We start from the raw sequence: 71,623 nt of genomic DNA, 5'->3' as shown, positions 1-71,623 counted from the left end.
CCCCGGGCCCCCACTCCCGCGGCGCGGCTCGGGTCCCCCCAGCCCGTCCCCCCCACTCCCGCGGCGCGGCTCGGGTCCCCCCGTCCCCCCGCGGCGCGGCGCGGCTCAGGTCCCTCCGTCCCCCCGTGGTGCGGCTCGGGTCCCCCCGTCCCGTCCCCCCCACTCCCACGGCGCGGCTCGGGTCCCCCCGGCCCGTCCCCCGGCCCCCACTCCCACGGCGCGGCTCGGGTCCCCCCGTCCCGTCCCCCCCCACTCCCGCGGCGCGGCTCGGGTCCCCCCGTCCACCCGCGGCGCGGCTCGGGTCCCCCCGTTCCTCCCACTCCCGTGGCGCGGCTCGGGTCCCCCCGTCCCATCCCCCCCCCGCGGCGCGGCGCGGCTCGGGTCCCCCCATCCCATCCCCCCCCCCCGCGGCGCAGCGCGGCTCGGGTCTCCCCGGCCCGTCCCCCCCCCGCGGCGCGGCTTGGGTCGGGTCCCCCCGTCCCCATCCCCCCCCCCGCGGCGCGGCGCGGCTCGGGTCCCCCCGTCCCCGTCCCCCCCCACGTGGCACGGCGCGGCTCGGGTCCCCCCATCCCATCCCCCCCCCGCGGCGCGGCGCGGCTCGGGTCCCCCCGTCCCGTCCCCCCCCCCCCCCGCGGCGCGGCTCGGGTCCTGGGGGCGGGGCTTGCTGCAAGCCCCGCCCCCAGGAATCAGGCCCCGCTCTTGCTAAAGCCGGCCCTGACTAAGAGTCTACATTAGTGAGCAAAACAAGATATCAGAATGACCTATGTATAAACAAAATGCAGCTGTTGCTCATTATTGTCTGTAACAAAAGGCATAAATGCTTGCTGTAATTGTTTACCTGTTGAGAGACCTGTTCAGCTCTCTCCCTCTATGCAATTGATAGAGAGAAAATAAAAGTATCTGACTTGCTGTACCCAAACAAAAAGTGAGAACTCTGTTATTCTGACAATGGACTTAACCTCCATGCATTTATCCAGTTCTCTTTTAAAACCTGTTATAGTCCTAGCCTTTACAACCTCCTCAGGCAAGGAGTTCCACAGGTTTGACTGTGCGCTGTGTGAAGAAGAACTTCCTTTTATTTGTTTTAAACCTGCTGCCCATTAATTTCATTTGGTGGCCCCTAGTTCTTATATTATGGGAACAAGTAAATAACTTTTCCTTATTCACTTTCTCCACATCACTCATGATTTTATATACCTCTATCATATCCCCCCTTAGTCTCCTTTTTTCCAAGCTGAAAAGTCCTAGCCTCTTTAATCTCTCCTCATATGGGACCCGTTCCAAACCCCTCATCATTTTAGTTGCCCTTCCCGCGAGAATTGATTTGTCTTCGTGTCTGAAGGGCGAAGTGGGCTAGACTGGCGCCCGGGGCGGGCAGAGAGCGGGGGACACAAGAACAGGCTGTTACTTGTATTATTTATCTAGCACCACAACGCCACCTCGTGGCAAAGTTTCTGACACCTTTGTCAATAGAGCGAGCGAGTATTTTTCTGATGTAAGCGGTGGGACGCTCTGGTAAAGACTCTCTCTGTCTATGTATCCAGGGCTGGGCAGGTGAAGATTCCCCAGCTATTCAGTACCAGTTTTCCTATAGAATGTGAATTTCCCCACACCGGGATCGTGGCGGAGTTTGTGTGTGTATTGGTTTAGTTCTAGTGACATTGAGCTGTCTGGTTGCACTTTCCTTCAAGAACGGGTCTGGGAGCAGCTTTCACCGGAGTTGTTCATCCGCGGGTAGATGTGTTCTGGGCTTTCCTGGTTTTACCTAAAACAGATGCTTTTCACTTAGGCCGGTGATGCATGACCTTCTTCATTCCCCAGATGGTAAAACTGCGAATTAGGGCAGAGATGTAAAAAAACAGAGCGCTAAAGTGTGTGTGAGGGAGAGAGAGATTTCTGTTAAAGATCTGCAGACTCCCCGCGCCCCGCAGTCGACTCCAATGCCCTCACAGCCCCTGCCCGGTTTTTGCTCAGCGACCCTGCTGCTCTGTGTCACTGTGTCTCTCACGGCGCAGTAATAGGTCCCCGAGTCGCTCACTTCGCTGAACGGTTTCCACAGGTGGAAGGATGTTGGGTTTTTTCCGGATTTTGCATCGAACCCTTTTCTGATCCCTTCATCCGAATCCTCCCTTCCCACATCCCTCAGGAAGAGCCTGGGGGGCTGGTTGGGGAACTGCACGTACCAGAAGGGATAAGGAAACCCAGAAATCTGATATGTACAGTTCAGACGCACAGGTTCCCCTTGGGAGATGATAACGCTGTCGTCAGTTTGGGTCACCGAGTCTGCTCCATAGATGCTCTCTGTGGGGGGAACAGAGCAGAGTAGAACAGACACACTCAGATAGGACAGAACCGAAGCTGAGACACTCAGAAATAACACGCAGGGTAACAGATACAAACAAGGCAGCAAAAACGCTAGAAAGACTATAAACATAATAGATACAATCAGATATAAGCACTTCCTGATCTTCGGCATTTAAAATAAATTATGAAGACACAATACAGACATGGTTCGATAGAATGTATCAAATTTGAGAACACTGAATGCTACTCACTTAGAATAGCTGTGACTACAACAGCGGAGAGCCAAGTGGGAGCCATCCTTGGGTTCATGATTCTTTGACTAAACAAAACGAATTTACTAATCCCGAAAGAATTTATTTGTCTTCTTGGCTAGTAGCTCCAGCTTAAGGAAGGCAAGAATTCTGTCCTATAAAAGGTGCCTTTAAAATGAATGTTGTATCTCTGAGCAGGAGCTGTCAGAATAGCATGAAGCCAACTTCGCACGAGTGATTCTCTCTGCTCTGTAAATCCTCATCACTGGTACTGTCAGAAAGAGGAGAATCGAAAAGGCAAAGGGGGCTAGACTGGCCTCAGGGACGGCCAGGGAGCATGGGAAAGAAGAACGGGCTGTTACTTGTATTATTTATCTTCTAGGAACACACCGCCCCCAAGCGGCAAAATGTGATCACAGTGGGAAATCGCTTAAACAGTTTTTCTTACACCTTTGCCAATAGAGACAGTATTTTTCTGATGCAAGAGATGGGATGTTCCGGAAAAGACTCACTGTTTATCAATGTATCCTGGGCAAGTGAAGATTCTTCAACTGCTCAGTACCAGTTTTCCTATAGAATATGAGCTTCTACACCATGATCATGGCAGAGTTCGTGTCTTTTTATTTCTTTAGTTTTAGTGATATTGAACTGTCTGGTCACACTTTCCTTCGAGAACAGGTCTGGGGGCAGCTTTCACCAGAGTTGCTCACGAGAGGGGGGATGTGTCCTGGTCTTTCCTGATTTTACCTTATTTAGTGATTCGTGAAATTCAGCATCATTTCTCAGATGGCAAAACTCCGGATTAGGGCAAAGAAGGAAAACGGAGAGAGCTAAACTGTGTGTGTGAGAGAGATTTTAGTTCCAAATTCATTGTTTGCAGACTCCCCCCTTTCGGCTCCTGAGTCACCTCCACACCCAGGTGCCCGCCTCTGCCTCCCCGCAGCTCCGCACATCCCCTCCCTGCGCGGTTTTTGCTCAGCTCCCGTGTTGGTCCGTGTCACTGTGTCTCTCGCGGCGCAGTAATAGGTCGCGGAGTCGCTCAGTTCACTGGCCGGTTTCCACAGGTGGAAGGATTTGTGCTGTTTACCGTGGGTGGCATCGAACCCTTTTCTGATCCCTTCATCCGAGGCCTCCCGTCCCAGGTCCCTCAGGAAGAGCCTGGGGGGCTGGCTGGGGAACTGCACGTACCAGAAGGGATAAGCAGGGACAGAAAATTGGTAGGTACAATTCAGACGCACCGGGTCCCCTTGGGAGATGATAACGCTGCCTTCAGTTTGGGTCACTGAGTCTGCTCCATAGCTGCCTTCTGTGGGGGGAACGGAGCAGAACAGACACACTCAGATAGAACAGAACCGGAGCTGAGACACTCCCAGACAGCGGTGCTGGAACAATTTTTATAGTGGGGGTGCTGAAGGCGGAAGCCATGTATTTGGGTTGTTAGGAGAACTTCCAGCCGCGGGATGCGGCAGCACCCCTAATTCCAGCACGTGTGCTCCCAGATAACATGCATGTAACCGAGAGAAACAGCGCAACATGACATGATCGATGTCGAAATAGAACTGTAGCAGATTCCCTTAGTTATACTAGAAACGTAAGGAATGCGCAGAGAGACCATATAAACGTAATAGATACACTAGGAACGTAATTTAATTCGGATACAATGGAAACAGAATATTGGCACTCAGAGACAATACAAGCTAGATACATTTAGACATAATATAAACAAGTTCGTGACCTTAGGCATTGAAACAACCTCAATGGGGAAGACAGGATAAATATACGGTTTCATAAAATGTGAGGAAGCTGAGAACTAGAATCTTACTCACTTAGAACAGACACGATTATCACAGCTGAGAGCCAAGGCAGAGTCATGTCCGGACTTAAGGATTCTTCGAGGAAACAGAGCTAGTTCCTAAACCAATAAGAATTTGTATATTCCTGTCTTGTTGCTTCAGTTCAGAGAAGGCGAGAATGTTGTACCCAAGAAGGTGCCTTTAGAAATGTACCCGGTACCTCTGTTCTGGAGCTGTGATTAAGCTAAATAACATTGATCTAACGTCACCTTCTGTGCTCTGTAAATGCTGCGGGATGGCGCTGTCACGAGATGGGAGCGGTTGAGGGGCAGAGTTTGGGGGAGGGGGAGAGGGTTGTTTGCTGGTAGGAGAATACTCCGGGCAAGAACAGAGCCGAATCATCTCATTGGTGTGTTTTTCTAGATCAGCTCTGCCCCCGCGTGGCAAAAGGCCTAAACTAGTGGTTTCAGAGTAACAGCCGTGTTAGTCTGTATCCGCAAAAAGAAGAACAGGAGTACTTGTGGCACCTTAGAGACTAACAAATTTATTAGAGCATAAGCTTTCATGGACTACAGCCCACTTCTATGCATCCGAAGAAGTGGGCTGTAGTCCACGAAAGCTTATGCTCTAATAAATTTGTTAGTCTCTAAGGTGCCACAAGTACTCCTGTTCTTCTTTAAACTAGTGGGAGACAAGGGGTGAGGTAAAACCCCTTGTGTACGTGCACCGACACAAGAAATGATACAAAGTTTGTTTGTTTTTTTCTCTTACTTAATTGGCCTCTCAGAGTTGGTAAGACAACTCCCACCTGTTCATGCTCTCTGTATGTGTGTATATATATCTCCTCAATATTTATTCCACTCTACATGCATCCGAAGAAGTGGGCTGTAGTCCAGGAAAGCTTATGCTCTAATAAATTTGTTAGTCTCTAAGGTGCCACAAGTACTCCTGTTCTTTTTGCGACTTCTGTTGGTGAGAGAGAGACAAGCTTACGAGACACACTATCTCCCATAGAAGTTGGGCCAGTACAAGCTATTACCTCATCCACCTCGTGTCTCTGATCTCCGGGGACTGACAGGGCTACAGCTACTCTGCATAAATTAGTGGGGGAAATATTTTAGCAGAATTGGATTTCCTGATAGTTTGCAGTCGGAATGTACAGGAAAAAAATAATGGCTATACCTGGTGCAGGGCAATGCCTGGTGTAACAAAGCCCTTGTCTGTCTATGATGTATCTGTGCAGGGTGTAACCTCACGCACCTTGTCTCTGTGTGTATGTGTGTGTCCTTTTCACTGCAGCACCACCCCCCTCAGATACTTACCTGCTTTTTCTACATAGTATAATTTTCCTGCCAGAACACGGGCGTACCCGACTTTTATCAGAGGAAATGGGAGTTTTGCGCTTTGGATTGTTTCATACTTTGCAGTGAAATTTGTTTAATCCAGTTCCCCATAATTGCACAGTTGGAAAAATCCTGGATTCGAGCAAACCAGTCGAACCAACCGTGGGTCGCAGCAGAGACCCCAGTAGATCCTGTAACCCATTTAGCCCCCGAGTAGTTACAGACACACATACCCCACAACCCCTGTGCGGTTTTTGCGCAGCTCCCCTGCCGGTCTGTGTCACTGTCGCTCACGGCGCAGTAATAGGTCGCGGAGTCGCTCAGTTCGCTGGATGCCTTCCCCAAGTGGAAGAATGCTGGTTTTCTCTCGGCTTTAGCGTTGAATCCTCTCCTGACCCCCTCGTCCGAGTCCTCCCTTCCCACGTCCTTCAGGAAGAGCTGCAGGGGCTGGTTGGGGTCCTGCACGTGCCAGGAGGGGGAAGGGTACCCAGAAAACTCATAGGTGCAGTTCAGAAGCACAGGGTCCCCTCGGAGACTAAAACGATCCCTTCCGTTTGGTTCACCGAGTCTCCCTCGATCCGTTCTGTGGGGATAACAAAGCAGAACAGATCCACTCAGAGGTAATACAATCCCAGCACATGGCCTCTCATATAACACACACATAATACAATCATATTATAATAACATATTAAACTCAGAGCAGATCCAGGCAGATATAACATGCCCATAACCGATACCCATATATGAGTTCATATACCATAAACTCTCAGAAAGCAACAGAGGGTCCTGTGGCACCTTTGAGACTAACAGAAGTATTGGGAGCATAAGCTTTCCTGGGTAAGAACCTCACTTCTTCAGATGCAAGTAATGGAAATCCTTATGCTCCCAATACTTCTGTTAGTCTTAAAGGTGCCACAGGACCCTCTGTTGCTTTATACAGATTCAGACTAACACGGCTACCCCTCTGATACATAAACGCTCAATTCATTCGCTCATGTACAATATGCACGCAAGAGACACTCCTATAAAATAGTCAGAGAGTCCTACATTATAGGACTAGAAGCAATCGCTGTGATCACCTGGCCTGAACTTCTCCGTAGCACAAGCCAGAGGGTTTCCCCACATTAATTCCTGTTAAAGCCTGGGCAGATCTTTTAGAAAAACATCCCATCTTGATTTTCAAATGGTCAGTGATGGAGAATCCACCAGGACCCTGGGTGAATTGCTTCAATAATCCTGCCTGTTTAAAAAAATGCACTTTATTTCTAGCTTCAAATCCCAGCCATTGGCTCATGTTCATACCTTTTGTCTGCTAGCGTTAATAGGTCCCCCCTCCCCCCACACACACATATTGTATTGAACAGACTGATCAAGTCTCCCCTTAACTTTCTCTTTGTTAAGCTTAAACAGTTCGATACTCCGGAGTCTGTCCCCATGAGGCAAGTTTCCCAATATACTCATCCTCTAGACACACACTGATGTAATCAACACACCAAGATCACAGGAATGGAAACAAATTCAGCTACTAAAAAAATGCCAGTGCGACCAGCTGGAAGAATAAATTTGTAGGAAGCTGAGAGACATTTGGATTTTACTTACTGAGAACAAACACCATTAGAACAGCCAAAACCCAAGACAAATGCTTTGTAGGGGATCCAATGGGTCTGGTGAAGAAGGAGTGTGAGGTTCTGTCATGAATATAGGGGGAAGAGAAGCAACCTCTATGTATGCAGTAGCATAAAATCCCTCTTTGGCAGTTGTACCGGATTACTTTATCTGTAAAGGGTTAAACAGTTCAAATAATCTCGTTGGCATCTGACCAGAAGGACCAATGAGGAAAGAAGATACTTTCAGATCTCTGGGGAAGGATTTTCTTTGATTGGTTGGTTGTTGGGTTTTTTGTTGTTGTTGTTGTTGTTTTTGTTTGTTTTTTACTTTTATTTTTTTGTTTTGTTTTGTTCTGTGTGTTGTTCCCTCTCCAGATGGAGGGAGAAGCCAAGCAAGTACAACATCTCCTGAAAATATACCTGAAATAATCCATCTAAAACCACAGAAACAGTGAGTAGGGCAAGGAAATGTGTTAGCTCTCTTGTTTTGGCTTGTGAATTTCCCTGTGCTACAGAGGTAGTTTCATTCCTTTTTTTGTAACTGTGAAGCTCAGCCCAGGGAGGAATCCTCTGTGTTTAAAATCTTTTTATTACCCTGTAAAGTTACCTTCCATCCTGATTTTGCAGGTGTGATTCTTTTACTTTTTTCTTTATAAATAAAGTTCTTCTTTTAAGAACCTGATTGATTTCAGTGTCCTCGAGATAAAGGGTCTGGTCTGTGCTCACATTGCTAAGGCAACTGGTTGGTATTTTATTCTCAAGCCTCCCCAGAAAAGGGGGTGAAGGGGCTTGGGGGGTATTTTGAGGGATAGGGATTCTGGCAGCAATATCAGTCTAAGGAATTAGTGCCTTAGAGAAGTTTTAATCTATGCTGGTAGAATTTAAACTTCGGGTCTTTCATGTGGGTCGCCACATCTGTACCCCAGAGTTCAGAATGGGGGGGCACCCTGACAGGTCCTAACACCTAAAAGGATTAATTTCTTAATTAATGAATATCTAGCAGCCCCAGACAAGAGAGGGGAAGAATTTTGCCCTTCCCCCCACATGGTTTGCCTTAGGGTATGTCTACTCTACAAAATTAGGTCAAATTTATAGAAGCCGGCTTTATAGAACTCGGTTGTATACAGCTGATTGTGTGTGTCCCCACATAAAATGCTCTAAGTGCATTAAGTCGGTGGACCGCGTCCACAGTACCGAGGTTAGTGTCGACTTCCGGAGCATTGCACTGTGGGTAGCTATCCCACAGTTCCCGCAGTCTCCTCCGCCCATTGGAATTCTGGGTTGAGATCCCAATGCCTGAATGATGCAAAACAGTGTCGCGGGGGGTTCTGGGTACATGTCATCAGGCCCCTCCCCCTCCATCAGAGCAACAGCAGACAATCGATTCAGGCCTTTTTACCTGGGTTATCTTTGCAGACAACATACCACGGCAAGCATGGAGCCCGCTCAGCTCAGCTCACCGTCACCATATGTCATCTGAGTGCTGGCAGACATGGTACTGCATTGCTACACAGCAGCAGCCCCTTGCCTTTTGGCAGTAGATGGTGTATTACGAGTGGTATCCATCATCATCATATTCCAGTTCGATCAGAGGCACCTGGGCAGACATGCTTTGTCTCCTGGAGACTCAATCCTGCCAGCAGTCCTATTGAACTGTCTTGATGATGATGGCTATCAGTCGTAGTACAATATTTTCTGCCAAGCACCCAGAAGATGCTGAGGGCTATCAGTCATGCTGCACCGTCGGCTGCCAGCTTAAGATGTAAAAAATAGATGGACCAGATTTGTTCTATATTCATTTGCTTCCCCCTCCCTCCGTGAAATCAACGGCCTGCTAAACCCAGGGTTTTGAGTTCAGTCTTTGTGGGGGGCCATTCTGTGTGACAGTTGTTTGTGTTTCTCCCTGATGCACAGCCAGCTTTCTTGATTTTATTTCCCTGTACCTGTACGCCATGTCGTCACTCGCCCCTCCCTCCTCCATCAGATACTAGTTTCGCGCCTTTTTTCAGACCAGACGCCATAGCACTGGGATCATGGAGATCACCGCGGCAATTATGAGCACTATGAACACCACGCGCATTGTCCTGGAGTATACGCAGAGCCAGGACATGCCAAAGCAAAACCAGGACCAGCTGATGAGGCGATTGCAGCGCGGCGACGAGAGTGATGAGGAAATTGACATGGACACAGCCCTCACACAAGGTACGGGCCCCAGCAATGTGCAAATCATGGTGTTATTGGGGCAGGTTCATGCCGTGGAACGCCGATTCTGGGCACGGGAAACAAGCACAGACTGGTGGGACCGCATCGTATTGCAGGTGTGGGACGATTCCCATACACGTTAACAGACTTTTCCAGTAGCTGTACTGGCCGCGATTGCAAGGGCAAATTAATCATTAATCATTAAAAACACTTGCTTATAAACCATGTGTAATATTTACAAAGGTACACTCATCAGAGGTCCCTTGTGTGCCCTCAGGATCTGGGAGCACTCCTTGGGTGAGTTCGGGGGTTACTGGTTCCAGGTCCAGGGTGATAAACATATCCTGGCTGTTGGGGAAACCAGTCTCTCTGCTTCCTTGCTGTGAGCTATCTTCATTGTCTTCATCCTCATCTTCCTCGTACCCCGAACCCGCTTCCCTGTTGCGTGATTCTCCATTGATGGAGTCAAAGCACACAGTTGGGATAGTGGTGGCTGCACCCCCTAGCATCGCATGCAGCTCCGCGTAGAAGCGGCATGTTTGCGGCTCTGCCCCGGACCTTCCGTTTGCCTCTCTGGCTTTGTGGTAGGCTTGCCGTAGCTCCTTAATTTTCACGTGGCACTGCTGTGCGTCCCTGTTATGGCCTCTGTCCTTCATTGCCTTGGAGACCTTTTCTAATATTTTGCCATTTCTTTTACTGCTACGGAGTTCAGCTAGCACTGATTCATCTCCCCATATGGCGAGCAGATCCCGTACCTCCCGTTCGGTCCATGCTGGAGCTCTTTTGCGATCCTGGGACTCCATCACGGTTACCTGTGCTGATGAGCTCTGCGTGGTCACCTGTGCTCTCCACGCTGGGCAAACAGGAAATGAAATTCAAACATTCGCGGGGCTTTTCCTGTCTATCTGGTCAGTGCATCTGAGTTGAGAGTGCTGTCCAGAGCGGTCACAATGAAGCACTGTGGGATAGCTCCCGGAGGCCAATAACGTCGAATTCCGTCCACACTACCCCAATTCTGACCCGCTAAGGCTGATTTTAGCGCTTATCTTCTCATCGGAGGTGGAGTAAAGAAACCGGTTTAAAGGGCCCTTTAAGTCGAAAAAAAGGACTTTGTCGTGTGAACGTGTCCAGGCTTAATTCGATTTAACGCTGCTAAATTCGACCTAAACGCGTAGTGTAGACCAGGCCTTAGAAAGCTGAACAGTCGAAGCTAGAACTGATAGCCTGCCTGGGCCATGGCTCTCCCTGCTCTGCACCTGGAAATGGGCGTGATAGAGAGAGGGGGATGTGGGCCTGGGGGCAGGGAGGCAGGACCATAGGCGCTGACTCCGTGGGTGCTCCAGGGCTGGAGCACACATGGGGAAAAATTGGTGGGTGCTCTGCACCCACTGTAGAACTGATGAATGAAATTGTTTTTAATTGTAGTAGGTATAATGTGTGTGTATTGGGATTAAGATATTAGTTATTGGTCATAAATCAAATTGTTATCATAATAAATGTGGCATCTTTGTCTTGACCCCTAAAACGATCCTGTATAAGTTTGTGGGACAACATTTTGGTAGAGAATGCGAAAGGGGGAGCAAGCATAGAATCCACAGTTATTATAAAACTGGTGTGCACGCCGCCAGCTTTAGCAAGCCTGGCACTATAGGAAAAAGAGCGTAAACTTTCAGTTAATTAACCAAACTCTGAAGGATATAGGAGTTTAGGTTTAAATTGTGTTCTAGAGGTACATACACCCTCAGCCGTAGCAAGACTGAGCTAAAGAGGAGAACTTAGTGTTTCTCACTCTGATCCGGGGAAGGATTTGTATAATTGGTGTATGACCCCTCGGTGGTAGCAGACTGAGTAATACAGAAGGAGGCTTAGCGTCTCTCCCTCTGGCCCAGAGTGGGTTAAAAATATGAGATACAAATCTTGTTCTGTTAAACCAAACTCTGAAGGATATAGGAGTTTGGGCAGTGTAGTGTGGTTTATGTTTGTTTGTTTTGTTTGGGGTTTTTTTGGTAAGTAATATTGTGGTAATTTCATAATTTTGAAGAAAATGTTTAAGGAATCGGACCAGGAAGGGTGGGGGCTAATTGGAAAGTCCACCCTCCTTGCTAAATTGGTAGTGGAACAAGGCTTGTGCCCATGGAAAGGAACTGTTTATTTGAAAAAGCAGGATCGGGCCCAGGCAAGCAACAGATAAAGAAACTTGAAAACAGGTTGGGTACAGAAAGTTAAAACAGCACTCTCAAATCTTACAGCAGCAGTAACATCAGGAGAAGAAACATTTAAGAACCCAGAAGGGGGCAGACCTTTGGGACCCCTCTGGAGATTGGGAAGGGGGATATTTGGGATATTTGGGTAAATTCCTCCTCCCAGGGCCAAAATGCCATTGAAACAGTTAACAACAGTGCCTGCTTCTGCCTCAGATCTCCAGGCCATGGCAAAATGGCTGGAGATTTTAAAACAAAAAAACATGCACATGTTCTGGGGAAAATGCACATCCTCTCCACAATTCAATTTCCACAGCACTAGCCACATCAATTTTTACACAAGGTGTAACTATTTCTTTTTTGAACACCGGGTAAAGGCCATTTACTTAACAGATAATCCAAAGGGCTATCCTTAGAGAGTTTTACCAGAGACCCACCCATCTGCCTGCTGACACTCTAACAGAGAATTACACAGAGAACAGAGGGAATTATGGCCTAATAGGATCTTATTACAGTAATTTCTACTGATAAATTTTTTTTCTAGATAAAGTGTTAACGCCCTTTTACTGAAAGAAAGGGAGGATTTACACTCACAAGAAATGCACCACTTAATTAGCATTTGTACAGCCCCAAGTACCAAACACACTGTGGCAGAGACTAAGCAGGTTCTGCCATGGTGGGAGCACTGTGCTAATTTGTTTCCAAGCTTCTATCTTTCAGACTCTGAACCAGAACATCAGGAGAGATGGTACCAGCTGAAGAGTTATAAAATACCATGGTTATAGTGTCATGACAAAGTCTGTGTTCAGTGTTCTGTGTTGCATGTTCTGTGTCTGTCTCTAGTGGTGTCCTGTGCTAGCATTGGGTCCAGAAAAAGAGGGGATACTACACTAGACAGGGCAAATGTCTTTTCCTCTCTCTACTTCTCCCATGTCCATCCAATTTATCAATCACCACTTGTGTCCAAAACACTTTGGTCCCCAGTGCATCAGGTTGATTTTTTGTTAGGTTCTCTAATAGTCATTTTGTTGTTAATTTTTGTTATTAATACATTTGTATTGTTAGTTACATTTGCTTGTATTGTTAATTCCACACTTTCCTCTATGCACTCTGGTTCTACTCCCCAAGCCCTAAAGGGTAGTTCTTGGGCCCCCATAACCCGTAAAACCTTGGCCCATAATTGTAGGGCCCCAATTTCAGGTCCCCAGAAACCTCTTGAGAACAACTGTTAAAAATAGGAAATTCTGCAACATTTTAACAACTAAATGTTAGTTTAAGTCCAAATCAGCTTAACCTTGCATGACAACTGTGGTACTCCTACAAAATCTTATTTGTTGTGTGTGCTTAAGAAGGTCCTGACCTCAGTGACTTTTATTGTTTGATGGCTATTGCAGCATCAAACTTGGGCCTCATCGTGTTTGTCAATGTACCCAATTATTGTAATGGTAATGGTTTTATTGTATTCCCAATTATTATAATTATAATTGTTTGGTTTGTTTGCAACAAATCACCTGTGCCCTACAATAACAACAACTGCTATAATAATCATAAATAAAGGGGCAAAGTGTTGTAGAAGCAGCCCACCTGGTCAGCAGTTCTAAATATAATTTTTCATCCCATCATTGTCCTATTAGTAATCCTAACTGTTATGTTGGTTCTGCCTTAAAACAATTACATAAAGTGTGACCCATTCAATACCCCTGGATTGAAGGGTCAAAAGGGGGACAATGTAGAACTGATGAATGAAATTGTTTTTAATTGTTCACATTATTAATGTAACTTCATAAGTAAAGTTTTATAAATAAAACAATATTCATTCAGAAAACCGGTTACCCCAATAACTGGCTAATTAACAGTTAAGATGCTTGTTAAAAGCCATAGCTGTTCAGTCAGCTGCCTTTGTAAATTTCGCTATCAATCCAATTCCTGCTTAAATCACTAAGGCTTGCACGGTTTCAGTATTGTAACTTCTGTTCACCATTTATTACACTTGCCTACAGTGTAACTTCTGTTCACTGTTTGCCATATTGTAATTCAAACCCCATTTTAAAAAGCTTACTCCATTTTGTAAGGGCTTGCTGCAACCTTCATTTTTGCAAACCCTGCTGTAATCTTATTAGTTTAGTTTAGATGTGTGAATGAGGTATGTATGGATGATGGAATCAACCTCCAGCCCCAGCCTGTCCTGATTAAACAGAGTTCAAACACCAACGGCTGAAGATGCAGACAAGAGCCCTAACAAAGTAAAAAGAATCCACCCTAAAAAGAAAAGGTACAATAGAAGGAAGATCAAAGCCAGGTCCCAGGCTGAAAGTCATGTCTGCAATTGACAGGTGATCAATCACCAAACCCAGAGGCAGCGTGACACAGCAAGACCTATAGACTCTGAATTCAAACTAAAGCCTACAAAAAGGATGGGTGAGATGGAAAACTTTGGAGGAGGGTAACATTCTGCTGCCAACATGGAAGGGCATCAGTGCGCCCAACAGAGACCCAGCTCGTCCTTGTGCCCGGCTTTCCTGGCCAGTTACCGCCACAAGCTACGAACCCAAGCTGCAAACTCAAGCCACAGACTCAAGCAGGACTAGTAACTATGCAGCAGCTGCAGAACATCTGATGGGTGTGTATGTGTGTGTGTGTGTGTTTTATAGGTATTAGGTATAATGTGTGTGTATTAGGATTAAGATATTAGTTATTGGTCATAAATCAAATTGTTATAATAATAAATGTGGCATCTTTGTCTTGACCCCTAAAACGATCCTGTATAAGTTTGTGGGACAACACCACCGGCAGCCAAGCTCCCCTCCCCGTCCCCCGCGTCCCACCTCACCTCACCTCAACCTCCTCCCCTGAGCGCGCCTGTCCCCGCTTCTCCTCCCAGCACTTGCCGATGCAAAACAGCTGTTTTGGGACATAACAAGCTCCAGGAGAGAAGGGGGAGGAGCGGGAATGTGGTGCACTCAGGGGAGAAAGCAGAGAAGAGGCAGGGCTGGGACGGGAATTTGGGGAAGGGGTCCAATAGGGGCAGCAGGGCCGGCTCCAGGCACCAGCTGAGCAAGCTGGTGCTTGGGGCGACAGATTGTTGGAGGCGGCATCTGCCCAATCTTAGGGAGGCACGGCCACTTTTTTTTTTTTTTTTTTTTTGCTTGGGGCGGCCAAAAAGCCAGAGCCGGCCCTGAGGGGCATGGAGGGGATGGAGTTGGGGTGTGGACTTTGGGGAAGGGGTTGGAATGGGGATGGGGCGGGGGTGGGAGAGGGCAATGCCCCAGAGGGAATGAACAGAGAGGTTATCATCAAGTGATCCATGCCCTGTCACCCAATCCCAGCTTCCAGCAGACAGAGGCTAGGGACATCATTCCTGCCCATCCTGGCTAATAACCATTGATGGACCTATCCTCCATGAAACTATCTACCTCCCTTTTGAACCCCGTCATAGTATTGGCCTTCACAACACCCTCTGGCAAGGAGTTCCAGAGGTTGACAGTGTGTTGCGTGAAAAAATACTTTCTTGTGTTTGTTTTAAACCTGCTACCGATTAATTTCATTTGGTGGCCCCTTGTTCTTGATTTATGAGAAGGAGTAAATAACACTTCCTTATTTACTTTTGCTATACCACTCATTATTTTATAGACCTCTATCATATCCCCCCTTAGTTGCCTCTTTTCCAAGCTGAAAAGTCCCAGTCTTATTGATCTCGCTTCATATGGAAGCTATTCTATACTCCTAATCATTTTTGTTGCCCTTTTCTGAACCTTTCCCAATTCCAATATATCTTTTCTGAGATGGAGCGACCACATCTGCATGCAGTATTAAAGATGTAGGTGTACCGTGGATTTATATGGAGGCAATATGATATTTTCTGTCTTATCTATCCCTTTCTTGACTATTCCCAACATTCTGTTCACTATTTTGACTGACGCTACACATTGAGCGGATGATTTCAGAGAACTATCCACAATGATTCCACAATCTCTTTCTTGAGTGTAACAGCTAAATTAGATCCCCTCCTTGACGGTAAATATTGGCTGATAATAGGGCTCTCAAGAGATTAAAAAAATTAATCAAGATTAATCGTGTGATAAATTGTGTTTTTAAACAATAGTAGGCAGCCATGTATTTAAATATTTTGCATGTTTTCTACATTTTAAAATATATTGTTTTCAATTACAAACAGAATACGTGTACAGTGCTCACTTTATATTTTTATTACAAATATTTGCACTAAAAAAACAAAAGTATGAGGTGTATTGACAAATACATAATTTTTACAGTGCAAATATTTGTAATAGAAATAATATAAAGTGAATATTGTACACTTTGCATTGTGTTGTAATTAAAATTAATATATTTGAAAATGTAGAAAAACATTCAAAAATGTTTAATAAATTTCAATTGATATTCCATTGTTTAACAGTGTGATTAAAACTGTGAGTAATTGCAATTTTAAAATGCAATTATTTTTTTTTTAGTTAATCATTAGAGTTAACTGCAATTAATTGACAGGCCTGCATATATATTATACCCCTTCCGCCACCCTGTGTCTGTCTTACCTGTTTAGACCAGCGGCTCTCAAACTTTTGTATTGATGACCCTCTTTCACACAGCAAGCATCTGAGTGCAACACCCCCTTATAAATTAAAAACACATTTTTATATTTATCACTATGATAAATGGTGGAGGCCAAGTGGGGATTTGGGGGTGCAGGCTGACAGCTTATGACCCCCAAATAATAATCTTACGACCTCCTGAGGGGTCAGACCCCCCCAGTAGGAGAACCCCTGATTTAGGCACTATTGCTCTACGGTTTCCTTGTATGTCTCCACCTGTTGCTTCTTGCCTTGCGCTTGGGTTTTTGTTGTTGTTGTTGTTCTGTCTTTGTACAGCGCCTAGCACAAGGGGATTCTAGTCAATAACTGGGGTCTGCTGGGTGCTAGCATAGCACAAATAAATAATAATTATTAATATCTAGTTAGCAACCTGTGTGCGGTTTGGTTTGGGGAGGAGTTACTAATTTTCATTTCCTAGGCAGATTACGCAGCTCCCTTCATTCGTTCCTGGTTTCCTGAGCTGATGGTGAATTTTGTTCTATGACTGGCCCATTGCATCCTGCAATCCTAAAATCCTGGGCGGGAGCAGAAAGAGACGATGCAGACTGGAGGACTGACTAGAGAGGGGGAGGAGGGCTTGTGTGCTGCTGGTTTGTGTGAGAAACAGACATTTCTGTTCCAGGTCCAGTGCTTGCAGAATTCCTCCCCTTCCACCCGAGTCATTCCCAGAAACCAGCGATTCCTGCCACAGCTCCTGGGAGGATTTTGCTGAGCTCCCCTGCTGCTCTGTGGTCTCTCGCGGCGCAGTAATAGGTCGCGGAGTCGCTCAGTTCGCTGGCCAGTTTCCACAGGTGGAAGGATTTGTCCTTTTTCTCGTAGGTGGCATCAAACCCTTTTCTGGTCCCTTCATCCGAGGCCTCCCATCCCACGTCCCTCAGGAAGAGCCTGGGGGGCTGGCTGGGGAACTGCACGTACCAGAAGAGAGAGGGAGAAGCAGCCTCATAGGTGCAGTTAACAAGCACAGATTCTCCTTGGGAGATCAGAACGCTGCCTTTCGTTTGGGTGACTAGTTCTCCATTGCTCTGTCCTGCGCAGGGAAAATAGCGTATTGTGTGCACTCAAATATAATAGCAACAAAATAGATACACAGACAAAATAAAAACATAATAATATAAACACTCAGAATAGAGGGTCCTGTGGCACCTTTAAGACTAACAGAAGTATTGGGAGCATAAGCTTTCGTGCGTAAGAACCGCACTTCTTCAGATGCAAGTAATGGAAATCTCCAGAGGCAAGTATAAATCAGTATGGAGATAACGAGGTTAGTTCAATCAGGGAGGGTGAGGTGCTCTGCTAGCAGTTGAGGTGTGAACACCAAGGGAGGAGAAACTGCTTCTGTAGTTGGATAGCCATTCACAGTTTTTGTTTAATCCTGATCTGATGGTGTCAAATTTGCAAATGAACTGGAGCTCAGCAGTTTCTCTTTGGAGTCTGGTCCTGAAGTTTTTTTGCTGTAAGATGGCTACCTCTACATCTGCTATTGTGTGGCCAGGGAGGTTGAAGTGTTCTCCTACAGGTTTTTGTATATTGCCATTCTTGATATCTGACGTGTGTCCATTTATCCTCTTGCGTAGTGACTGTCCAGTTTGACCAATGTACATAGCAGAGGGGCATTGCTGGCACATGATGGCATATATAACATTGGCGGACATGCAGGTGAATGAGCCGGTGATGTTGTAGCTGATCTGGTTAGGTCCTGTGATGGTGTTGCTGGTGTAGATATGTGGGCAGAGTTGGCATTGAGGTTTGTTGCATGGGTTGGTTCCTGAGTTAGAGTTGTTATGGTGCGGTGTGTGGTTGCTGGTGAGAATATGCTTAAGGTTGGCGGGTTGTCTGTGGACGAGGACTGGCCTGCCTCCCAAGGTCTGTGTAAGTGAGGGATCATTGTCCAGGATGGGTTGTAGATCACTGATGATGTGTTGGAGAGGTTTAAGCTGAGGACTGTAGGTGATGGCCAGTGGAGTTCTGTTGGTTTCTTTTTTGGGCCTGTCTTGGTAGCTAACAGACTAACATGGCTACCCCTCTGATACTTGACTCAGAATAGAGGCACAGTATATACAGAGAGACATAATATCAACTCGAGACACAAGTAAATGTACACATAACAGACACATATATAATGGAAACATGATAAATATAGAGAGATAAAATAGTTACATTGAGATAGAATAGAAACATAACAGAAATAATAACATTATGAATACATTCAGATATAATAGAAAGACAATAGATACAGATGTAATATAAACATATTAGATACATTCAGATATAATAGTAACACGTATATAAAGTAAGGTAACATAATTAGTACATAGAAACATATTAGATACAGGGAGACACAATAAATGCATAATACATGCACTCCAATAAAATAAATATAATTGATGGAGAGAGACATGATACAAACATACTTTACATACATTCAGATATAATAGAAATTGAATAGGTTAGAGAAGACATAGGAATATACCATTTAAAATCCGTTCAAATAGAAATACAGTAGATACAGACATAATGTATACATAATAGATGCACTCAGATATAATGGAAATACAATACATGCATAATACAGACATACTATATAAGCACAGATATAATGTATTATATTTCCATGTATAATACAGACATATAAGCACAGATATAATAAGCACCCACAAGTTTTTAGGCACTGTCAATGTCAAATTATGCGGACAGGCTTAGCAGCTGGAAGAATACAATGGGAACAGGCTGAGGGATGGAATCTCACTCACTTAGGACAGACAGGATCAGCACAGCTGTGACCCAAAATAAAGGCATCCTTGGGTCTTCCCAGAATATGGGCCCGAGAGAGGGTGTCACCAACAGCAACAACTAGTTACTCTTTGATCGTAGTTCTGCAGAGAAGAGAAGAGAAGAAGAAGAACTTTGCCTCTCAGACGGTGCTTTAGAAGACCCTATTGTGTCTCTTTGGTGCAGCGCCTCTCCTCCTGCACAGGAGTGAATGTCGCTACTCTCTAAAGTGCCTCAGAAACGGCAGCCAGAGATGGAAGCTGTTTGAAAGGCTACGGGGGCAGGGGCCGGACTGTGGTAGGAGAGAAGGGAACTCACCGGCCAGAAAAATACCCTGTTGTTTGTTTTAATGTCCGAGGCAACATCTCATCAGTGATTTGAACTCCACTGCCCTGCAGCCAACCCGCTCCTCCCCCTTGCAAGCCCCAGGAATTTAAAATCCCATTTCCTGCTTGCTGGCTCAGCATGAAGAGATGACCTGGCGTCTTCCCAGGTGAGCATGGCTGGCTATTGCACCACACACGTTCCCGCTTGGACCACCGCGGAGCTGTTGGATCTCATCCGTATATGAAGGAGTCTGTTCAGTCACAGATGTGAGTGACACGTAGGAATCGGAGCACATATGGGCAGATTTCTTGAGGCTTGTGTGAAAAGGGCTGTGATCAGACACACAGCAGTGCAGAGTGAAGATAAAGGAGCTGAGGCAGGTGTATCATAAGGTGAGGGAGGCAAACCATCACTCTGATGGGGCACCTGAGAGCTGCCTCTTCTATAAGGAGCTGAATGCTATCCTCGGTGATGACCCCACCTCCATCGCTGATAGCCCCACGGAGACAACAGAAAGTGGGGGTAACCCGGAGGCTGAAATTCTGGATGAATAAGTGGAGGTAGAAGAGGATGTGGAGCTCTGAGCGGGTCACCCGGTGCATTCTCCTTCCTGTCATGCCCCCGGGAGCCCAGCTCCTGACAGGCAGATTGAGCCGTCTTGGAGCCTCAGAAGAAGGTTGCAGAGAATAGCGGAGGAAACAGAGAGGGGTTTACGCGGGTTTTGGCCTCACTTGTCACTCACAGCTCGAGTTCCAGCGGTAGCATCATTGCACGTTGTTCAGTGCTCACCACTCCGCACAGTCACTCTCTCTTTGGCTTGTAGCTGCGGGAAAAGGGTGGAGCCTCTCTCTTGCCGATTCCCACAGGGGTCAGACAGAGAGAAAAGGGGCTGGGACGCAGCTAGTCCATGGTGAGGACGGGACCAATCCCGAGCTCGGGGATTGTGCTGCCTTTTGTTTTCAGTGAGTAAGATTTTGGTTCTTTCAATCTCTCCATTTCTCTGCCTGGCTCCATCTACCCCAATACACACAGGACTTTCCATCTCCTCTATTTCTCCATCCATCCATCCTTTTTAATAAAGTGTTCCATCACCGTGGTATCTTAGCTGCTAAATGGTTTGGTCAAACAATGTAAAATTTCCTTGTTTTTAACATAAATTAATACTAACCCCACCCCCACATCACATTCAGAGTTTGGCAGCTCCTTAAATATTGAGAAAGTGGGATTCTCTGGCAACATTATAGGACACCCCCCCCCCCTTCAAAATAGAACACGAAATTGCTTTGAAGGTCAAACTGGGAAAATAAATACAATCTGCCCATGATGTCTGCAGGCACTTTCATGTTTTCTTGATGAGGAGGGTCAATAGATAGATAGATAGACAGATAGATAGATTAGATAGATAGATTAGATAGATGACGGAGTGTATGGGGAAGGACAGAGAGACAGACAAATACTTTAAAGCACCATCCTCAATCACCTGTAAATGGCTCTGTTTACTTGCAAACCTTCCGGGGTACATGTGGGCCAGCCCTGGAAGAATGGAGGCTGGGGTCTCACAGTACATGTGACCATGTCACATAATACTGGAATCCATCTTAAATTTTGGTACTTTTCCATTTAGAAGGAGGGGTGGGGACCCAGGAGACAAAGGATCCCTGCCTTGTTCCAAAGCTATAAAAGTGGATGGAGCAGAACATGAGGGGTGCCAGTCGTGAGAAAACCCCTGCTTTTCACCTAAAATGCCTGCTGGAACTAACAAAGACTGTACCAGGGGAAAGAATTGGGCCCAGACTAGGAAGGAGTCTAGTCTGTGAAAGAAGCTTATTGAAACATCTCTGAGGGTGAGATTTTACCTGTAAACAGTTTCTTAATGTATTAGGCTTAGACTTTCATGGTTTTGCTTTATTTTGCTTGGTAACTTACTTTGTTCTGTCTATTATTACTTGAAATCACTTAAATCCTACTTTTTATACTTAATAAAATCACTTTTGTTTAATAATTAACCCAGAGTAAGTGATTAATACCTGGGGGAGCAAACAGCTGTGCATATCTCTCTATCAGTGTTACAGAGGGAGGACAATTAATGAGTTTACCCTGTATATGCTTTACACAGAGTAAAACGGATTTATTTGAGGTTTCAAACCCATTGGGAGCTGGGTGTCTGGGTGCTGAAGATAGGTGACCTGCTGAGCAGTTTTTGGCTACAGTCTGCAGCTTTGGGGGGTGTGGACCAGACCTGGGTCTGGGTTGCAGCAGGCTAGCGTGTCTGGATCAACAAGGCAGGGTTCTGGAGTCCCAAGCTGGCAGGGAAAACGGGCTCAGAGGTAAATTCAGCACATCAGGTGACAGTCCCAAGGTCATCTCTGTGACTGAACCCATGATTACTTCATCCACCTTGTCCACCTAATAACCTCCAACCAACACGACTGCAACGCTGTATGTATCTATCTGTCTATATCAAAATACTTCCCTTGCAGCTGTAATGGGAAGGGTTTGTTTATTTATTTGCATTGTTTTACCTTTTACTGTGCTTCATAAATCTCTCTGAAGGGGATATTCTTAGACTTTTTCCAAAGGATCTGATCTAACCAGTCGCTTAATTAAATAGGTGCACAGAGACCTTGGTACATTTTTTTTAATCTCTTGTCTTCCCTCACCACCCTTCTCCTCCCTCCCCCACATGGAACGACACCCAACATTCCTCTCCCCTCCCCTTCCCCCATGTACACACATAGCCCAGAAAAATGCGATATTTATTGTAGGGGGGCCACCCCTGGCTGTCACACTGTGTCACTCAGAGCTCCAGCCGCACCCTGCACTGGGCCAGGGTGCTGGATTTTCTGTCTCCAGACACATGCAAACTTGTTCTGGCTTGGAGCTAATATTGATTCCTGGGTATCCAGATGCTATATATTGAGGCCCTCCATTCAGGAACTGCCAGCATCAAAATATCTATTCATTGGTCTTGACTGAGGTGTGAGAGGAAGGGGGGTTCAATTCGGTTCCCTCCAAACCTTCTGCGTAGCCCGGCTGCTGGATGTCGGCTCGGCCCGGGGCCACTAGGAGAGGAAACCAGAAACAGAATTAATTTACAGGTTTCAGAGTAGCAGCCGTGTTAGTCTGTATCCGCAAAAAGAAGAACAGGAATACTTGTGGCACCTTAGAGACTAACAAATTTATTAGAGCATAAGCTTTCGTGGACTACAGCCCACTTCTTCGGATGCATCCGAAGAAGTGGGCTATAGTCCATGAAAGCTTATGCTCTAATAAATTTGTTAGTCTCTAAGGTGCCACAGGTACTCCTGTTCTTCTTTTTGAGAATTAATTTACTGGGCATGAAACTTATTGGGGACTCTGTGGGTTCATTCCCTGTGGCCAAAGCACCTCTGTTCTTCTTCTTGTGGCTGTTATGGGGTTTACAAGAGCTAGGGAGAGAGGATGACAGAACACAGAGGCGAAGGGTGGATGGTTAGGTCAGACTGAGTCAGAGAAAGTCGGGGTGTGTGTTGGGGCAGATGGAGGTAGACAGAAAAAGAGACACTAAGAGAGAGAGGTGGCGCAACGGGAATCTCACTCACTCAAAACAAGAAGCAACACAATCCCTGAGCCCGGGGGTGATTCCCATCCTCATAGGGGAAGATGAAGATGATGATGATTAGCGACCACTCCTTACCAAGTATGATCATCTCCCATGGGAATTATGGGTCCTCAGGTGGCTAATAAGGCCAGTCCTTGAACCACAAGTTCGTTATTTTCCAAAAAACCCTGGAAGATGCCTGTGCGGGACTTCTTTTAACGTGGGGAGACTGGTGCACAACAGTGTACAGCGGAATAGCTGCGGTCCGGCCGCTTTTCTCGCGGTCTGACCCCTGTGGGAACCCTTCTCCCGCAGCTACAAGCCCAAACCTGCAGTGATGCTACTGCTGGAACTGGAGCTGTGAGCGACACCTGCGTTAACCGCATAAAGCTCCCTCAGTCTCTCCGCTATTCTCTGCAGACTGCAACTGCCCTGCCTCTGAGGCTCCAAGACGGCTCGCGGCGTTGTCGGGGGCGCGCTCCGGGGGTGACAGCAGAACTGGATTGAATGAAAAGCCAAGAGGTGAAATAGACCCTTGCGGGCGGCAGGTTTATAGGGAGCATTTTTGCTTGTACCGCAGCGCCCTCTGGCGGGACAATCCGCGAACTGTAGTGAGATGCCGCTCAGAAATCTTGTTACAGCGACTTTCCCAGGTGAGGTGCTCCCTGAGAAATTCCCTCAGCAATTGGAAAAAGCGGATGGTACCAGGCTGTTTAGTGAAATTTTATTAATTTAGACTCCATATGTGCTTACTTCCTGTCTGGGGAAAATTCGTTTGCAGAATAATATTTGCTAAACTTCCCAGTCATTTTTTTCTAGTAATATTTGTGTCCATTTCACAAATGCAATTCGAGGATGGTCTTGTGTTATCTCTCTCCAGCATCTCTCTCTCTCTCGCTCTCTCTCTTCATCATCTCTCTGTCTCTGCCTCTCATCTCTCCCTCTCCTTCTCTCCTTATCTAATCTTTCCAGACAAGGTGGGTGAGGTAATATATTCTATTGGACCAACGCCTGTAGCTGTTTTTCTTACCAAAATAAGTTGGTCCAATAAAATATATTCTCTCTCCCACCTCGTCTGTCTAATATTCCTGCCTCCAACCGGGCTACAACAGCGCCGACTCTATCCATTCATCTCTCTATCAAAATAGCCTCCTTGCAGATGTAATGGGAAAGGTTTGTTACTTTTCATTTACTGTGCTTCATAGTTCTCCCTGAAGCAGATTTTCTTAGAACGTTTCCAAAGGATCAAATCTCATTTGTCTCCTAAGTAAATAGTTAGGCGCACCAAGACCTTGAAAAATTTGGCCCCAAATGTTTTATTCATCTCTTTTATCTCCCCTAATCGCCCCTCTGCCCTCCCCCTCATGGAAACACACTCCACATTCACCCCTCCCACCGCCTACGCACACACAGGCCGCAGTGAGATACTTATTGTACGGGACCAGCCCCTGGCGGTCCCACTGTGTCGCTCAGAGCACAATAATACACCGCTGCGTCCGCCAGCCGCACCCTGCGCAGGGCCAGGGCGCTGGACTTTCTGTCTCCAGAAACATGCAAAGCTCCCTCGGGGTCGGTGCTATGAGTAGTTTCCCGGAATCCAGAAACTATATATTGGGGTCCTTGGTTCGGGAACTGCCGGTACCAAACTACATTCTCATTCGTCTTGATTGAGGGGTGAGAGCAGGTGAGGTTCAGCTCGGCTCCCTCCAAACCGTCTGCGGAGCCCGGCTGCTGGATCTTGGCTCTGCCCGGGGCCACTAGGAGAAAAAAACAGAAACAGAATTAATTTAGCTGGCCTGAAACGTCCTCGGGGCTCTGTGGGTTCATTCCCTGTCACCAGCGCCCACCCTATTCTTGTGGCTGTCACGGGTGTTTTGAAGAGCTAGGGAGAGAGGATGACGGAGCACAGAGGCGAAGGGTGGATAGTTAGGTCAGATTGAGAGAGAGAAAGTCGGGGTGTGTGTTGGGGCAGATGGAGCTAGAAAGAGAGAGAGGTGGGGAAACAGGAACCTCACTCACTCAGAAGAAAAATCAGCACAACCCCCGAGCCCGGGATCGTTCCCATCTTCACAGCAGAATAGCAGCGTCTCTCAATCCCTTTTCTGTCTGTCTGACCGCCGTGGGAATCAGCCAGAGGGGGGCTCCGCCTTTCCCCGCAGCTACAAGCCAGAGAGAGACTTATCGTGCGGAGTGGCGAGCAGTGAATAACCTGCAGTGATGCTACTGCCGGAACTCGAGCTGTGAGTGACCCCTGGGGTGAACAGCAGAAACCTCCCTCTGCGTCTCTCTCCTCTGCATCTGCCCTTCACCCGGTGCTCCAAGACGGGCCGCGGTGTCTGTCGGGGGCGCGCTCAGGCGGCGGCAGGAGAACTGGATTGAATGAAAAGTCACGCGATGAAATAGACCTTTAAAGGGACCATTTTACTTCAACTGCAGCGCCCTCTGGCGACCACATGGGCGCACTGCCGCAAGATACAGAGACAAAAGTATTTGTACTGTCACTTTCTCAAGAGAGTTAAAGGCGGGCGTCACCAGGCGGTGAAGAGAAATCTTGTTAATTTAGATTCAATGGGGGGAAATTCCGTTTTGCAGAATCTGATCTGTTACACTTAAATTGCGAGTCATTTTTTTCCAACAATATCTGTGGTCACTTCACAAATACAATTAGAGGCTGGTGATATAAGGTTTATCTGTCGTGCGTCTGTCTGTCTATGGACCCCTCATCACACGAACATCGAAATCATAGAATCATAGAATCATAGATTATAGGACTGGAAGGGACCTCGAGAGGTCATCGAGTCCAGTCCCCTGCCCGCATGGCAGGACCAAATACTGTCTAGACCATCCCTGATAGACATTTATCTAACCTACTGGGAATATTGTAGTTACTTTCCTGGTTTCACCTTTAAATCTGCTTCATCTTTTTTTCTGAATCTGGTTGCCTTATAATACAGCCAAAGAGTCCAACTTTCTCACCTTGAAGGAACAGCCAATCCCTGTATGGTGTGATGAGGAAGGAGAGATCAGTAGTACCTTATTTTTAAAAACTAGGCTATTTTAAATGATTTACCTACAGGATTTAGCGGCTAATATTCCACTGACATTATAAAAATGATAGATAGATAGATAGATAGATAGATAGATAGATAGATAGATAGATAGATAGATAGATAGATAGATAGATGGCAATGTGTGGGGAACGATGGATAGGTATGTATGGGGATGGATGGATGGATGGATGGATGGATGGATGGATAGATAACGAGGTAGAATAAACCAATGGAGGTTCCAGGTGAGAGGGAAGCTCACAGCGTGACACAAAACACATTGACCTCAACATGAGTCCATCCTTTGACTTAAGGTGTCTCGGGCTCAGGCCCTAAATTCAGATTTTCCAAGGAACCTGGGGGAGTTTGGTGCCCAAATGCCACTGAACTGGCTTCAATATCTCTCTAGACTTTTTTAGAACCCACTCCGCTCAAATGTTCTCTTCCTCCTTTCTGGCTTCTTAGTTCGCCCTTCCCCTCTCTCTTCCAGTGCCCTCTTGTCTTCTGCCCCACGGACACACACTAGCAGCCAGCACCACAGAGTAGGGCCTTGTCTACATTTGCAAGTTGGAACTCATTAAATCAGTCTCGGGTGCTATAACTCCTGAAGTGTCCACACTGGCAAGGCACTTAGAGTGGCCTGATTCCTGGAGCACTCCTGGTAATCCACCTCCATGAGAGGCATAGAGCTTGCTGCACCCAGGCCAAAGTGCCACAGTGCCACAGTGCCAGTGTGGATGCCCTGGTCTGTTAATGTGCTCTGATCGGCCTCCGTGATATGTCCCACAATGCCTGTTCTAGCCACTCTGGTCATCACTTTGAACTCTACTGCCCTGCCCTCAGGTGACCAATCATCAGACACGCCCTTTAAATTCTCTGGGAATTTTCAAAGTCCCCTTCCTGTTTGCTCAGCCAGGTGTGGCGTGCTCTCAGAACATCTTTCCAGGTGACCATGCCTCCACGAGCCAGGCGATCCCCAGTATGGAGCAATGCCAAGGTGCTGGACCTCATCAGTGCTTGGGGAGAGGAGGCTGTCCAGTCCCAGCTGTGCTCCAGCCAGGGCCAGCTCCAGGCACCAGCTTAACAAGCAGGTACTTGGGGCAGCCAAGGGAAAGGGGCGGCATGTGCGGCAATTTGGGGGCGGCAGATCCCTCACTCCATCTAGGAGCGAAGGACCTGCCGCTGCCAATCGTGGATTTTTTTTTTTTTTTTTTTGCTTGGGGAGGCAGAAATGCTGGAGCCGGCCCTGGCTCCAGCTGTAGGAATTATGATGCCTATGGACAGATATCAGGGGACATGACCGAAAGGAGCCATGACCGAGACTCAGTGCAGTGCAGGGCAAAAGCGAAGGAGCTGCGGAACCTACCACAAGGCACGGGAGACAAACTTCCATTCCAGTGCTGCCCCCATGCCCCGATTCTACAAAGATCTGGATGCGATACTTTGGGGTGACCCCACCTCCATTGCGAAGACCACCATGGGCACTTCAGAGGCTGTGCCATCCCAGAGTGCACCGAGCCAGGAGGAGGAAAGTGGGAGCCAGGGTAGTGAGGAGGAGGGAGGCCCAGAGCCAGAGGACGACTCACCATCCCTAGATGCATGCAGCCAGGAGCTGTTTTCAAGCCCGAAGGAAGATAACCAGTCACAGCAGATGGAGCTTGGGGAAGAGCAAACAGCAGAGGAGGCGCCCAGTAAGCAGTTTGGATTTTGAGAAGGGAGTAGTTGGGTTGTTGGGGCGAGGAGGATTGCAGAAAGAAGGCTTGGCTGTATGCATGCCCTGATGCCAAATGGGGCGCTGATGTGCTCTCCCACATCACAGTAATCAGCCTCAGTGATCTCATTGAAGGTCTCATGCAGAAGCTGGACAATCTCCTTACGCAGGTTCCTTGGCAGAGCTACTGTTCTCCTTGTCCCAGTCAGGCTAACATGTCCGTGCCACTGTGCCGTGAGGGGCGGGGGGACCATTGCTGCACCCAGGCAAGTGGCATATGGGCCAGGGTAGAAGCCACATTGTAGTTAAAGACCCTCTCTTGCTTCTCAGATCACCCTCAGCAGCGAGATATCTTCCAGGACAAACTCAGCCTGTGGAAAATGTGGGGAGAGTGCTCAGTATAGGGGCCCCCTGCAGCTCTTGACTCTCCCCAAGGCACAGAACCCCAGGGGACAGTACAGCCATGAAACAATCAGTCCCCCTGGACACTGTGGTTACTCACCATTTCGGGGCTCTTGTGGGTTATGTGCACTCACCTTGGGACAGGCAATTTGTGCTATTGTGGGAACTTTGCTTGTCTTTAAGATCGACCGAATCATTGCTCTGTCTAATGTTAACAATTCTGCCTCTGTTAAATGTTGCATTTTGGCTTTACAGACGCAACCTTGAGATCCCATTCGTTGTTGTTCTCAACGGCCGAACGGCTGTGCAGACTCAGGAAGCGTCTGCGAAGAAGCAAGAAGTACCTTCTGCATGAAGTTATGCAGCAGTCCCTTGCTGAAAATCAAAAAGTGTGGGAGTGGTGGGAGAGTGAAAGGAGGGTCTGCAAGGAGAAGGTGGATCGCTGGAAAGAAACTGCAGAGAAGCTCCTAAGCATTACGGAGCGCCAAGTGGACTCGATGCAGGTGCTTGTAACACTGCATATGGAGCAGATCCACACCCACCCCCCCATGCAGCTCTCGTCCCAAAACTCTTTCGCTTGCACCCCTATGTCACCACGAACACAGTTTGACCAACATCCTGTTTCTTGTCACCACCGGCTGCCTCCAACACCTGAATCTTCACCATCCAGCCCTGCAAACTCCAACCATTACCCACTGCACTCAACCCCCATCCCTGTGCAGTTTAGACCTGATGAAGTGCAGCACCTGTTGACCAGTGCTACAAATGGAAAGGCTGCATAAGACACCTGGACATATGCCAATCTGTAATGGTTCCGGGCCCCCACCCAGGGGCGGCTCCAGGCACCAGCGCTCCAAGCGCGTGCCTGTGGTGGCAAGCCGTGGGGGGCGTCCTGCCGGTCCCTGTGAGGGCAGCTGTCAGGCAGCCTTTAGCGGCATGCCTGAGGGAGGTCCGCTGGTCCCGTGGATTCGTCATCAATTCAGCGGCAGGTATGCTGAAGCCACGGGACCAGCGGACCTCCCACAGGCATGCCGCCGAATCCACGGGACCGGGAACCTCCCTTAGGCATGCTGACAAATCTAGAGCTGTCCCTGCCCCCACCACAACCTTCCTCCACGCTTCCCCCACACTGTGGAGATGTGTGATCCCATTTGTGTCTCTGCAACTTGTCTTCTGTACATTTTAAGAAATGAATTTTGGTTTTGGTTTGAAAGCATTCTGTATTGCATTAATGAAAAGCAAGAATAGCCCAGGAAAGCGACAGTTACTGCAAGTCAGTGCATCATACGAGGCAATCACGCATTGGGACATGACCCCTTCTGCCTTCCTACAAAGTCTTAGCTGCAAAAGAGAACGAGGTGCCTTGTGGGATAGCTGCCCAGAATGCACTGCTCCGAATAGCACCACAAGTGCCCCAAGTGTGAACACACTATTGCACAGGCAGCTGTCAGTGTGAACACACAACAGCGGTTTTCCTTCTGCGGTGTCTCAGGGGCGCTGTAACTGCTGGCGCTGTAGCTTTGCCAGTGTAGACGTGCTCTCAGTCTACATTTGCAGATGTAAATCACCAGGAGTAAAAGTGCACCTCAGAGAGCACTGCAGGGAAAGCGCTGCTGTGTGTTCACACTGTCAGCTGACGGCCCAACGGTGTGGCCACACTTGCAGCGGCATTGGGAGCGGTGCACTCTGGGCACCTATCCCACAGAGCATCTCTTCCTCTTCTGCTGCTGAGGCTTGTGGGAAGCGGGCGGGGGGTGCGGGGCATCCTGGGTCCTGTCCCAATGCCCCGTCATGCATCACTTCGCATCCCAGCAGCCCCTGTGCTTCCGTCCATGTTTAGCGTCATCCTTCATAGTTTTTTGTACTGCACGCTCTGTCTTCCCTTTCGGTCTGCGGGAATGGATCCTGAACTGATGAGGAATGTGCTGATGGGTCTCGCCAGCACATCACAAATGGCAGTCGAGTTACTTCTTAAACTGCAAAGTGAGGATAAGGAGTCTAGTATCAGGGGGTAGCCGTGTTAGTCTGTGGCCTGGTCTACACTACGACTTTAATTCGGATTTATCAGCTTTAATTCGAATTAACCCTGTAACCGTCCACACAACGACGCTATTTAATTCGATGTAAAGGGCCCTTTAAATCGATTTCTGTACTCCACCCCAATGAGCGGAGTAGTGCCAAAATTGATTTTAGCAATTCGAATTAGGGTTAGTGTGGCCGCAATTCGATGGTATTGGCCTCCGGGAGCTATCCCACAGTGCATCATTGTGACCACTCTGGACAGCAATCTGAACTCGGATGCACTGGCCAGATAGACAGGAAAAGCCCCGCGAACATTTGAACTTCATTTCCTGTTTGCCCAGCGTGGAGAGCACAGGTGACCACAGATACCTCATCAGCACAGGTAACCATGCAGGCTGATAATCGAAAAAGAGCACCAGCATGGACCATGAGGGAGGTACTGGATCTGATCGCTGTATGGGGAGAGGATTCAGTGCTTGCAGAACTTCGTTCTAAAAGACGAAATGCAAAAACTTTTGAAAAAATCTCCAAGGGCATGATGGAGAGAGGCCACAATAGGGACTCTGAGCAGTGCCGCGTGAAAGTCAAGGAGCTCAGACAAGCCTATCAGAAAACAAAGGAGGCAAACGGTCGCTCCGGGTCAGAGCCGCGGACATGCCGCTACTACGCCGAGCTGCATGCAATTCTAGGGGGGGCTGCCACCACTACCCCACCTTTGTTCGTGGATTCTGGGTCGGGGATAGTCTCGACGCCTGAGGATTCTGCCGATGGGGTAGAGGAGGAGGAGGAGGAGGATGAGCTTGCAGAGAGCACACAGCACTCCCTTCTCCCCAACAGCCAGGATCTTTTTATCACCCCGACTGAAGTACCCTCCCAAGCCTCCCAAGCCTCCCAAGCCAGTACCCAAGACTCTGACCCCATGGAAGGCACCTCAGGTGAGTTTACCTTTTAAAATATAAAACTTGTTTTAAAAGCAAACGGTTTTTAATGATTACTTTGCCTGACTTTGCATTCGCGGTCAGTTCAGCTACTGGAAAAGTCTGTAGCTACTGGAAAAGTCTGTTAACGTGTCTGGGGATGGAGCGGAAATCCTCCAGGGACATCTCAATGAAGCTCTCCTGGAGGTACTCCGAAAGCCTTGCCAGAAGGTTTCTGGGCAGTGCATCTTTATTCCCTCCTCCATGGTAGGACACTTGACCACGCCATGCTTGCAGCAAGTAATCTGGTATCATTGCCTGACAAAGCCTGGCAGCGTATGGTCCCGGTGTTTGCTGGCATTCAAGCAACATCCGTTCTTTATCTTGTTGTGTAATCCTCAGGAGAGTGATATCACTCCTGGTAACCTGGTTGAAATACGGGAACTTAATTAAGGGGACAGAGGTGGCCGTTCCTACTGGGCTGTTTGCCTGTGGCGGAAAATAAATCCTTCCCTGCAGTTAGCGAAGCGCAGATGGGAAATTGGCCCTGAGTTTTTCGCGTTTGGCTAGCAGGGATCTTCCCTGTTACCAGCCACACGGTGGGGGGAGGGTACCGTGATCATCCCAGAGAATTCATGGCGAGGGGGGGGGCGGCGGCGGGGGGGGTAGTTTGGTGCCTGCAGGGATCTTCCCTGTTACCAGCCACGTGGTGGGGGGAGGGTACCGTGATCATCCCAGAGAATTCATGGCGAGGGGGGGGGGGCGGCGGCGGGGGGGTGGTAGTTTGGTGCCTGCAGGGATCTTCCCTGATACCAGCCACGCGGTGGGGGGAGGGTACCGTGATCATCCCAGAGAATTCATGGCGAGGGGGGGGGGCGGCAGCGGGGGGGTGGTAGTTTGGTGCCTGCAGGGATCTTCCCTGATACCAGCCACGCGGTGGGGGGGGAGGGGTACAGCGATCATCCCAGAGAATTCATGGCGAGAGGGGGGGGGGTTAGTTTGTTTTCTGGTGCTGCTGAATGTTAACAGAAAAACCGCAGCACTCTACTTGCCTGAAGGGGCCCAGACAAGCCCCACCACACTGCCCCTCCCCCCCCCCCAACTGGCTGAGATTGGCCAGGCTTCTGCAGCACTCTACAAGCTATGCTTGGTATGTGGGAAAGGACGGCGCAGAACCTTACCATGGCCGCATGCAAGCCGAATTCTGTTGCCCAGACCTGTGATCTCTAGCAGCAAAGCCACAGGCACTCAGCATTAAGAGGCAAAATGCGACCTTGCACAGAAATCACATGTGCTATGTAATGTGAACAGTGTTGGTCACCGTGAAAGAGTATAAGCATTGTTCTGCAAAATGTAGCTTTTAAAACAATTCTCTCTTTTTTCCCCTCCCTACAGCAGCTGCAAATTCCTCAAGCCTCCCTCCTCCATCCCGAAGGTTATCACAGATAAGGCGTCGTAAGAAGAAGACGCGAGACGAGATGTTTTCTGAAATTATGCAATCCAGCAGGAGTGACAGAGCTCATCTGAATGAGTGGAAGGAAACAGTTTCAAAGTATAGGAAAGAAGTCAGTGAACGTGAGGACAGGAGGGACCAACGTGAGGAGAGGAGGGACCAACGTGAGGAGAGGAGAGACGATCGAGATGAGAGATGGCGGCAGGAAGACCAGAGGATGAAGGATGCAATGCTGGGGCTGCTCCGGCGTCTGGTGGAGGTTCAGGAATGGCTGCTGGAAAACAGACTGCCGCTTCAGCCCCTGTTCCACCCTCCCCCCTCCCCATGTTCCGTATCCTCCTCACCCAGACGTGTAAGAACGCGGGGGGGGAGGCTCCGTACACCTTCCCATTCCACCCCAGTAGACAGCCCAAGCAAAAGGCTGTCATTTTTTTAACCTTTTCTTTGTGGCTTTTTCCTTCCCAGCAATCCTCCTCCCAAATACCACCCGGGTTCCCTCCCTCTTTTTCTAATCTATTAATAAAGAATAAATGATTTTTAAATGATAGTGACTTTATTTGGTTTGAAAGAAAGCTGGGGGAAGGGGCAGGGTGGGTTCCTTACAGAAAATCAGTCAGTAAAGGGGGAGGGTTTTCATGAAGGAGAAACAAACAGATATTTCACACAGTAGCCTGGCCAGCCATGAAACTGGTTTTCAAAGCTTCTCTGATGCACAGCGCTTCATGGTGTGATCTTCTAATCGCCCTGGTGTCTGGCTGCGTGTAATCAGCAGCCAGGCGATTTGCCTCAGCCTCCCACCCCGCCATAAAGGTCTCCCCCTTACTTTCACAGAGATTGTGGAGCACACAGCAAGCAGAAATAACAATGGGGAGATTTCTTTGGCTGAGGTCAGAGCGAGTCAATAATGAATGCCAGCGACCTTTTAAACGGCCAAATGCACATTCTACCACCATTCTGCACTTGCTTAGCCTGTAGTTAAACAGCTCCTGACTCCTGTCCAGGCTGCCTGTGTATGGCTTCATAAGCCATGGCATTAAGGGGTAGGCTGGGTCCCCAAGAATAACTATGGGCATTTCAACATCCCCAACGGTTATTTTCTGGTCCGGAAAGTAAGTCCCTTGCTGCAGCCCTTTAAACAGAGTAGTGTTCCTGAAGACGCGAGCGTCATGAACCCTTCCCGCCCAGCCCGCGTTGATGTTGGTGAAACATCCCTTGTGATCCACAAGTGCTTGCAGCACCATTGAAAAGTACCCCTTGCGGTTTATGTACTCGGTGGCTTGGTGCTCTGGTGCCAAGATAGGGATATGGGTTCCGTCTATCGCCCCACCACAGTTAGGGAATCCCATTGCAGCAAAACCATCCACTATAGCCTGCACATTTCCCAGAGTCACTAACTTTCGTAGCAGCACCTGAGTGATTGCTTTGGCTACTTGCATCACAGCAGCCCCCACAGTAGATTTGCCCACTCCAAATTGATTCCCGACTGACCGGTAGCTGTCTGGCGTTGCAAGCTTCCACAGGGCTATCGCCACGCGCTTCTCAACTGTGAGGGCTGCTCTCATCTTGGTATTCTGGCGTTTCAGGGCAGGGGACAGCAAGTCACAAAGTTCCATGAAAGTGCCCTTACGCATGCGAAAGTTCCGCAGCCACTGGGAATCGTCCCAGACCTGCAACACTATGCGGTCCCACCAGTCTGTGCTTGTTTCCCTTGCCCAGAATCGGCGTTCCATGGATAGAATCTGCCCCATTAACAACATGATCTCCAAAGCACCGGGGCCTGTGGTTTCACTGAATTCTGTGTCCGTGTCCGTGTCCATGTCCTCATCATGCTTGTCGCTGCGCTGCCGCCGCCGCTGCCTCCTCTCCTCGTTTTTCTGGTCCTGGCTGAGCATAAACTCCAAGAGAACGCGCGAGGTGTTTACAATATTCATGAGTGCTGTCTTGACCTCAGCGGGCTCCATGCTTGCCGTGGTATGGAGTCTGCAGTGTTCACCCACCCAGGAAAAAAGGCGTGAAAATGGTTGTCTGCCGTCCGTTGCTTTCATGCAGGGAGGGAGGGAGGGAGGCAGTGCGGCTGTACCCAGAACCACCTGCGACGATGTTTTTTGTCCCATCAGGCACTGGGATCTTAACCCACAATCCCAATGGGCGCGGGAGACTGCGGGAACTATGGGATAGCTATGGAATTGCTACCCACAGTGCAACGGTGCAGAAATCGACGCTAGCCCCGGTACTTGGACGCACACCACCGAATTACTGTGCTAGTGTGGCCGCACTCATTTCGACTTTATACAACCTGTTTCTCAAATCCGAATTATCTAAATTCGGATTAATCCCGTAGTGTAGACATACCCTGTATCTACAAAAACAACAAGGAGTCTGGTGGCACCTTAAAGACTAACAGATTTATTTGGGCATAAGCTTTGCAAATTCAACACCATTAATCTGGGCTTGAATAGGGACTGGGAGTGGCTGGCTCACTACAAAAGCAGCTTTTCCTCTCCTGGAATTGACACCTCCTCATCTATTACTGGGAGTGGACTACATCCACCCTGATTGAATTGGCCCTGTCAACACTGGTTCTCCACTTGTGAAGTAACTCCCTGCTCTCCATGTGTCAGTATATAATGCCTGCATCTGTAACTTTCACTCTATGCATCCGAAGAAGTGAGGTTTTTACTCACGAAAGCTTATGCCCAAATAAATCTGTTAGTCTTTAAGGTGCCACCAGACTCCTTGTTGTTTTTGTAGATAAGGAGTCTGACAATGATGTCAATTCGCATAACGAATACGACACGAGATTGCTTGTGGCATTCATGGAGGTGCTGACCACAGTGGAACGCTGCTTTGGGGCTCGGGAAACAAGCACTGAGTGGTGGGATCACATCACGATGCATGTCTGGGATGACAAGCAGTGGCTGCAGAACTTTTGGATGAGGAAAGTCACATTCATGGGACTGTGTGAGGCGCTTGCCCCAGCCCTGCGGCATAAGGACACAAGAATGAGAGCGTCCCTTTGGCTGGAGAAGCACGTGGTGATTGCACTCCAGACTGCTACCAATCAGTTGCTAATGAGTTCAGAGTGAGAAAGTCGACCGTTGGACTCCTGTTGATTCAAGTGGGCAGGGCCTTAATCGCATCCTGCTCCAAAAGACCGTGACTCTGAGCAACGTGTGTGACATTGTGGCTGGCTTTGCACAAATGGGTTTCCCTAGCTGCGGAGGGGTGATAGATGGGATGCATATTCCAGTTCTGGCACCAGCCCACCTAGCCTCTGAGTACGTTAGTCGGAAAGGGTATTTCGCTATGGCTCTCCTCTCCTGGGGCTTATGGATCACTGTGGGCATGTCACAGACATTAACGCAGGCTGGCCCGGAAAGTGCATGACGCACGCATCTTTCAGAACACAGGCCTGTTCAAGAAGCTGCAAGCCGGGACTTTCTTCCCGGACCAGAAGATCACCACAGGGGAATTCGAAATGTGAGATCCTGCCTACCTCTTGATGCCATGGCTCACGTTAATTTTCTTTCATGCTATGAACTTCATCCGAGTTCTGCCGTCCCAGGTCCCTCAGGAGGAGCTGGGGGGCTGGCTGGGGAGCTGCATGTACCAGAAGGTGGCATCATAGCTACCAGGGCCGGCTCCAGGCACCAGCTGAGCAAGCTGGTGCTTGGTGTTGTCAGATGCTACCGGTGTGGTGCTCTGCTTTCTCCTATGTTGATATCACTCGGCTGCGTGCATGTGCTCCCTCTGTGCACCAACTTCAGCACAGTCCCGGTAGGATGCTGCTGGCTACTTGTCTTCCATCCGTTCGCATTATCTGCTGTTTCGACCCGGAAGGTTCCGCTCACCGAACGTGTTCGGTTGATTTTGGTGACATCTGCCAGTCCCTTCGAATCTTGGGCCATCACCAAAACGCCTGCCAAGGTCCACTTCCATGTTGGCATCTTAACCTGTGAAAACACAAAATAACACTCGCTTCTCTTTCATGGGCACATAATAAATGTTGGGGGTTTTTTGTTTTTTTTTAAGATGCAATATCCCATAGCCATAGTATTTAATATAAGACCATGTACATCAGCCGCATCTATTCCTTTTTCAGTGGCTCTTCCTGGATATAATCCCTATTTAATAGAGCCAGTATGACCTCATCACTTAGTGGATTTAAAAATAGAAACCTTGCTCCCAAAGGGACGGTAGGTACATTGTTAGTCCATAAGATCCCTGGCCCTACCATCCACAGCGGCTGTTTCCTTCTTGTTCCAATGTCCACACAGAAGTGTTTACATCATTCCACCAGATAGTAAGTATATTACCAATGCCCCAAGCGAACTGACCCTTCGCCCTTAATTGTCTGACTGGGTAGGGTCTAGTCAATTCAAAGTGTTTGAATTGTCCCCAAGCAATACGTAACAGTAAGCGGGGTGCAGGTTAAAGCTCATAAAACTTCCATTATTTAGTTGGAAGGTTTCCGTGGTACTTACCACACTTGCTTATCCTGCGTATTTTTCTGTCAAGCAAGCACAGACCTGTAACATACATGTTCAACCCATGTATTCCTTTACTTGCATAGCATGCTTCCAGCGCGGCTGTTTGTCTATATTTACCAAATACAGCGAGGGTCCCAATTTCTCCAAAATGGGCCAAGGCCCACGCCATTCTGCTTTTGGACATTTTTTTGGGGACCCGGTTCAATTTTAGCCATTACCTGGTCTCCGATTTTCCATTGTTTAATGTCTCTGTGTTCATCAAACGCCCGATTCATCCTTTATTGTTCTGCAGCCGGCTGTGCTGTAGCAGCTCCTCGGACTGTGCCCAGCCAATTCTTAAAACTGTTCATCCAGGTGGTACTCGCAAAGGCTGTAATTGTCTCCCAGTCTGGAGGGTAACACAGATTTCCCAACCTGGCATAGGTCTCCCAAAAAGAATTTCATATGGACTGAATCCTGTCATGTGATTTGGCCAGCTACGGATCCTCATAAGGACCCATGGGAGTACTACGTCCCAGTTTGTTCCTAATTTATTACATACTTTAGACAATTCGACTTTCAGAGATTTATTCATCCTTTCCACCTGTCCTCCTGCTTGAGGGTGATATGGGATGTGTAGTGGCAGGGGCACACCAGCCCAGGTGCCCATATCTCGGTAAACCTGCCCAATAAACGCGGGACCATTGTCCGAATCAATGCTGTGGGGCAATCCACATTTTGGAAAAATCTCTGTTAGTAACTTTTTTGCGGTGGCCTTATCAGTCTCTTTCTGTGTAGGGAAGGCTTCTACCCATTTACTAAAACTATCCACAATTACGAATAAAAATCTGTTTCCCCTAGGAGTGGTAGGTAGAGGTCCCACAAAATCAACCTGCAGCCGTTGAAGGGGGCCCTTTGGCGCTTGGTGCATTAACTCTCCCCGTCTTTTCCGTCTAGCAGGGTCCTGTTTGGCATGTTAAACAGCTGTGAAGATGTAAATTTAAATCCTCTCGCATGCCAGGCCACCACCCCAATTTTTTAAGTTTTTCCAATGCTTCCTCTAATTTGGGGTGACCTCCCACAAGTGATCCATATACCCATTTTAACAGAAGGTATTTTAATTTTTGTGGGTTTACCATAACCCAGTCATTGTCTGGTTTAGCTAAAATAAGCTCTCCTTCTTTTTTTAAGGGGACACCCTGCCACTGTGATGGGCATTCAATTATCCATTGTTGAATTGAATCATCTTTTACCTGAAGCTCTTGTAAACCCTGTATCTCTTTCTGGTTGTTTGCTTCGTTTTCCTGTTTTACTGTTGCCTTTGCTCTGGTGGTTACTGCCACTGGCGTTGGTTCCCACCCTGCACCTGTAAGGGCTGCCTCCTTAGCTAATGTATCTGCTTGTTCATTTCTCCCCTGGAAGGGTCCGTTTTTCTTATGGGCTTTTATTTTGACCATTTGAATTTTTTTATACTGTTGTGACAATTTTTCTATTTGCTGCCATAGGGCTTTATGCTTGATCTCCGAGCCATCGGTTCCTGTAAACCCCATACTTTGCCACCACGGGAGGTAGATAGTGGTGCCCTTATACACATAATCAGAATCGGTCCCTATTACAAGCTCGGATTGCTTGCCCTTCATTCTGATTAAAACTTCCAGAACTGCTGATACCTCCACAGCCTGTGTCCCTCCTTTAACCAATTTATATTGGAAGGACTCGCCGCTTGCTTTATTCCCATTCAAACAAATTCCTGCAAAACCAGTGACTCGTTCTCCTTCCTCATAGTATGAGTTACTAGTCCATGTTTCCCCACTCTCTTTTTTAAATTGATATGGACCCCCTTTACTGGCAATCCAGTGGGTCCAAAAGTTATCAAACTCCGTTGGGATCATAAGGGAGGGGATCAGGGGGTTCCCTAGCTCGAGGTTTGCTGTCATGTTAGGTAGCGATTCTTACCACGGCAGGTTCACTTACTCACCAGATCAGTGGTCGGGGTCACCAGTGTTGTCAGATGCTACCGGTGTGGTGCTCTGCTTTCTCCTATGTTGATATCACTCGGCTGCGTGCGTGTGTTCCCTCTGTGTGCGGTCCCAGCTCTGCAGATAGCTGACACAGCAGACCCGACGAGAACCCCCAATAACCACAGAGTCTAGTAAGATGCAAAGTCACGTTGACTAGGTTTATTGCGACCTTGGACACAATTGCAGTTCCCTGTAGATTACTTAGTCTACCGGGCATACTACGAGAAAGTGCCTCTTGGCAATGGACCCGGCTCAGTGGCGGGACTTTCCACTGCCCCTGCGGCCGGATAAAGACACCACCCCAGGGACACATTCTTATACACAGGGACAAACAAGTTACACATCACTCCTGACGTACTGAGGTGCAACCCCTCTATGTAGCAAGGTATAACCCCTCTATGTAGTAAGGTGCCGCCTCGCACTTTGTACATGTTGGTTCGATCAAAACAACTCTATCCATCATTTTACCCTTTTGCCCCTGTCATTGGGATGGGTCGGCCTGTTTCACGTTATCTGTGGAATGTACAAGTATGCGAATGTTCTGATATCTGGTGTCCAGTACCTTTTAGGTATGTCTCTTTTTGCAGCATCAGCCCTTTCCTTGCCAGCTTCTGTGAGCAGGGTCTGCCTCTGGCTCACAGCTTAGCTTTGCTTTATGTTAGCAAAGTCTTGACCATTACTTTAGTTCAGGCCTCATACTGGGCCTTTATCAGGGCCTTCACTTACTACACTTGGGGCAGCAGATTGTTGGAGGCGGCATTCTGCCCAATCGTAGGGCTGCACGGCCGCTTTTTTGTTGTTGTTGTTGTTCTTGTTCCGCTCCGGCCGCCCTGTAGGGGGCGGCGGCGCAGAGAACCAGAGCACCCTGCCAGGGCCGGCTCTAGGCACCAGCAAAACAAGCTGGTGCTTGGGGCGGCACATTTTTAGGGGCAGTATGGCCGGCGCCAGAATGCCACCCCTAAAAATGTGCCCCGCTGCCCTAGCTCACCTCCGCTGCTGCCGCTGGCGCACCAGGAGCTGATTCCTGCACCGCTGCTCCCCCTCCCTCCCAGGCTTGCGAGCTTGGGGGGAGGAGGCAGGGCTGGGGATTTGGGGAAGGGGTGAAGCTGAGGCGGGGCCGGGGGTGGGGTAAGAAAAAAACGGGGGGCGGCCAAAATTGTTTCTGCTTCGGGCGGCAAAAATCCTAGAGCCGGCCCTGCTCCGTGACGCTCAGCTGTTCTTATGAAACCAGCTACACTGCTGGTGTCTATCTCTACTGGTACCGTCAGTCCCCGAACCGAGCCCCGCAGTACATCCTCCGGAGAGGAACGAAGGGTCTCAGATCTGACAGTGATACCGCAGACTTCGCCCAGGAGAGGTTTTCTTCCCAGGCTGATGGCAACTCCACAGGTCTGAGCATCGCCGCCCTGGAGCTGGCAGACACCGCGGTGTATTTCTGCGCCCTGCAGCGGGCACAGTGACAGAGCCTCACAGCAGAACTGTACAAAAACCCTCCCTTCCCTTCACCTTCAGGGGCTCGGCATGGAAGAGGAACCAGAGAGAGTGTCCCCATGACCCAGCATTCGCCCCCAGGGAGGGATGCAGCTCTGGGCCACAGCTCAGACAGACAGGTGCTCTCCTCCCTGTCAACATCTCGCTGATACATTACAGACTGTGTACACACGCACACACACACACACACACACACACACACACAGTGCAGAATGCCTGCAGGGTCTCTTGAAGATGCCACCCATCAAAACAAATGGCTACATGCATCCATAAATACCTGTGATTGAATGGAGGCCTTCTGTCCTCGGGCTCTTAAATCCCAGCCCAAATGTTTAATCACAGCGGTGTCTGTCTCTGTCAGTGTCTGGGCAGCACCCAGCACAATGGGGCCCTGATGTCAGCTGAGGCTAGAGGTACCCACAGTGCTCCTCCTCCTCCTCCTTCTCATGCCCCGCACTCATCGCAGAACTTGGGTGATTTACACAATGAATGAGAGAAAACAGCCGAGATCCCAAAAGTTAAAGCGATGTGTCCATTACAACATGATGCTGAGAATTCGTGTGTCAACTGCAAAGTAAATAGCCTCAAATCAAACACCAAATAAGCTCTCAATCAGCATTTTTCTTAACTGAATTTTACAGCTAGGCAAAGGGTTATCAAGGGAAGTACTTGTACCTGGGTTTGTGCGGCACATGGTGAAATCCACATTTTTACTTCTACTGCTAAAATCGAATCCTTCCAAGCCTACATATAAGGCTTATAGAGGACTCATTTCATGGATTTATTTGGCCATTTTTTATGGCTGGCTGCCAGCCTGATGCCAACACTCCTGCTTTTCCAACTGGGCTTGGGACTGTCTATGGCAGAGTTGCAACCACTAATACTGACAGTAATTTACACTAAGCAGATTTTAAATGGGGAACTCTAATGAGAAGATCTTTTTTTTTTCTTAAGAAGCAATGAAACACTTTCCCCAAACTCCTGTATCTATGGAATGGCTTGTAGGAATAATCCAATCTTTGAAATAATTTCCTCTGGAGAGAAGTAACACAGATACACAGATTTTTAATCATAAGGAAGCATTATGCCCATGTAGTTTGACCTCCTGCTTAACAAGGGCTAGATAATTTCTCCCAATGACTCCTGCACCAGATCCATAACTTATGATGGACCAGGAGAAGCGTGAGAAATTCCATGTGAAAATGAGCTTTTTACCCCTTCAGAAAAATATCTGAATAGTTCATGGAGGATAGGTCCATCAATGGCTAGTAGCCAAGATGGTCAGGGACGCAACCCCATACTTTGGGCGCCCCCAAGCCTCTGACTGCCAGATTCTGGGACTGGCCAACAGGGGACGGATCACTCGATAATTGCCCTGTTCTGTTCATTCTCTCTGAAGCACCTGGCACTGGCCACTGTTGGAAGGCAGGACACTGGGCTAGATGGACCTTTGGCCATATTGGGCCAGACCAGTCTTATGTTTTCTAGATGGTTTTTCAAAATTACTTGCATGGCTTATTATGTCCACAAGGGGGCGCGCCTGAATGATGGGTAATTACATTTTACATTGTGGTTTTTTTATTTAAGTTGTACTTGAACCCAACATTCCCCTGGATAGCATTTCTTTCTCATGTCATAAAGAGGAGAAGGAGGGGGAAGTCACGGAGCGGGCATTTTTACAGCATGCACGTTCCTTTAATAAACGAAACAGGAGGAAAAAAATATTTTTAGAATCGGATAAAGGGACAAGCAAAAAGGAGGATAATTTCAAGTTGCAAAATGGTCTCAGCCTTGTCCTGTAGATCTGTCTTCTACTTGTGAAGTCAGGTGAGAGAAATGCTAGTTTTTATTTGATGTATTGTGTTTGAGAGCTACAAGAGTCCTGTCAGAACAGGCTAGGGTTTTCAAAGAAGCCTAGCGGGTTTAGGCACCCAAATTCCTAACGAAATTTTGAAAATCCCACGTAATAGTTTTAAAAGAAAACTAGATTCGCTGAACCAGAGACTTGTATGGTTTAAGGAAAGAACTTTGCTTTCTTTTCGAGATACGTTGCTTTAGAATGGGAACCAGTTTCTACATAAGATCACTAGAGACTTTTGTGTAAAAATATGAATGAATAAATGTAGTTTCATTACTGGTTTTTTTTTTTTTTTTTTTTGGTCTTTCAACAGGTCTTGTTCAAAGTAATTCTGTGTTTCACTGTCCTGCAGCAATGAAAATCTCAGTGGGGCAACCCGCCACTTTGCAGTGTAATTTCACCACCGCTTTCACCAGCCGAAATCCCTTCTGGTTCCACCAGTATCCGAACCAACCACCCCAGCGTTATTGGCAGCGTATCAATCTCCTGCTGAAAAACACGGTCACCGCTGGAACATTCGAAGCAGTTTTTTGACCATAATAAGGCGCAGGGCCGGCTCTAGCTTTTTTGCTGCCCCAAGCAGCAAAAAAAGCGCCGCCCCCCCAGCCCCCCGCCGAGAGCCGCCGGAACCCCCTCCCCCCAGAGTGCCACCCCCCCCCCCGCCGAGCACCGCGCCGCCGGAGCGCCCCCCCAATGCCGCGCCACGCTCCCCCCGCCGCCCCTTACCAGATGCCGCCCCAAGCATGTGCTTGGGTGCCTGGTGCCTGGAGCCGGCCCTGTCACGGAGCCGCCTTCGCTCCAGACATCTGGGGTTCCCTGGGTTGGACTGAGTCACCCAGCACCGCACCTGCAACAAGCAATCGGGAAAGGAAAATATAGCAGTTGTGTGCAGTCTGAGGGCTCACTTCTATACCTTAGCTAGCATGAGAGCGAGGCGATAGCGGGACAGAGAGAGAGAGAGAGAAATGGGAACAGGGAGATGTGGTGTGTGTATATACAGAGAGAGATTCCGGAGCAACGAGGCAAACTCTACGACCAACTACCTGGATATAGAGTGAAAACAAAAAGGCCGAATATCAAACGTTTGCTCATCGTGTTAAGCAAAGTGGCTCCAATTTCAATTCCGCACTGAACCCTTCAGCCCTGAAGAGACAGCCTCCTCGTCTGCATGTGATAGACTCGCCCAATTTCTTCAGCCACTGGCCTAATGAGGGGCGTATGTGGAACCCAGAGTCCTCCCGAGCCCACAGGAAAGGAAGCGAGGTTGGTTTCGCTTGTGAACGGCGTCCTCGCCTTCCTCAGACCTCCTTTAACGTGTCTTGATCTGCTGGTCAGTGCGGCTGTCTTTGCAGGCGGTTACATTAAGTAGGAAGCACAGTGACTGGTTGTACATAGAGTAAATCACATGACGGAGAAATCTAGGACCCCACCTCCCTACGACCAATTTCTCAAGGATCCTCGTTTACTGGTGCACGGGGAGGAGGGAGTCCCACTGTTTTTTTTTCCAATAGGAATTGGGCTTCAGGCTTTGGTGCCTCGGAAAATCTCCACTTCTGCAAATATCACATTTAAATGTTCAAGTTGAATCGCTCGCCAAAGACCTCCCGGAGGACAAAATTACACCCGAGTGCGCTCCTGGAGCTCATTCAAGGACAGTCGGGATATACACAGGTTTCAAAGGATTCCCTGAATATCAGAGTGTCACGGAGTCCCCGGGCGATGCTCTGGGACTGCTCCCCACAAAGCCAGTCAGGACTTTGGGGAGCCTCCTCTCCCTCGGAGCAGACCGTCTTCAGGCCAAGAAGCTCACACGGCTTCACCTCCTGGGTCTCTCCTGGGAGCATTCAGCATATGCCCCTCCCTGCGCTTCCCACAGTGAGTCCGCCCCGGCGGGGTCCTGGGGAAGCCAAAGGGTTCTGCACCCCCCACTTCGCAGTTAAACGTGACTCTCAGCCAGCCAGTAAAACAGAGGTTAATTAGACGACAGGAACATGGTCTAAAACAGAGCTTGTAGGTCCAGTGAACGGGACCCCTCTGCCCGGTCCATTCTGGGACCCAGCGAGGCAGACCCCCATCTGCCCTCCCTTCCAGTCCCCAGCCAGCTCCAAACTCCAACCCCCATCCAGGCCCTCCTTCTCTGGGCTTTGTCTCTTTCCAGGGCCAGGAGGTCACCTGATCTCTTTGTTGACCTTTAGCTATTTCCTTGCAGGGGGGAAGGGGCCCTGGCCATTTGTTGCCAGGGAGACAGAAAGAAGAACAGGAGTACTTGTGGCACCTTAGAGACTAACAAATTTATTAGAGCATAAGCTTTCGTGGACTACAGCCCACTTCTTTGGATGCAAGTGGGCTGTAGTCCACGAAAGCTTATGCTCTAATAAATTTGTTAGTCTCTAAGGTGCCACAAGTACTCCTGTTCTTCTTTTTGCGGATACAGACTAACACGGCTGTTACTCTGAAACCAGGGAGACAGAGTGTCAGTGATTGATGCACACTGGCCTTTCCCCACCACCTACAGACTTAAGAAATGCATAGGGGAAACTGAGGCACCCACACAGTATTCAGAGGAAACATTAAGAACAGTCCCACTTCGTCACACAGAGTATTTGAGCTTTGCGGGATCAGAGGAGCAAAGGAATTCCCATTCTGAGCGTTTTCCACTGAGAACCGGGCACCCACCCCCCAAATGTAAATTGTAGGATTGTTACAAACAACGGGCTCTGTTTTCAACTGAGACTGGGCAGAGAAGGAGAGAGAGAGAGAGAGAGATGGGTGGCACTGGGAAATAATAGTGCAACTTTCCCCCATTCATTTAAAATGTAAAGGGCTTCAGTCTTGCTGAGAAAACGTTCCGATTTCATTTGTTTGGGGGGTTTATTTGTTTGAATTGTGTTGAGTTGGATTCTACTGAGTTGGGTTTCTCTGAGATTGTTTGTCGGTTGGAATGGATTGAGTGGAACCAGGTTTCGTTGGGTTTGTATTGGGTTGGTTTGGGCTGTAATCCGCTGAGTTGGGTTTGGGGTTGAGTTTCGCTGAATTGAGTTCGGTTGCTTTCTGGGTTGGGTTTGATTGGATTGTGTTGAGATCGGTTCAGCCGGATACAGGGTTCAGCCAGGTTGGCTTGATTTAGGTAGGGATGGGTTGGATGACACTGGGCTCAGGTGGACTGGATTTCATGGGATGGAGGGAGGCGGAATGAACGCATGCCCACGCGCCTTCTTGCCACATAAGATGCTAACATTTGTCTGTGTTTATAGCATGTCAGTTACACGTTTATTGACAGAGTTCTCCTCCTCCTCTCTAGAAGGGCCAGACTTGTTGTCCGATATGTAGCATAAGACTTGGGAGGGAAATCCTGATTCTAATTTTCATATGAAATTATAGTAGTGACAAAATATTATTAAAAGTTCAACTAAATGTGTACCTTCGGTCTAACACTTGTCCTTTGTGGCTTACCTTTCTTATCGAAAAGTCTATTTTAATCCAAAGCATCTTCATTGATAATAATAAAAAAAATCACCGGAATATACTGTAGGGCAAAATGCAGGAACTAAATTGTGTTGGAGAGGATTAACAGAATACCAGATAGGAAAAAACATTTTCTTTTAAAGAATAGATTTTACAAACACCTGTCCAGGATGATCCAAGTACATTTGGTCCTGCCTCATCACAGGGGGCTGGACTAGATCCATCTCTCGAGGTCCCCTCCAGCCCTGTGTTTATACGATTCCGTCATATTTCCGTAAACAGCCCCCCGCTGACTTTTTGTAGGAGCGGAGATGCAGTTCTCCCGCACTGTGGGTCTCAGGGCACAGTAATACACAGCGCTCTCCTGGTGAGAAACAGCCTCAATCTTGAAGGGAACCGTCTCATTAGCCATGTACAAAGATGCTGAGAATTTTCCCTGGACAAGCGTCTGATCCGGAGCATCAAACTTCGTTTTAGTCAGTATATGCTGGGGAGGCCGGTTCGGATACTGCCGGTACCAAAACAGATACGGGCTTGAGTCAGCGGTGGTGAAGTTACAGTGTAAAGTTACACTTTGTCCCTCTGAGACGCTCACTTCTGGAGGAGACTGGTCCACGGAGTCACTTTGTGCAAGACCTGTGGGGGGGAAGAAAAGCTTTAAACACCGATCTATGTCTGGCTGGAACTTTTAAACTCAGTGGCACTTGGATCCCTCACTCCCTTGTACTCCTGTGAAAAGTTCAGCCTGTGTATGTGTAGGTCTGAGTCACACCTTAAAAACCTCTCTCTATTCCCAGCACACTGATGACTTAGTTTGTGATGGTAACCTGGCTGTCTCTTTGCAAAGGAAAACAAAATTCCTCCCACGATTTCTTTGTTCAGAGACCTTTATTTTTGTCTTTGTAAAAGCTTTTATTTCAAATGAAAGTTTTTAGTCTCACCTGACTGCGGAAGCAGAAGCCAGAGCTGTACAGCCAGGTACAAGAGCATTTTGCAGGTTCGGGTTATCCTTGTGTTGTTACTAGACCTGCAGCTAGCTACAGAATATCTCCTTCCCCCCCCCCCCCCCCTGTGCTTCTGAAAATGATAATTCATGTCCTAAAGATGAAACCTGCTTCCTCCGTGACCTTTCTCTCCTCCCTCTCAGCTTGTGACGCTACACAACGAGGCAAACTCATTCAGCTTCTGATTCCAAGTTACCTAATACACACACACGCAAAACATAACGTAAATTAAAATATGGATGTGAAGGTGCGGCGCGCCCTCTAGTGGATGTCAAATAAAACAACAAGAAAACCATGCGCTCATCTCTTGCGAAAATCTGCTGTCCCTCATCAGAGACTTCATCTGGGGTCTCTCTCGAGCGGATTTTTGAAAATGAGGCTTTTGTTTTATGTCCGAATTATGGAAGATTTACCAGTTTTTGAAAATTACCCCCAAAAGATACAAAATAATCCATCTTTGATTCCTTGCGGTGCCACAAATTTCCTGGGTGACTTTTTGGGCAAGTAATTTAGTCTCTGATTATTATAGATACTAAGGTGCCTAATGAGGCAATATAGAGGCTTACTGGTATTTTAAAAGCTCCTAGATGCTTCACTCTCATTGAATCCCTCTAGGCACCTATCTTCATCTTAACACGCTTAAGGGTTATATTCACAAAGGGACTTAGGCATGTAAAGTGGCAAGTAGGTGCCTAAATCCCAGAATCAGGCCTTTCTGGGATTTCACAAAACCCAGTTTCAGCTGCTCCCAAGTCCTGTAGTGGCCTAAAATCTCTCAGTGCCTAAATCTGTTGAGTAAAAGTTCCCTTAAGTGCCTGTGGTGGTTTTTGCCTATGAGGCTGCGCACTGCCATGACAGGAATGTGGAAGCCTAAACCCCAGAGTGATTCCCAAACTGGAGGAATATGGGGTGATCCTGCACCTAACTCACCCGCTGGCCCAGCCCAGTAAGTGTGCCCAGACCTCGCCTATAGGATTGTCCCCTATAGGCAGTTTACACACAAGCTGGGAGGGAGGAGGAGCCCCTCCCTCTTTACTTTTATCCCAGTGTTTAGGGTACTCACCTGGAATGTAGGAGATCCCTGGTTCAAGTCCACCCCACACACACACACACACCTGAGCGGAAGAAGAGATATGAATAGGGATCTGCTACCTTGTTAGTGAGTATCCCAACTGCTGGGCTATGGGATAGTCGGGGGCAGGGAGCTCCCTCAACTTGTCCTAATCCTGAATAAACTGTTCCACTGTGAATAAACACTGGACGATTCATAACCGGCGTGGGGGAGGGAATAAGTCTGTAGCCTGGTGATGGCACTTACTGGGGAGGTGGGGGACCCAATGCCTCTGCTCCAATAGACTTTTAAAAATTATTTATGCACAGTGGAACAACTTTAGTAGAAGACACTGAGGTTCTCCCCTCCCCCACCAGAATGTCCCATAGCCCAGTGAGTATCTTAACTATTAAACGTTACAAGGGACCGCCTCCTGTCCCTCTGCCAGCTTAATGGCAGGAGGGTTTGCAAGTGAGACTCTAGAGAGGCATTTCCCTACAGCCCAGATCTAGGCACCTATCTCCCCGAGAGAGGCAGGGCTTAGCACACACCACTCAGCTTGGTATCTCCCTGTTGGCTAGTTTAGGGGAGGAGCCGCCTAGCCTGCTGGCTTTTGTGGATCCCATTCGGAGGTGTCTGTCTCTCCCAGCTCATTGTATAGGGAGCCTGGGCACCCAACTGGAGTTTTGTATCAGAGGGGAGCCGGGTTAGTCTGGATCTGTAAAAAGTGGCAAAGAGTCCTGTGGCACCTTATAGACTAACAGGCGTATTGGAGCATAAGCTTTCGTGGGTGAATACCCACTTCGTCAGATGTATGTAGTGGAAATTTCCAGAGGCAGGGATAAATATGCAGGCAAGAATCAGTGTAGAGATAACGAGGTTAGTTCAATCAGGGAGGATGAGGCCCTCTTCTAGCAGATGAGGTGTGAATACCAAGGGAGGAGAAACTGCTAGCCAGTCACAGTCTTTGCAAATTTGAGACCATCAGCTCAGGATTAAACAAATGAACTGAAGCTCAGCAGCTTCTCTTTGAAGTCTGGTCCTGAAGTTTTTTTGTTGCAGGATGGCTTGGTGGTGATGCCTTTAAAATCTATATGACATCCCTTGGACTTCTCCGCTCTCCTGGCCTTATGCAGGTAGGCGTCTTCCTTTTGTGCCCTCTCCTTGCTCAAGAATTCTTTCTAAGTCTCTCCGAAAGAAAGGAGGAGGTGTGGACTGCAGAAGGCAGAGTTCCAGAGCATACAGGGTTTGAGAAACTGTCATTGATAGATGGGATGTATACTGCAAATTGAAGGGGATGCTTGTGTTCATTTTGGATAAAATGTGGTTTGCAGGGTGCTTATGCATAGGGAAGCATGCTGTGGCTCACCACCCTAGGAACATTCTAGAGAAGGCCAAGGGGAGGGGTGAGCTCAACATGTGGAGTGAAGAACTATGAGCATGTGATGAACAAATCCATATATGGAAAGGTTACATTTGATTGGTTAGAGGTTTGTGTTACGTAACTTGTTATGTAAGTGCCATGTGCTATACAATAGCAATGGGGGGGGGCTCCTTGCTGGAGGGGCTCTCCCTTTGTGCACATTGAATAAAGCCTTGTTGAACTGAATCGAATCGCATCACATCGCATTGAATCGCATCACATCGCATCGAATCGAAGTCCTTTGATTCTGCCCAGCATCTGACTCATTGGGAACCACAAAATCCCAACAAAATGCAACACTGCTACCACGTGGGAGTTTTCTCTTCTCTATCACTGATTATAAGGCTGTTTGCCAGTTGAAATTGTACCACCAAAATGAGGAGAGTATTGGTATGGTGTTATCTTTTTCTTTCTTTCATGTTTTTGTGCTTTGTTGTTTATTTGTTTTGGAATGAACTAAACTCTTCTATTTCAGGGCATGAGCCAACTTCTAGCTGACAGGAGTTCGGGGAGGGGGGGAACTCTGTGGACACCTTACTCAATGAGGGGGAAAAGACAATAACTGGAAATGGCAGAGGTGCTTAATAACTTCTTTGTTTCGGTTTTCACCAAGAAGGTTGGTGGTGATTGGACGTCTAACATAGTGAATGCCAGTGAAAATGAGGTAGCATCAGAGTCTAAAATAGGAAAAGAACAAGTCCAAAATTACTTAGACAAGTTAGATGTCTTCAAATCACCAGGGCCTGATGAAATGCATCCTAGAATACTCAAGGAGCTGACTGAACAGATATCTGAGCCATTAGCAATTATCTTTGAAAAGTCATGGAAGACGGGAGACATTCCAGAAGACTGAGAAAGACCAAATCTAGTGCCCATCTAAAAAAAGGGAAATAAGGACAACCCAGGGAATTACAGACCAGTCAGCTTAACTTCTATACCTGGAAAGAGAATGAAGCAAATAATTAAACAATCAATTTGCAAACACCGAGAAGATAATAAGGTGATAAATAACAGTCAGCATGGATTTGTCAAGAACAAATGTCAAACCAACCTGATAGCTTTCTTTGACAGGGTGTGCCCGCAAGGGGGGCCGTTATACCAGTGAAAGAATGACACTGTGCCTGAGAGTAAAAAGCAAGGCTTTACTGAAGGAAGAACTTACACTCCAAGCTGCGCGGGGAGTCCCTGAGGCGCGCGGAGGGGCTGCAGGGGATTCTGACCGTCCGGGACAGCTGGCCAGGCAGGACTCCACTGAAGGGAGTCCGCTGCAATGCTCTATCCCCCCGCACTTATCTCAAGGTTACATGGGGTCAACAGCTGGCTACATTCATTGCATTCATAAATCGTACTCATTATATAAGCTGACTTGTTTACAGACAAAAACATGCTGAACTCTACTAAACTACATTTTGGCAGGATCTGCCGAACAAAGTTCATTGCACGGCCTTCAACTGCTTCCGCTCACATTCAGTCACATACTCGGTCCGCCACTTAGCTCCTCGCCAAGCTTCCGCAACCTGTCCCCTACACAGGGTAACAAGGCTCGTAGATGGGGGGAAGTGGTAGACGGGGTATATCTTCACTTTAGTAAAGCTTTCTTGTCTTGCATGATCTTCTCATAAACAAACTAGGGAAATACAACCTAGATGGAGCTACTATAAGGTGGGTGCATAACTGGTTGGAAAACCATTCCCAGAGAGTAGTTATCAGTGGTTCACAGTCATGCAGAAAGGGCATAGTGAGTGGGGTCTCTCGGGAATTGGTTCTGGGTCCAGTTCTGTTCAATATCTTCATCAATGATTTAGATAATAGCATAGAGAGTATGCTTATAAAGTTTGTGGATGATACCAAGCTGGGAGGGGTTGTACGTGCTTTGGAGGATAGGATTAAAATTCAAAATGAACTGCGCAAACTGGAGAAATGGTCTGAAGTAAATAGGATTAAATTCAATAAGGACAAATGCAAAGTACTCCACTCAGGAAGGAGCAATCAGTTGCACACATACAAAATGGGAAATGACTGCCTAGGAAGGAGTACTGCGGAAAGGATCTGGGGGTCATAATGGACCACAAGCTAAATATGAGTTAACAGTGTAACACTGTTGCAAAAAAAGCAAACGTTATTCTCGGATATATTAGCAGGGGTGTTGTAAGCAAGACACGAGAAGTAATTCTTCCACTCTACTCAGTGCTGATTAGGCCTCAACTGGAGTATTGTGTCCAGTTCTGGATGCCACATTTCAGGAAAGATGTGGACAAATTGGAGAAAGTCCAGAGAAAAGCGACACAACTCATTAAAGGTCTAGAAAATATGACCTATGAGGGAAGATTCAAAAAATTGGGTTCATTTAGTCTGGAGAAGAGAAGACATGATAACAATTTTGAAGTTCATAAAAGGTGGTTACAAGGAGGAGGGAGAAAAATTATTGTTCTTAACCTCTGAGGACAGGACAAGAAGCAATGGACTTAAATTGCAGCAAGGGCAGTTAAGGTTGGACATTAGGGAAAACTTCCTAACTGTCAAAGTGGTTAAGTGCTGGAATAAATTGCCTAGGGACGTTGTGGAAACTCCATCGTTGGGTATTTTTAAGAGCAGGTTGGACAAACACCTGTCAGGGATGGTCTAGATAATACTTAGTCCTGCTTTGAGTGCAGGGGACTGGACTAGATGACCTCTCGAGGTCCCTTCCAGTTCTATGATTCTATTATCCTATAACTGCTCGTTGCAAGGTTTCCTGCAACTTCTTCTGAATTGCTCTTGGAGGTAGGAGACTGGGGTATATTAAACACCCGATATAGTATGGTCCTGTGTCTGCCGACTTAATTAAAATTCGTGTACAATAATCATTCATTCTTAACCCTAATCCCAATCACTAATGCTTTTTTGCCCAATCTTTACCCCCAAAACACCAACACTTAACTGTAACCTTCATCACTAAGCCTGACCTAACCATAACACTAATCCTAAACCAGAACCATAAGCCTTAATGTTAACCTTAGCCATAAATTTGAACCATTACCCTGGTCCTGATGCTATCTCTAATGATACATATACCCATAATCCGAACCACAACTATCAGCACTCACCTTAATAATAACCTCAATTATAACCCTATATCTCACCCTAATCTAAAACCTTGACCCCTTAAATGCTTACCCTAATGCTAACCTTTAGCCCTAACATTAACCTGGCCTAGGATAAATGAGGGAATTAGAGCATGACAGAATTATTGAAAACATTAAAGTGAAAGGGATTTTATTTTGCCCGTGTCCTGTTACGAACTTCTCGCACGATGAGTTCTTGAGTGACCCAGACTTCAGAGACATCAGTCCTTGGTGTTCCTAAACACTGGGATGGCAGGAAAAGCCTGTGTATTCTTAGCGCAGGGCTAAATCTGCTGTGGGATCCTTTATTATATACAGTGAGAGGCTGTTAGTCTTTAGGTAGCTCAGGGCGCTCCCCACCCCCCACCCCCAAGACTCTGTTTAGACCAAGGAACGCTGGAGTGAAATGAGGCCTTGGGCACAGAGCGAGGGGCTACTTTAGCCTGTTGTTTCAGGGTGAATGAAGGCGGAAGGAGCCCCTGGGTGGCTGGGGAGGTTTTTGTACCTCCTGGAACACCCCGTGGCACAGTGTGGGGCTCATGGAGCAGCAATACACAGCAGAGTCGCTGAGTTGGGTGGAGTTTTTGCGCAGAGGGTAGGAGTTTTTGTCGTGTTTGACTTTGAATCCTTTCCTGTCTCCCTCCTTGTCCTGCTCCTCAGAGTCTCTCAGGAAGAGCCGGGGCGCCTCTGTGGGATATTGGACGTACCAGAAGGTACAAACAGGCACAGAGCTCTGATACGTACAGTCCAGAAGCAAAGATGCCCCTTCAGAGAGAGGGAGGCTGCCTTGAGTCTGTGTCACCGACAGTCCATGTGTTTCCCCTGGGTGGAAAAATAAATGTGTGTGAGTTGGGATAAATATGGTAGGTAGATGGAAAGAAAAAGGTAAATTCCTAATTTCTTGTATTTCCACAAGAATATTCCCAAAGTGGCCAGTATGCCTCATCCCATGGTTTCAAGGCTTCCTGGATCAAAAAGGTAAGTAGCTATTTTTAACAAAACTGGAATATAGTTCTCTAGTTCTTTGTTAAATGCTAGGGGTAGTGGAGGAAAAATATTGGAAGCCCCAATACAACGGTTAACTTTATTATCCTCTCTTGGAAATCTTGGAATTCCCAAACTGGATCAGATCAGAAGTCCACCCAGTGGCTAGCTGTGGCCAGAACAAGTTGCTTCAAAGGAAGACAGATGCCAAACACCCTGCAAAGTCCGGTTATGTGTGAAACTTCCCTCAGTTAGATCTCTCTTTCTACAAGGTATTTTATAGCTCAACCAGAAATTCTGGTATTATTGCAGGAAAGACTGGTGAAATTCTCTGGCCTTTATTATATAGGTGGTCAGACTAGATGAGAGTGGTCCCTCCTGTATAAAAATCTAAGAATCTATTAATCAGTTTGAGGTAGGTTTATCCCTGAAGCAGGGGTATTTCTGACCCTTCCAAACTCCCACCATCTATGCTAAATTAGAGAGATAAAAAGAAATTGGGTTCAAATTCTCAGCTGGCGTAACCTGATTTAACTCGACTGAAGTCTGACGATCTGGCCCAGTAGTTCTGACACATTTCTGAGTTAATACGCACCGAGAATGGAAAGTATCACAGTAACTGAGATCCAGTTGACGAACATTGTCCTGCTACCAGCTGGGATAGAACCTTCTTCCCAACACCAGCGAATTAATCTTCCTCCTTTTTCTTTCCCCAGAGATGAAGAGGGGATGGGAAGAGAGGTCTTATTCTGAGCGATGCCTTACATATATATACAGCTTCAGTGGTGAGAAACATTCTGATCTGTAGAATGACGGTGATCCTAACCACACATCAGTCTGATCTCGCCCTGGAATGAGACTGCCTGGCTTCTCCACCGTGTCTGAGAGAGGGAGGGAGGAGAAATTGTGGGGGTAGGGAGACCACATTAAACACCAGGATCTGAAATGACAGCCCTGCCTGAAAGGTGAGTTCTTGATAAAACATCGCCCCCATGTGTTAAAAGAGAGGAAGTTATTTTTCCAACGCAAAAGTGTTTCTCTTTAACTATTCCCAGGTGTAATAGCTGCAAAACCTGAATCATGATATGGGAAGGGATTTATGTGGCCAGTTTTTCGGCTAGTGGCCACTGACGTTAAATATCTTAAGTTTCCCCCTCTCAGTAGTGTTCAAAAGAGGAGTTATTTTGGCCAGCTCCTTTGGGAGATAATACTAATCTCTCAGTGTATTCTAAATCATTCCGTTTGGTACCTAGTAGCTCCCCGAGGAATAGCCTTTTGAAGGCATTTAGATGTCTGTCTAACTGCGGTGGATTTTCAGCTTTCCCACTGATATGTTAAAGTGGAAATAACATTTGAGTAGAAAGTTCATAGTTTGGTCCTTAAATTGTAGATTTCCAATTAACAAATCCTTGTTTAAATGGCTGAATGGTTCATGGAAATTCATTATCACGTTAGCCAATGACCCTTTGGAACTCATTGGTACAAGACTATATATGTGATGTCAACAGTTTACCAGGATTTTTTTGTAAGGATGATTATATGGCTAAACAAATCCTAGCGTGTCCCTGATGAGGTGTCTACAATTGGAAGGTGGATGAAACTTTCCAGTCTCAAACAAATTGACACTTGTCCGGAATTAGGGGGGAAATTTCCCTATCCGAGATTATCCCACAATTACCCAGTGCGAGGTGTCTTGTCTTGTCCCTTCCTCTGAAGCAGCTGGGAGCAGATACAGTTAAAGAGCGAGCACTGAACTGATACACTCTGGTAATTCCAATGTTCCTCTCTTCCCATTTCTAAAACCTTCACGCAAGAGACACCTGGGGAGTTACAGGAGGAACGAATTGTGGAAAAATTAATGACAGGATTGCGCATTTTTAGGTATCCTGTTGGGGAAAAGTAACACGTTGAATTGTTAGTTTCACAATGCCATAGCTATGTAATGGATCAGAGCCTCTGCTGTTGTAAACTGGAGTAGCTCAGCTGATTCCTAGGAAGTTCACTGCTTCAAAACAAATGAGGAACTGGACCATTTTTTAGCAGCGCTATGACCAGTTAGCGCCAACGTGGGATCTGCCCCATTGACTCCAGGGGACACAGGCAGATTAACACAATCTGGAATCCGGCCCATCACACCATAGTTGCTATGCAGATTAAAACCATTTGGGGAGCTAAACCACAAAATCTTTGTGTCTCGTCACCTTCCCCCAGCGGGTTTCTGTGCAGCGACCCTGCTGGGTGCAATCAGGGCCGGCTCCAGGCACCAGCTTACCAAACAGGTGCTTGGGGCGGCCACTTCAGAGAGGGGCGGCAAGTCCAGCTGTTCCGCGGCAATTCGGCGGACGGTCCCTAACTCCCGCTCCGAGCGAATACCTCCCGCTGAATTGCCGCCGCAGATCGCGATGGCAATCGCGGCTTTTTTGTTTGTTGGTTGGTTTTTTGTTGTTGTTTTTTTTGTTTGGCTGCTTGGGGCAGCCAAAATCCTGGAACCGGCCCTGGGTGTAATCACTGTGTCGCTCATGGCGCAGTAATAGACGGCGGAGTCGCGCAGTTCACTGGAGCTTTTCTTCAGGTGGAAGGTCTTCCCCTGATTGTCGGGTGTGGCGGAGAACCCCCTCCGGCTCCTTCTCACCTCCTCATTGGACGCTTCATATTGTGTCAGCAAGAGGCGAGGGGCTTCACTTGGGTGCTGCTCGTACCACCAGAGCGTAGGAGTACCGTAGGAAGTGTCATAGGTGCATTTCAGCAGCACTGGTTCCCCTTGGGATACTGTCACTCGGTCATCAGGTTGTGTCACGGACTCTCCATTAACCCCTTCTGGGAAAAAAATAATAAAGCGAGTCTATAAACACATAGAGGCCTCTTGGTTTGAACATGAAATGTTTATCTCCCTCGCAAGCTCCCAGAGACAGGGCAGAGGGGGCACATAAACAAATAGTTGCAAACAGAAATTAGGGTAACTCCGCATCGCCGGGAACTGGATGCAACTCCGCTGCAACCTGCCGTCCATGGAGTTATGGCCATTTACACCAGCTGAGCATCTGGCCCCACACAGAGCTGAAATGGTGCAGACACGCTACTCATCCAGAATCGGAAGTAGTGTAAGAACAGACACCCAGGGGAGGAACATATTTCAGGGATGAAGTGGGATGGAAACTTCTCTCCAAAGACCAAGAATGAAGCCTCTTCCTCCCCTTCCCCAGCTGTGAGGAGGAGCTGGGAGGGAGAGGTTTTACTCAGGGAGGTGATGCCTTAAATACGTAGGCAGCTCTTTTTTTACTGGGTATCGGGGTGTTGGAGACAGGAACACTTCTTAAGCTGCTTTCAGTTAAGCCTGCAGCTTTTGGGGGACGTGGTTCGGACCTGGGTCTGGATTTGTAGCAGGCCAGTGTGTCTGGCTCAACAAAGCAAGGGACTGAAGTCCAAAGCTACCAGGGAAAACGGGCTTAGAGGTAGTCCCAGCACATCAGGTGGCAGTCCCAAGGAGGTTGCTGTGACCCAACCCGTCACACCATCCACAGCCTCAGAAACTCTGACATGATAATAAAAAAGGCTGACAAAGGAGGTGCTGTTGTTATCATGAATAGGTTGGAGTATGAACAAGAGGCTGCTAGATAACTCTCTCACACCACATTCTACAGGCCATTACCCTCTGACCCCACTGAGGATTACCAAAAGAAACTGCACCATCTGCTCAAGAAACTCCCTGAATAAGCACAGGAACAAATCTACACAGACACAAACCTAGAGCCCCAACCAGGGGTATTCTATCTGCTATCCAAGATCCATAAACCTGGGAATCCTGGATGCCCCATCATCTCAGGCATTGGCACCCTGACAGGCCCTACACTACCGGCACTCCTCAGGCCCTACACTACCAGCACTCCTCAGGCCCTACACTACCGGCACTCCTCAGGCCCTACACTACTGGCACTCCTCAGGCCCTACACTACCGGCACTCCCAGCTATCTTCAAGATACCACTGACTTCCTGAGAAAACTACAATCCATTGGTGATCTTCCAGAAAACACCATCCTGGCCACTATGGACGTAGAAGCCCTCTGCACCAACATTCCACACAAAGATGGCCTACAAGCCATCAGGAACAGTATCCCTGATAATGTCACAGCAAACCTGGTGTCTGAACTTTGTGACTTTGTCCTCACCCACAACTATTTCACATTTGGGGACAATATATACCTTCCAGTCAGCGGCACTGCTATGGGTACCCGCATGGCCCCACAGTATGCCAACATTTTTATGGCTGACTTAGAACAACGCTTCCTCAGCTCTCATCCCTAGTGCCCCTCCTCTACTTGTGCTACATTGATGACATCTTCATTGTATGGACCCATGGGAAGGAGGAAATCCACCAGGATTTCAACCATTTCCACCCCACCATCACCCTCAGCCTGGACCAGTCCACACAAGAAATCCACTTCCTGGACACTACACTGCAAATAAGTGATGGTCACATAAGCACCACCCTATACTGGAAACCTACTGACCTCTATACTTACCTACATGCCTCCAGCTTTCATCCAGACCACATCACACGATCCACTGTCTACAGCCAAGCTCTAAGATACAACCACATTTGCTCCAATCCCTTAGACAGAGACAAACACCTACAGGATCTCTAGCAAACATTCTTAAAACTACAGTACCCACCTGGGGAGGTGAAGAAACAGATTGACACAGCCAGGAGGGTACCCAGAAGTCACCTAACACAGCACAAGCCCAACAAAGAAAGTAACAGAACGCCACTAGCTGTCATCTTCAGCCCCCAACTAAAAACTCTTCAGCACATCATGAAGGATCTACAACCTATCCTGAAGGACGATCTCTCACTCTCACAGACCTTGGGAGACAGACCTGTCCTTGCTTACAGACAGCCTCCCAACCTGAAGCAAATACTCACCAGCAACTACACACCACGGAACAGAAACAGTAACCCTGGAACCAATCCCTGCAACAAACCCCGTTTCCAACTCTGTCCGCATATCTATTCAAGGGACACCATCATAGGACCTAACCACATCAGCCACACCATCAAGGGCGTGTTCACCTGCACATCTACCAATGTGATATATGCCATCACGTGCCAGCAATGCCCCTCTGCCATGCACATTGGCCAAATCGGACAGTCTCTATGCAAAAGAATAAATGGACACAAATCAGACATCAAGAACTGTAACATTCAAAAACCAGTAGGAGAGCACTTCAGTCTCCCTGCTCACTCAATAACAGATCTTAAAGTGGCAATTCTTCAACAAAAAAAAGTCAAGAACAGACTTCAACCAGAAACTGCAGAACTGGAATTAATTTGCAAACTTGACACCATCAAATTAGACCTGAATAAAGACTGGGAGTGGTTTGGTTCAGGACAAAAAGTAGTTTTCCCTCTGTTGATACTCACCCCTTCTTGTCAACTGTTGGGAATGGGCCACATTCACCCTGATTGAATTAGCCTTGTTAGTACTGACCCCCCACTTGGTAAGACAACTCCCATCCTTTCGTGTGCTTTATATTTATACTTCCCTACTGTATTTTTCACTCCATGAATCTGGAAAATTTATGCCCAAATACATTTGTTAATCTCTAAGGTGCCACAAGGACTCCTCATTGTTTTTGCGGATACACACTAACATGGCTACCCTTCTGAAACCTTTTCCAAAAGAGTTAATCCCTACTGCACAATTAATTATCAATTGCAAAAGGTGGACGTTACCAGGCGGTGAAGTGAAATCTCATTAATTTGCACTCAATACTCGCTAAATGGGGGGGGGGGATTCTCGTTTTGCTACATTTGGGAATCATTTTTTTCTAGCAATATCTGTGATCACTTCACAGTTTTGTCTGTTTGTCCATCTATTGATCCCTCATCACACAAACATCGAAGTATCTGGGACTATTGCAGTTACTTTCTTGGTTTCACCTTTAAACCTGCTTCATCTTTTTTCTTTACTGAATCTGGTTGCCTTATAATACTGCCAAAGAGTCCAACTTTCTCACGTTTAAGGAACAACCAATCCCTGTATGGTGTGGTATTAAGGAGATCTTAGTAGTGCCTTATTTTAAAAGACTAGGCTATTTTACACGGTTTGCCTACAGGCTATAGCTGCTAAAACATTAAGGTGATGGGGAACATTACAAAAATGATGATAGATGGGTGGATGGATGGATGGATGGATGGATAACGGGCCGGGTAGGATAAACCAGTGGAGGTTTCACGTGACAAAGAAACTCAGAGCGTGACACAAAACACATTGACCTCAACATGAGTCCGTCCTTTGACTTAAGCTGTCTGGGGCTCAGACCCTGAATTCGGATTTTCGAAGGGGCCTGGGGGAGTTAGGTGCCCTAATGCCGCTGAACTGCGTCTTTCTCTAGATTTCTTTATAACCCACCCCGCTTAAATGTTCTCTTCCCCCTTTCTGGTTTCTTACCTTCTCTCCTCTCTCTCTTTCTCCACCCCCCTTTGCCTCACGCCCCACGGACACACACTAGCTACCAGCCCCGGAGTAGGGGATTTATTGTACGGGAGCCTCCCCTGGCTGTCCCACTGTGTCGCTCCGAGCACAGTAATACACCGCTGCGTCTGCGAGCCGCACCCTGCGCAGGGCGAAGGTGCTGTTTTCTTTATCCTTGGAGATGTGCAAGGTTCCCTCTGGGTCGGGGCTGTGAGCGGTTCCACTGAATCCAGTCACTATAAATTCGGGGCCTCGGTTCGGAAACTGCCGGTACCAGAATATATTATCAGCGCTGGCTGAGGGGTGAGAACAGGTGAGGTTCAGTTCGGCTCCCTCCAAACCTTCTGCCGAGACTGGCTGCTGGATCTTGGCTCTGCCTGGAGCGCCTGGGAAAGAAAACCAGACAGAGAATTAAGTTAGTGGGTATTAAATGTCTAAGGAATTTTAGAAGTAAAATCATCCTTTCTGAGACTGCCATGCCTGTTTAAACATCTAGGAAGAGAGAGGGAAGGAGGGAAGGGGGACAGAGGTGGTGTACTGGGTTAGATGGATGGATGGATATTGGAAACACGAAATCTTACTCAAAACAAGAACCAGCACAATCGCTGAGCCCCCGATTGTTCCCATCCTCAGAAAAATCTGGATTCCTCTGCTCTTCTGCAGGGGTCAGGCCCTTGTCTCTCTCTCTAGCCCCGAGGACAGTCAGTGAGACAGAAGCTCGGTCCTTTTTTCCTACAGCTGCAAACCCAAGGGAGAGAGACGCATGCAATGATGCTGCTGCTTTATTTTGGGATGTGTCACTGCTGGTGCCAATCACACAAAGCCCCTTCTGTCTCTGCTTGGCAAGTGCCCTGTGTCTGCCAGGAGGCGGCTCAGACAGGGTGACATGGGAACTAGACTGCATGAAAAAGCAAAGGGGTGAAAGAGACTCATGGGTCATCGCGTTTACACGGGGCGCTTCTGCTTGGACTGCAGCACCCTCTGCGGGGCAACTGTAGAAGTGTTCAACAGAACCGCCCCTCCTCCCCCACAGATTAATTTTCCCAAGTGAGTTCGTCTCTGCAGCACACACGGCTCGTTTGCAAACGGCGGGTGTTGTCAGGCAGTCCCAGTGCAGTACTAATTTACCCTGATTTCCCGCTAAATCGTGAGAGATTATTAAAGCAGAATGGGATTGGCTAATTAATTAGGCAATAATCGGGGTTTTCCCCCAGTAATAGTTTTGGCCAGATGGAAGAAAAGGAGGATGTTGTAGGGTGGAGCTGTATAAGATATTGTCCTTGCAGTTGGAGTGAGACGGGTTTTTGGTTTGTTTGTGTCATGGTTTTACCTTTTACTGGGCTTCAGATTTCTCTCCGAAGAGGATTTTCTTAGACCTTTGCCAGAGTATCAGACCCCACCAGTCACCTCGGTTCATAATTAGGCGCACAGAGACCTTTGTAAATTTGGCACTAGTTGTTTTATTAATTTCTTTTTTTTTCTACTCTGATCACCCTTGTTTCACACTCTCCGCCCGGAAACACACCCCACATCCCGCCACCCCGGAGTGAGATACTTATTGTACGGGGGTGGGGGCCGCCCCTGGCGATCACATTGTGTAGCTCGAAGCACAGTAATACACCGCTGCGTCTGCCAGCCGCACCCTGCGCAGGGAGAAGGTGCTGTTTTCTTTATCCTTGGAGATGTGCAAGGTTCCCTCTGGGTCGGGGCTGTTAACGATTTCCTGGTATCCCGAGACTATATACTGGGGCCCTCGGCTCGCGAACTGCAGATACCAAACTATAGTTTCAGTTGTGACGGAACCGTGAGAGCAGGTGAGGTTCAGTTCAGCTCCCCCCAAAGCTTCGGCGGAGCTCGGCTGCCGGATCTCGGCTCTGCCCGGGGCGCCTAGGAGACAGGGCCGGCTCCAGGCACCAGTTTACCAAGCAGGTGCTTGGGGGCCACTCCGGAGAGGGGCAGCACGTGCGGCAATTCGGTGGACGGTCCCTCACTCCTGCTCGGAGTGAAGGACCTTCCGCCGAATTGCCGCCGCAGATCGCGATCGGGGCTTGGGGCGGCCAAAACCCTGGAGCCGGCCCTGCTAGGAGAGAAAACGCAGCAGCGAATTAATTTGGTGGGCATGAAACTTCCAGTGTTTTTATGTCGCCAAACCCCATCCTTTCCCTGTGCCTGCCAGGGGGGTTAGAAGAGCGCAGAAGGGAGAATGCGGAAGGGGAGAGAGAGATTGGAAAATGTGTGATCTTCCTGACCTGAAACAAAAACCAGCACAAGCGCCGAGCCCAGCATTGGTACCATGGTCACAGGGGAATCTCGGGGTCTCTGCTCCTCCCTGGGATCAGCCCCTGGTCTCGCTGCCTTGCCCTGCGCCAACTGGAGAGAGGGAAGCGTTGCCCGTTTCCGAGAGCGGGGAGGACTAAATAACAGGCCAAGATGCTGCTGCCGGAGCTGGAGGTGTGAGGGACTCGGGGAGAGGCTCATAAACACGGTTCTCCCTCTCTCTCTTTGAGCTGCCTTTCGTCTGAGCCTCCAAAACTGCGTCTGTCAGGAGGCGGGCTCGGGCTCGGGCTCGGGATGGGGGCAGGGGACCTCGGTCGGCTGTATGAAAAGCCAGGTGAAGCAGTAGACCGAGGTGTCATTATGTCCATATCGGGACCAGGTTTTGCTTGTACGGCAGCGACCCCTGGCGGTGATAGATGGATGGAGAGATAGCTCTGGGGATGGATAGATAAGAACGGCCATACTGGGCCAGACCAAAGGTCCATCTAGCCCAGTGTCCTGTCTTCCAACAGTGGCCAATGGCAGGTGCCCCAGAGGGAATGAACAGAACAGGGAACCATCAAGTGATCCATCCCCTGTCGCCCATTCCCAGCTTCTGACAAACAGAGGCTAGGAATCCCTGTCCATCCTGGCTAATAGCCTTTGATGGACCTATCCTCCATGAATTTATCTAGTTCTTTTTTTAACCCTGTTATAGTCTTGACCTTCACAACATCCTATGGCAAAGGATGAGGGGGGCGCTGTGTGAAGTGCTTGGAAGGGTTTATTTACTTCCATGGTTTTACCCTTCCCTTTACTGTTCTTCTTAATTCCCCCTGAAAGAGACTTTCTTCGAAGCTTTCCAAAGTACCACTTCTCACCAATCGCACGTGTAAATAATTAGGCACAACGAGATAGTTAGGGCCCAATTTACAAAAAAAAAAAACACTTTTTATTTTTGTTCTCCCTGGTCGCCCCTCTCCCCCAGCACCCACTGAAGCGTTCCTCACCATCTGCTCACACCAGAAGGGAGCAGCCGCTGGATGTCCCACTGTGTCCCTCCGAGCACAGAAATACACCGCAGCGTCTCCCCTCCTCACAGGGCTCAGGGCCAGGGGGCTGGATTCTCTCTCGGCGGAGATGTGCAGGGCGCCCGCCGGCTCGGGGCTATTAACAGTTTCCTTGTAACCGGTAACTGCAAACTGGGGTCCCGGGTCCGGGAGCTGCCGGTACCAGACTGTGCTGTCACCCGCCTCGGTGGAGGGCTGGGAGCAGGTCAGGTTCAGTTCGGCTCCTTCCAAATCTTCTGCGGAGCCCGGCTGCTGGATCTCGGCTCTGCCCGGGGCCACTACGAGCGAAAACCAGCAAGAGAATTGATTCAGTTAGTGTGAAACTTCCGAGGGACCCTAGGGGTAAATCCCCTTTCACCAGCCCCCATCCAGTGACTGCCCCGGGTGTTTCGAAGGCCGGGGGGTGGATGCAGGGGGAAGGAGAGAGAGGTGTGGCTGGATCGAGAGAAAGAAGAAGAGGAATGTGTCTGAGGAGCGATGGGGGGGGGCATTGGTGAGGTGGGGGGAAGTAGGGTGGAGGAGAGAGGGGGGGTTGGGCAAGACAGAGATTGGGGGAAACTGTTGATTTACTCACTGATAACCATCAGCCCAGTCGCTAACACGGGGGCTGTTGAAGCCCTCCCGTGTCCGCGATGTGTCTGTGTCGAAATGTAAAAGCCACACTCCACTGTGAAACATTTGCACGGTGCCTGCAGGGAGGGGGCTGCCCTTTTTCTCTCGCCAGCCCCCGAGACAGTCAGAGAGACGGGAGCTCTGAGCGTTTCCTTTCAGCGACAACCCAAAGAGACATTGGCAGGGCGGTAGAGACCAAAGACATGCGATGGTTCCTTGCTTGCCGCTCCTGTCTCTCTGTGCTGGTAACCGCCAGCTGTGACAGGTTAACTCCCGCCTCGACGCTGCAAATCGCGGGTTATCAGGCGCTCAGGCCGCTGCAGGAAATCTCACTAATTGACTTGCAACTCGCGCCAAACAGTGGGCAGTTATTCAAACGAATGAGTTTGGGGTAACTCGGCCAATAAACCAGCTCCCCCAGCAGCACTACTGCCAAAGGAGGATGTTGCTGTCTGTCTGTCTGTCTATGGGTCGATGTTTCTCTCCTCGGCACTTAAATATTCCTCCACCCCAAAGTGCCAGTTTCCCTGTAGACTAGGAACTTTCCCCTGATGATCCCGGTAGAGTTTGTGTGTGAGTTTGTTTGACAGACTGTATTGGTGTCATGTTAATTTTGGTTCATGCTATCCCCTGTATTGTCTACAAATGTGAAGCCGTGGATTGGGTCAAGCCGGTGACCAGAGAGATCTGATCCAAGTTCTGTGTTTGCGCCATTCCTCCCTTCCCCTCCCAGACCCCGGTACCTGCGCCACGATGCTCCGCACAGACCCTGCGCGGTTTTTGCGCAGCTCCCCGGCCGGTCCGTGTCACTGTGTCGCTCGCGGCGCAGTAATAGGTCGCGGAGTCGCTCAGTTCGCTGGACGATTTCCACAGGTGGAAGGATTTGTCCTTTTTATCGTGGGTGGCATCGAACCCTTTTCTGATCCCTTCATCGGAGTCGTCCCGTCCCACATCCCTCAGGAGGAGCCGGGGGGGCTGGCTGGGGAGGTGCACGTACCAGAAGACAGCATACACTGCGGCATCATAGCTACAATTGAGCCTCAAACCTTCCCCCTCGGACACACTCACGGGGCCTTTCGTCTGCGTCACCGACACGCCAGTGGCCCCTTCTGGAGGGGAAAAATAAATCCTCGTTGGCATGAAGGATGTGACAGCTGAGATTTTTCAAAGCCACCCGAGGGATTCTGGCGCATCGTGCGTAGGTTCAGTTCATGCGACTTTGAACAATTTCAGCCGCTCACTCAACGTGGGGGGTTTAGGACCGTAAAAGTAGAGAGAGGGAAGGAGAGACTGAGCGAGAGAAGTGCTGCAGTGGGAAGGAAGGAAGGAAGGAAGGAAGGAAGGAAGGAAGGAAGGAAGGAAGGATGGATGGATGGATGGATGGATAGTGGAAAGAGATGTGGGGAGACAGAGAAAAGAGTGAGATTATTTTAACTGGGAATTTTGTATATTTGAAGGACAAGAGATGGGGGAGAGACATTCAGAAATGAAATAAGAAATCCAACTCACTGAATACTAAAGCCATCGTAACCAGCGAGAACCGGATTATTAACATCCTCTCGGGGTCTCTGCTCCTCCTCTGCCGGGAGGACCTTCCTCGCTCCTATCTGTCCCGTCCCACGAGTTGTTCGCTTTCTCCTTTTCTTGCAGCTACCAACCAACGCTGGCTCTCCTGAGGGCCGGAGATTTAAAAGCAGGCAAGCCGTGCTTCCGCTGGAGCTGGGGTGGTGAGCGCCTCCCTCTGCCAATTTACCAACCCCCCTCCTTTCTGTTTGGTCGTAGCTGCCTTCAGGGTTTCCTAGCCGTCTCTGCGAGGGGGCAGGTGGCCTCACGAATGAAAAGCCGGAGGGGGGGGGGGGGTGAAATCGATCCGTGTCTCATCATGTCTAGACAGGGGACAGTCCTGCTGGTACCGCAGTGCCCTCTGCCGGGCAAGCCGGTGAACTGCAGAGAGAGATACGGGGGAGCTGAAAAATTGCATGAACTGTAATTAATTCAGAAGATCTTTCCCAGAACTAAGCAGGGGGGTTTCTTTGTTGTTGCTATAAAACAGGCTAATATAATTAATTAGGAATAATATTTTTAAAAAATTCATTTTCTTAAGGAATAAGGATTTACCCTGCTATAACATGGCTATTAGAATATTTTCTCTCTCTCTTTATTTTTAAGGGTTTATCTTGCTTCTGCCCACCACCCTAGTATGGGAATGTCTTCCACACCTTTCTGATAGCAGCAGCAAAGTCCTTAGCGGACTTCAGGGCTCTTACCATGCTAAGTGTCACAGTTCTGCTTGGAGAGTTAGAGGTTTTGATTGTATTAATCTACTTTCTATTTGTTTTTTGTTGATTGGTTGTAGGGATGCTAACGATTAATAATAATATAATAACAGAATAAGAATTTGGATTGGGTGGGTGATGGGGCTGGATAGAAGAGGGTCATTATTGTGTTATTCTATAACGACCCCTTTTTGAGAGCCATAAACAGAATAAAGGGGTGAAACTGGGCCCCCAGTCACAGCCGTGTAGGAGCTCCAGAGTCACTCCGATGCAGTAACAGAGCTACTCTGAAAGTACATCACTGAAGGTGGAACTACACACTTGGAGCTTGGGGGTAAATTTTCCAACAGTGCCTTCATGACTTAAAGTCTAAGTACCATTTTCCAAAGAGACTTTGGACCAGATTTTTAAAGACAACCTTATAAACTGGGGGAAACCTTGTTAGGGGTTGAGTTAAACCCTCGTGCAAACTGATGTGTGAACGTGCCCTTCAGGTAAGATCGTTTTAAGAAACGCTTAAGAGACCACACCCCTAAAACAAAACCTAATAGAATCTGCCCACGATGGGGGGGGGGGCGAGAGTTCCAATGGGTATTGTAAACAGATGGAGTTGGGGGGGTGTGTCATTTGCTATGGGACAAAAGGGACCAATTGTCCCCAAAACCTTGGCTTGCCTCCTCCCAGACTTTTCCTAGGTCTATGTGCTCCATTTCATGGAATCATAGAATATCAGGGTTGGAAGGGACCTCAGGAGGTCATCTAGTCCCACCCCCTGCTCAAAGCAGGACTAATCCCCAGACAGATTTTTGCCCCAGATCCCTAAATGCCCCCCTCAGTGCTCCTCTGGGTTTAGCAGGCCAATGCTCAAACCACTGAGCTAGCCCTCCCCCCCCCCCATTTCTCCCCCTCCACAGTCGTTGCAGGATATAATATAATCACATCGAATGTTCTATATGATGACACAGCTCTCCCCACCCTGAATTTTTCTGAAATGATGCCAGGGAGTGGGGAGGGAACGCAGGCGGAGAGACTGAAAACAGACAAGAACAGAAAGTCAAGCAGCAGCCTAGGTGCACCGCGGTTTCCCGGGAAAAGCGAGTGTTGGCTGAAGCGCGCTGTTCCTGTTCCCTGCTGCTTTATTCCTTCTGCGTTGAGAGCTACAGGACTTGGCACGTTCCTGGTCAATCAGTAAAAACACAGCAAATAAATCTCTGTTACCAACCATGTAAATCCTGCGCGTAGGCAGGGGGTAGAGGAGATGGCCCCTGCTAAGCCTGTGACTCTAATTTCTCCTCCCACCAGCTAGGTCCACAGGGCCCCAGACTTTGACTAGATGCTCTCGTCAAACCAGCATCTGGGAGCCTAACGCCGCTCCAGGCGCCTCTCTGGATCTTTAGATCCCTAAATACCTTTTCAAATGTGAACCTTCCGAGCCTTGTTTGTATTGGAGACAATATCAGTTAGGGTTGTAATTACCTGAGTCGCTTTGGATACAGAGATTTTCGAAGGAGCCTAAGGGAGTTGGGCGCTTATTGCTCACTGGAGTTCCATGCGCCCATTCTCCTGGCCCCTTTGAGGATCCCAGCCTGTAATTTGATTATCTGAGCTCCCTTCTCTTCTTGCCCAGGACTCTCAGACTCGGGGAGGTTTTTGTTCAGCTCGCCCTGCATTTCCTCTCGCTGTGCCTCTCACGGCGCAGTAATACACCCCCGAGTCCTCCACCGCCACCTCGGTGATGCGCAGCGGGGCGGACCGGCTGCGGGAGTCAATGGACAGTTCAAACCGCCCCGACGTCTCCGCGGAGTTGTAGCCAGAGATCACAGCTCGAGGGGCAGATCCGGGGCTCTGATAGTACCAAATAATTTTATCGTAGCCAGCGACACTGTGGTTACAGGGGAGGTCAGCCCTGCCCCCCGCCAGGAAAGACAGCGCAGCAGGCTGAGAAACCTTCGCGTCCACCGCTCCATCTGGGGAAAAAATAATAACAGAGCATGAAAACTCCCCCAGACATAGACAGGGAAACTATCAACAGCAGCAGCAGCGTGAAGTGTCATCGAGAAGGACACCCGGACAGAGGTGAAAATTGATAAATTAAGGGGGAAATAATGCCCAGAAATGCCACGTGGGAATCTGACTCACTCAAAGCAAGGATCAGCACCAGCGTGGAGACCAGGGTTTTAAGCATCCTCTCCATGAAGAGTCGGTGTCTCTGCGCTTCTGCACGGAGCGGCTCCGTTTTCTCTCCACTCAGGCACCCCCGCCCCCAGCAACGTTAAAAGAAATTAATTAAACTCTTCTCGCAGAGGGAAGCCAAGCTCTGTCTTCTGAGGGCTGAAGGAATCCGGGAACTCTGCTTCTGCTCCAAATTAAATTGTGACTTTTGGTGTCAAGCACCAAATCTTTCTGTGCTTGGTAGCTGCTTTTCCGCTGCGCTGCTAAAAAGTCTGGCAGGGCCCGGGAGGGAGGGCTGAGTGCGGCGTGGGGAGGAGATGGAGAGAGAACCAGATGTCTAGAAACTCCAGAAAGTGTCTCGTTTCTGGAGCGTTCCTGTCGGTGCGGCAGCGCCCTCTGTCGGGCTCTTGTGTGAGCTGCACAGGGATACGGGAGAGCAGAAGCTCCGGCTTCCATAGAGGAGTCGCGGTTTCTAAAGCAAGGGGAGTGGGGGGACGGGCTAGGTTAGCTGTGTTTGTTTATTGTTGCAGTTGAAACGCGGGTGATCTTATAGCTTTGAAGGCAGAGACGTTTTGCATTCGGCTGAAGGGACCATGTTTTCCCACTGGAAATGTTTACTAATGAACTTTCCTTTAGAAAGTATTCCATAGGAAGAAAGGGAAAGAAAATGAACGTGTGTCTCGGATGTGTTGTAATCTAGTCACCGCAAAGAACACATATGGAGTGACTCCGGATTTACGCTGATCTTCACACAGCTGTCCCAGGATCTGCAGACCTGGGTTCCAGTCCCCGGCGCCTTATGATATGGCCCCATCGACTCCACTGGAGCTCTGCCCATTTATAACAGCTGAGGATGAGTCCCCTTGGCTACCATGGATTTACACTGCTTTTCACCCCCCGGGGAACTGCCCCGGCATCTCCTCCGCACAGCTGCCTGTCAGAGACTGAGGGTTGTTGCCCTGAGCCCAGCTCTGCCTCTGTCACTGTGCATCCACCGTACAGAGGTAGCTGCCTGAGTCCCCCAGCTGGGAGTCGGTGATGTGCAGGGAGCTGCGTTTCCCACTTTCCAGGCGCTCGCCTATGAACCGCCCCACAGTGACATTCTCATTAGAGCTCGCGGTCAGCAGATGGGTCGGCCCTTGCCCAGGGAGCTGCTGGTACCACTGGAAGGCTTGGAAAGCGCTGGTGAAAGAGCAGGACATGGTGGAGACCTTCCCTTCCCCTGTAACCAGCCACTCGGGGCTCTGAACCACTTGGGCTTCGCAGCAGGAGACTGGAGGGAAACAAAATAATAGCAGTTATCATGAAGAATATGAGAATGTCATATTGCCTATTTATCTGTGCCTCTATCTATCCAGCCTTCTCTCTGCAGCCTCCGTCCATCCATCGTTTTATTGTTCCAGCCCCAATATCTACATCTACATCTACGTGTCTATATATCGGTACAGATAGAAATATAGGAAAAATCAATTTCACACATACAGAATGGGAAAAGACTGTCTAGGAAGGAGTACGGCAGAAAGGGATCTAGGGGTTATAGTGGACCACAAGCTAAATATGTGTCAACAGTGTGATGCTGTTGCAAAAAAAGCAAACATGATTCTGGGATGCATTAACAGGTGTGTTGTGAGCAAGACACGAGAAGTCATTCTTCCGCTCTACTCTGCTCTGGTTAGGCCTCAGCTGGAGTATTGTGTCCAGTTCTGGGCGCTGCATTTTAAAAAAGATGTGGAGAAATTGGAAAGGGTCCAAAGAAGAGCAACAAGAATGATTAAAGGTCTTGAGAACATGACCTATGAAGGAAGGCTGAAAGAACTGGGTTTGTTTAGTTTGGAGAAGAGAAGACTGAGAGGGGACATGATAGCAGTTTTCAGGTATCTAAAAGGGTGTCATGAGGAGGAGGGAGAGAACTTGTTCACCTTAGCCTCTAAGGATAGAACCAGAAACAATGGGTTTAAACTGCAGCAAGGGAGGTCTAGGTTGGACATTAGGAAAAAGTTCCTAACTGTCAGGGTGGTTAAACACTGGAACAAATTGCCTAGGGAGGTTGTGGAATCTCCATCTCTGGAGATATTTAAGAGTAGGTTAGATAAATGTCTATCAGGGATGGTCTAGACAGTATTTGGTCCTGCCATGCGGGCAGGGGACTGGACTCGATGACCTCTCGAGGTCCCTTCCAGTCCTAGAATCTATGATTCTATGATTCTATGATATCTTTTCATCAACATCTATTTCTTTCTTTCTGTACTCTCCCCTAATCATTATAAAGCAGGACAAGAAATGTTAACAAATAACTCCAAAACAATATTACTGTTCAAATAGATCCGAGGCTGAGAGATGTTCCATTGGAAGACTCTTCTCTCCTTACAGGTGCAGTAGCTCATAGATAGATAGAGAGGTAAGAGATCTTGCCCATCACTGACGTCTAAGAATCTGCATCTTTTTGCCCTGTAGCAGGAGAGAATATTGTTTCACTCACAGAGAAAAGCAAAGGTGAGGAGAAGGCTCCACAGAGCAGCTCCACTCTCTGAGGCCATGGTGAGCTCCGTTTCTTCTCTCCCTCGCAGAGGAATATACCGAAGTGGAGTCAATCCGAGAAAGGTTTGCAGGAGACCAGCGGAAACGAGAATTCTCCCTCCCCTCAGGTTACCCCCTTCTCAAGGGGAAGGATTCTCTGCCTACAGACCCTGCTGTTTCATTGTCTGCCCCGGGGAGGAACAGCAGCTCTGTGAACGGTGCTGGGCTGGGTCCAGCCCAGATCTCAGGCTGTGGGAATTAACCAGGGTTTGCAGGGGAGGGTGTGAGCACTCTAGCGCCATCTGCTGCCCTGGGACACAAGGGGGGGGTGAAGAAATTCTTTGCTACAGGGGGAATCCCAGCTGACAGATCATGGGAATGACACAGAACCAGGCACCGCTTCACCACCCATTTACTCCAATGGATCTATCCTGATTTACACCAGCTGGGAATATGGCTCCGCTGACTCCAATGGACCGCTGCCAATTCACAAGTGCTGAGGATCTGTCCCCTTGAAAACTCAGAGAATGGGTGTACGATCCCCTGGGAAGCAAGTCTATGGGGGAGGGGGGGAGAGATCAGGAGATTTGTCAGTTTATTAGAGAGATATTAATAAGGACACAAGAGCAAACTATACCAATGTGTAGGGAAATTAGGAAGTATGGTAAGAGACCACCCTGGCTTAACCAGGAGGTTTTCAGTGACCTGAACTCAAAAACAGAGTCATATACAAATAGTAGAAACTAGGTCAAATGACAAAGGATGAATATTTTTAAAAGACACACAATATTTTAGGGACTAAATCACAAATTCCAAGGCACAAAATGAGATTAAACTAGCT

General features: G+C 48.2%; 2 protein-coding genes across 2 annotated transcripts; one reads left to right on the top strand and one right to left on the bottom strand.

Moving 5' to 3' along the window:
* The first annotated feature begins 30,172 nt into the window (after window positions 1–30,172).
* LOC135975190 (myb/SANT-like DNA-binding domain-containing protein 2) lies at window positions 30,173–33,102 on the top strand. Its single transcript, XM_065565291.1, has 2 exons — window positions 30,173–31,101; window positions 32,479–33,102. The coding sequence occupies exons 1-2, from the start codon at window positions 30,555–30,557 to the stop codon at window positions 32,970–32,972; spliced, it is 1,041 nt and encodes a 346-aa protein (XP_065421363.1). The 5' UTR covers window positions 30,173–30,554; the 3' UTR covers window positions 32,973–33,102.
* Window positions 33,044–44,503, bottom strand: LOC135975189 (uncharacterized). Its single transcript, XM_065565289.1, has 4 exons — window positions 43,419–44,503; window positions 43,102–43,222; window positions 40,795–41,084; window positions 33,044–39,154 (listed from the first exon to the last, which is right to left on the bottom strand). The coding sequence occupies exon 4, from the start codon at window positions 34,648–34,650 to the stop codon at window positions 33,196–33,198; it is 1,455 nt and encodes a 484-aa protein (XP_065421361.1). The 5' UTR covers window positions 34,651–39,154; window positions 40,795–41,084; window positions 43,102–43,222; window positions 43,419–44,503; the 3' UTR covers window positions 33,044–33,195.
* Between the last annotated feature and the right edge of the window lie 27,120 nt (window positions 44,504–71,623).

This window comes from Chrysemys picta, chromosome 13 (genome assembly GCF_011386835.1).
Source record: "Chrysemys picta bellii isolate R12L10 chromosome 13, ASM1138683v2, whole genome shotgun sequence".
NCBI classification, from domain to species: Eukaryota; Metazoa; Chordata; order Testudines; family Emydidae; genus Chrysemys; species Chrysemys picta.
This window is presented reverse-complemented; position numbering and strand designations above follow the sequence as displayed.

Excerpts from the sequence above, each read along its gene's own strand:
- LOC135975190 (XM_065565291.1), top strand. The coding sequence starts at position 30,555 with ATGCAGGCTGATAATCGAAAAAGAGCACCAGCATGGACCATGAGGGAG. Across the intron at positions 31,102-32,478 it reads CCCCATGGAAGGCACCTCAG|CAGCTGCAAATTCCTCAAGC; the intron begins GTGAGTTTACCT and ends CCCTCCCTACAG.
- LOC135975189 (XM_065565289.1), bottom strand. The coding sequence starts at position 34,650 with ATGGGACAAAAAACATCGTCGCAGGTGGTTCTGGGTACAGCCGCACTG.